Source organism: Gossypium arboreum, chromosome 5 (assembly GCF_025698485.1).
Source record: "Gossypium arboreum isolate Shixiya-1 chromosome 5, ASM2569848v2, whole genome shotgun sequence".
Taxonomy (NCBI): domain Eukaryota; kingdom Viridiplantae; phylum Streptophyta; class Magnoliopsida; order Malvales; family Malvaceae; genus Gossypium; species Gossypium arboreum.
The window spans coordinates 2,219,982-2,289,020 of record NC_069074.1 but is presented as its reverse complement, the minus strand read 5'-3'; the positions used below and the strand labels follow the sequence as shown (position 1 = coordinate 2,289,020).

Genomic DNA, 69,039 nt, shown 5'->3' with positions numbered 1-69,039 from the left:
GTGCCTTTTAAGTTTCTTTCAGAGTTAGTGGACAAAATCTTGAGAATAATATATGCATGTGTTGATCTTTTAGCATCATTCAAAGATAACAATACCTTTAATTTATCAATATGATATATCTAACAGGATCGAAAGCCAAGTATGTGTGCATGGCTAATGCTGATACGGATTTCCAGTTGTTCAGCAAGGCTACACGAAGAAAGTTATTACAAAAACTGAAGAAGCATAGACTTCAAGGACATGAAAATGAAGTATGTTATAATTTTTTTGTTCAATGTTTTTCCTTACTATTTTGCGTCTCTTTATTTATTTTTTCTGTCTATATAATAAGCTCTCACATGTTAGAATCTCACATTGAACTTAGTTTTGGAAAAAAAGTGAGTGATTATAAGCTTTGTTGCTTATGAAAATCATTTCTCTTAATTTTTTTTAACATAAACATCCTTCCTTATAAAAAGGTGGCCAATACTTGTAGTATATAGCTATTAAGTACATTGCCTGAAGGCGATCAAAAATGGGGACCAAAAGAACCCCAAACATAGAGCTCAAGATCACGTAAAACCCAACTCAGAACTCAAACCAAATCAACAACAAATGTTTGGAAACAAGACTTATAGACAGGTACATGCATAAAACTCGCGTGTGAGAGCGTTGAATCCGTGGATCAACTATATCCCTATTGTCGCAACGAAAGAGTCAAATTTAGTGACAAAATAAAACAGAAAAAAATAAAAAGAACAAAGACAAGAAATTACACCGAAAATAGAAAATAGGGAAAGGTTTAAGAAAATAGGATGAAAAAAAGTACAAAGAAAGGAGAGAAAAGAAAAAGAAAAAGAGAACATCGACCAAACTAATTAGTCATGTAGTTTCACAACAATCTCATCCTCCTCCATAAATAAATAAATAAATAAATAAAATCTCTATTGCAAAAGAGGAGAAAAGAGCTACTAACCATCAATGGATAGTAGCATCCCATCAATGGATCCATCCCTGAGGCCAGTAGATAACTGAACCACAGTTCAAGGCTTAACTTTTCATAAAGGATAGAAATAAAGGGACAAAGAAAAAGGAAAGGAAGAGAGGAAAGTGTAACGGCAAGCCACCTAGCAAACTAGATTTAGAGCTTGATTACTTTTAGAGACAAATCAGAGAGTTAGTTTTAGAAAAAGAAGAGAGATGATTGCGCATGCATTTTGTTGGGGTAGAAAAGAAGGCAAAGCCTTGTATTACATCAAACTAAAGACAACATTATCTCCCATATGTAATTTCCATACGACCAGCAAGTAATGTGTGTTTGACCCCTAGTGCATTGTTGGGCCAACTAGCCATGTAATCGGCCACTAAATCTGCCTCCCTGTAGACGTGTTTGATTTAACTCATGTATGCTTTCGGCCGAAGAAAAATTACTGGCGTCTTCCTTTGCTCCATTCAGCATATGAAGCATTAATTTATTATCAATCTCAAGTACGATTTTCCTGTAAACCTGGGCTAATAGTATCCCATCACCCTAAACTCACAATTTCGCTTGAGTGATGGTACAAATTTCTAAATTCATTCTTAATTCAACATTAATCCCATTATCATTTAAATTTCAAAGAAAATCCCTTGAAAATAAATTCAAATGTTTCTATCTACAAATGTTGAGCACAAAAATAAAAATACATTTTTCAAAAGAGTTATTTTCATTGTAGAGCAAATATAGAGCATATTTTAATTAAAACATTGTCATTAGATTAATATTAAGTTTTACGTGATGATATCCACCCAATTTACTTAAAACTCTTTCCCGACTTACTAAGATATGCTTCATCGAAATCAACCCACAATTTCATCAACACCATGATTAATGTCTTTGGAAAAAGAAATTATTTTCTTACTAATTTCCATAGCCGCCAACATACCATACCAAATTCTAGAGTTTCTCTTAATTGAATATTGGAGAGAAAGAAAAATGGTGATAGACATGGGCTTAGATATTCATTCATACATTTTGCATATTCTGGAATCATAACATAATCGAATACAGGAATTTGAGATTTCCTTAATTTATTAATAATCTTTAATGGGGTTTTATCTAGTTAAGGATGTACATGCCGGGAAATGAGGATCATCTTTTAACTTTATTTGAAAGAATTGAATGATTAAATGAATATGAATGGCATTTGGGATTTTGCCAAACCCACCAAAGATTTGGAAAATTCGACCATTTGACACGTTAAGTGTTTCATGGACCATCCATCCACCTGCAAAATTGTCTATCTTGTATTAATAGCTTTGGAAGCATGCACGCTGCCTGCAATCTTTTATTCTAGGTAAAAGACTCATTCAACAACTACTCACTGCCACTGCACCCTCATTTTTAATGTTACTAATCGAAACTTCATGCATACAAAAAGTCAAAAAGAGACACGCATGGTTGACTATGCATGCGCCTTTCAGATTTGCCCAATCTCGTTTTTACTGTTTACCTATTTTGGGTTTGATTTTCTGAACTGGTCCCAGAGAATCGAAGCAGTCGGTTAACGTTATGCTTTAAATCTTGGCCACCTTTTCTTATTTTCAAATTTTGGCAGAAACAAAAGTAGCAGTAAATGTTGAAAAATGGTGACCTTTGTGTACCCCACTTGAGCCCCTCTTCACTAAATCAAGTAACATTCATTCAGCAGCACACCAGTAATCAAGCAATTAAGTTCGCTATCTGTGTTCATTTTAGACTTCTTGAAATTCCAATTTACACTCTTCTTGTTTTTGAACTTAGCTTTATTTGGGTGATGAGTGTTTTAGTTTTAGTTTTACTTTTTTAGTCAAAACCCTGTAATGTAATATACATTACTAAACTTAATTTTTTTATTTAGTTAACAACATTAATGAATTAAGTATCAATTTAATTAAAAAATTATTTAAAAATTAATAAATATTATTATAGTAGTATTTTTGTCATGGTGTAGTTGTCATGTGTTGTGTATGGAAGCCCGCAACCATGACACACTTGTGCGATCTAGTATGCTTAAAGAGATCATTCGGCTTAACCGAACTCGTTCGTTGCTTATAGAGATTGAAGGCCCATCTACAAAGCATGACAAATATGGAACGTAATCTTCGAAGATATGCAATCGATTTGTAATCTTAGAATATATAATTCTATAATCTTCGATATTTAATTTTGTAGATAGCTTTTAATATTAGCCGTTGATATACTTCAATTTGTACCATTGATTTTGGATGCTCGACTATAACTTCCCCTAATTGTAAATCACTTCATTGAGTAATAGAATTCTTAAAAGCATTCATTCAAATTGCTTTTGCTTTGCATCAATGTTTTAGAGGAATTTTATTTGAATCCTCAATTGTTGGGAATTAGATTGACTTAAATGTTTTTGAGTAAAAAAATTGGCTAAGACCATACAGATTGTAAAACTAAAATTCTACACCCATGATATAATGCGATAGTTAGTTACCTCTATCTCTTAACCAATCCTCACTCATGGGGATTAATTACTACTGTTAATGATGAATACATTGATTTAAAAAAATAATATTTTTTATATTTATAAAATTATTTTAAAATCAAATTAAATTCACTAATTTTAACTTAAAACACCAAAATTGTTAAATAAATCAAAACCTCATTTAATTTTATTATAAATTTCGAAATACTGCATTTATGCATAGCCTAAAATAAATAAATAAATAGATTCTACTGAAGTTTAGACTTAGTTTTATCCTTGATTTCATCCAGGCAGGCGTAATGTTTTTACTTGTACCAAAAGAAATCAAGATTCTTCTGGAATGTTTGCACTTTTGCTCCTTTATATATAAGAGTAAAAATTCAATTAATAAAATTAAAATAATATGTCTCTCAAAACATATTTAAAAATTAAAACAAATAAAACATAATCATCATTTTAATATATATTTTTCAACATTATTTATCATTTTCTACACTAACAATGTATAAGTATTGACAAACTTGTTCCGAAAATTCATTCCAATATGAAATAAAATATTTATAATATGATTATAAATGTCAATTTCAATGTGAAAGTATCATCAAGCCAAGCCAAGCATATATTTTTTAATAATTAAGATGGATATCTATAATTGCCAATGCCATGACTCAAGCCACTGATTTGTGGGCCTAAAAATTTCACAACCATTTTCGTGCCTTTTCTTTTTTGTCCGTTACTAACCAGAGATATTAATTATTTTTATTTTATATATATTTTTTAAAAATTTTATCCAATTATACAAATAAAATGTGAGAGATATCCTATTGTCAAACAAGTTTTGAAATTTAAGAGAGCTGAAATTACCCAAAATAAAAAAGAAGAAAAGAAAATAGGAAAATCCACGTAATCTAATTGCAATCTAAGGCCACCGTCCCACACCTACCGCCTAGGCGCCTACCACCTCCATATCTAAACAGTTTAACTAAAAAAAGTAAAAGGCCTCGTTCACACTGGTCGCTATTTTTCTTTAAAAAATGTTTATTCCTATTTACAAATTGCAACCCTTTGTTGGCTGGCGCCTTCATCCAAAGTTGTAAGGTTTGACTTTCTGTTTATTTATTATGAAATTTATATAGTAAATTATTGGTGTTTATAACCATTAAATTTAATAATTTTAATGAAAAATGTCTTTTAGTTTTTTTAATTATTAATGCATTTAACATGATTGATGAAATATTTAGGTAACACAATTAATGCAATGTTATTTTAAGGAAGCATTTTACATTTAATTATTAATTATTCTTATAAGAAAAAATAGTGTATTGGTTATTTTATAAAGTGGGTTGTAATTGAATTTTGATGAAATTCGTAGACTGAACATGAAAACCGAATTAATTTATAATATTTTAAACCTTCGTTCATGCCTATAATTTAAATTTTTATTTGGAAGTAGTTAAAATTTAAAACTTTTCTCTTTTACCAGCTGAATTTATTTCTTATGATTAATTCTTTCCAATATTATTCTATTCTTTAAATACATGTATCGTATTTGAATTTGCTTTTTATATAAAATTGCCCACAAAAACACACAATTGAAATTGAATGATTGAATCTCTTTGCGTTCACACTTACTTCAATCTTTTCATACCTTTCTCCCCCACACTTTCCAAACCCCACAAGAAAAGAAAAACAAAATGATAAATTGCACAATTAAGTCACCCAATTTTTGTATATTTTCATTTCGAGCATTAAAAGAAAAGTTTGCAAAAAGGGTACTATTGTTAGCAAATATTTTATTTTGGTCACTGTCGATTTTTAAGGCTACGGAAATTTTACCTGGAATGCCAACTCATTTTTTATTTTATTTTCATGTGTACATAATTTCCACCTCATTATTTGTTTTAAACACAAAAAATATCTCATAATATAATCTTGGATATCTTATCATCCATTTTTTTTTTTGAAACCCTAAAGAACATTGTTGTGATGTCATGTCCGCTTCTTCTCTAGCGACCATCTCCAATTGTCAACATCACTAAAATGCTTTTCTCATCCTCCTATTTCACTTTATCGAAGCAAATCTCCTTGAAACACCTAAGTTGCACTCCTTTTATCCCTTATTGTTTTAGCAACACCATGAGAACCACCTTTCTTCAGCATCGAAACTTTGATCGGACAAAATTGTTTAATAGCCCAAAATCTCCTCTCTCTCTCTCTCTCTATATATATATATATATTTAAGATATATATTTGTTGTCTTTGTTCTTCAAAGAATGGCTTAAAACCTTCTAAGTTTACCCCTTAAGTCATAATTGAAAACAGTTTCAATCTACAAATCTTGTCGTCAATGGCATTGGTTTCTAACTATATTTATGTGGTGTAGGTGGGTGATGGTTGGTTTTGACGGTGGTAATTGAGGATGGTTGTGGATGATGGGATCAGTAGTTGAGATTTTGGGTTTCATGGAAGTTGGTTTGAGTTAGAGCAAAGTGGAGGAAATGCGTTAGAGGGTGAAGATTGAAAGAGACAGAGCCAGAATAATGAGGTGGAAATTATATACTTATGTGGACAATAAAAAGAATGATTTGATGTGCCAAATAGAATTTTCGTCAACCTCTATAACTGAGAGTGACCAAAATGAAAATATTTGTTAACGGCAATACCCTTTTAGCAAATGGTACACCAAATGAGAATCTATGAAAGTTGAGTGACCAATTATGTAGTTTACCAAAAGTAAAATTCATTTTTTAATTTATTTAAAATTTCGCCTGTTTTAATTAAATGTTTTCCCTTATTTTCATTTTCTTTTCATATATAAAACGCCCAGCTTTGCTATTCCCCAAAGAACGAATTTTTGTTTTTTCCTCACTCTTTCTTGCTTTGAAATGATTAACGGCGAGAATTACAAGCGACGACGGAAGGAAACATTTTCCGACGATGAAGACAGCTGTTCCACCGACAATGAACCCAAGAAGAAAGATTTGAACGGTATTATCACTTCGCTACTGTTGCTTGAAGAGCAAGAAAAGCGAGACCATGAAGAGCAAAACGAAGCATCCAATGAAGAGAAATCGATCTTGGAGTCCAATCACAAGAGAAAAACTCGAACTATGCTCGAATTTTACACTAATCTCCAAGACTACTACTCCGAAATCGACGAAACCGACCGTGTGAAGCGGAAGAAGTCCCGAACCATGGCGGCATCCGTCGCTGTCGCTGCCGTTAGCCAAACGGAAAACCAATCACCCAACCAACAGAACAAACAATCCGGGTCGGGTCAGCAAAGGCGATTATGGGTGAAAGACAGATCGAAGGCTTGGTGGGATGACTGCAACCGACCCGATTACCCCGAAGAAGAATTCAAGAAGGCTTTCAGGATGAGCAAGTCAACCTTCGAGCTCATCTGCGAAGAACTCAACTCCGTTATCGCCAAAGAAGACACGACGTTACGGAACGCGATCCCCGTTAAGCAAAGAGTGGCGGTTTGCATTTGGCGGCTAGCCACAGGCGAACCGTTACGGCTGGTTTCGAAACGGTTCGGTTTAGGCATCTCGACGTGTCATAAGCTGGTCCTCGAAGTCTGTTCGGCAATACGCAGCGTTTTGATGCCGAAATACTTACATTGGCCAGAAGAGGATTCCTTGCGGAAAATAAAAGAAGAGTTCGAGGGCATTTCGGGGATACCAAACGTCGTCGGATCAATGTACACAACGCACATCCCGATTATCGCACCGAAAATAAGCGTGGCGGCGTATTTCAACAAGAGACACACGGAGCGGAACCAGAAAACCTCGTACTCGATAACCGTACAAGGCGTGGTCGATCCTAGGGGAGTTTTTACAGATGTTTGTATAGGGTGGCCGGGTTCGATGACCGATGATCAAGTGCTTGAAAAATCAGCTTTGTATCAAAGGGCAAATGGGGGATTACTAAAAGGAGTTTGGATTGTTGGGAGTTCAGGGTATCCATTAATGGATTGGGTTTTGGTTCCTTACACACAACAGCATTTGACTTGGACACAACATGCTTTCAATGAAAAGATTGGGGAGCTTCAAAAGGTTGCTAAGGAAGCATTTGGGAGACTTAAAGGGAGGTGGTGTTGTTTGCAGAAAAGGACAGAGGTTAAGTTACAGGATTTGCCTGTTGTGCTGGGAGCTTGTTGTGTTTTACATAATATTTGTGAAATGATGGATGAAGGGATCGACCCAGACTTGAAATTTGAGCTTGCTGATGATGAAATGGTCCCTGAAGTTGCTTTGAAATCGGTAAGTTCGATGAAAGCTAGAGATGCTATTGCTCATAATCTTTTACATCATGGTCTTGCTGGCACTGCTTTTCTGTAATTTACAAAAATGGAATTTGGGGGGCAGAGAATATCCAATATTTGTTCTTTTGAAAGATTATAAATTCATTTTTTTTTTTGCAAGGTAGTATGAGATTATTGTAGGGATTAATTGTAAATTTGTTTGAAGGGATGTGTAAAATTCTATATTTGTTCCCTCCAACGAATGAAACATTTATTTAGTTTTGAGTTACAGTGTTAGCCTGTTAGGTTTTTACTGACATTAAAGATATGTGTATTCCTTGGTTCTATACTGCTTCAATTATGGAATAAAGAATATGAATGAAATCAAACATCAAAATTATTCTTTTAGATGTTCAATTTGAAACAAGGTTATATGAAAATTTTCTTTTTCTTCTTGAATTTTGTTGTGAACCGTGGCGGGTGATATTGGTGCCATTGTTATGTCAGTGTTGTTATGAGCGAACTTAGCCTGTTGAGTTAAATGAATGGAAGGGACCCTTTAGGCCCATTTTTGTTACCATTACTTTGGGAGTGCCCCTTTCAGATTTATCTTTGCATATCTCCCCTCAAGACCAGCTTAAAATCAAAATATGGTTCAAGCTTTAGCACTGTTTGTTTTTCTCATTTTTCTCATATGTTATTATATTAACAGTATGAGCTTATGCCCTTGGTTAGGTTGCCTGGTGATTTTATGGTTATTTTAATACTTAACATACAATCGCAACTAAGTATTAAATTTACAAGCTACACGACAAATCAAAATGATTCTAATAGGACAGGAGATGCAAGTTTATCACCTGATTTATTGGTTTATTTAACAAATAAATGAATAGCTGTCGTGGTGACTTCATCCCCAAGACTCAAAAAACATAGGAATGCTGAAGTCCTTGGCGAATTTCACGGCATAACATCTTTTATTAGTCAAACCTGTAATCTTTCTTGGATGACTTCAAACGCCCCTGTTTTATTGATTTGTCTTTGTCTGAACATTCTTCAACAAACTAAATATTCTTTTCACGTTAAATCTACCACTCTCGTGGTGTATGATGCCCAAAAAATATGAGATTTCAGTTTTAGCTGTCAACCCCACGTTTATAATGAAATTGTATTGAGTTATGCAAAATAGCTTGCCTTGAATTGCCTGATTCAGACAGGCATTGGGCTGCAATCTGCATGGGAACTAGGCAATTATAGCAACCATTACATGATTAAAACATGTCGATATCATGATATAGAAAGCTTTAAGCAGAAAAATGTATGGTAACTGGTTTGATACAAGTTAGGTGTTATTCTAACAAGAGGAAAGAGCTCCAGCGATAACAACGAGGAAGTCAAATAGAGAGAAAAGACCCATTAGTAAACCCATTAGTAAACTTACATGTCTTAGTTCCTTAAATATCCATGAAAGGTTTACGTTAATCAACTCCTACAAAGTCCAGTTTAAATGATATCATAATAATCACATCCACTACAACAGGAGACAAAAAAGAAGAAGAAGAAGCTAAATTCAAAATATCATATAGATTGAAAATTTGCAGACAATGATCCCGGAAGACAATCTTTATAATCAAACAAGCGAGATTCCAGTAATCAAAAGAAAGAAAACGTAAACATGTGGAAAAGACAAGCATGAGCACTTCTGTCAGCTGTAACAGCACGTTGCCTGTAATAAGGTACCCCCCCCCCCCCAATGTGTTTCTGCAACTTCCCCTTTCCCTTTCATATTGAAACCTCTTTGCTTATCAGCTATTACCATTGGCGATTTTGGTGATTGAGAGTAGGGGAGGACTACCTGGGCTCTGTTTTGTTCAGGCTTAAAATGTTCTAAACAGCCCAATGATGAAATTTTACCCTTTTGTTTTGATCGAATGGTCCAAAAGGTTATCTTTTTATTCGAAGAAAGTTTTGGTTTTGCTTTTAAGTCCTAATTGCTTCATCTATCGTGTTGAGTACAGTGATGATATATATTTTAATTTTCTATGAAAATAGTAAAGAAATAATTATGAATTTAAAAAGATATTTAGTCTTCATGGAATAATTTACTTTTTGTGGTTAAAAATTGGGATTTCAAGGGCGAATAAATATACTAAAGATCAATTTATATGACAAAAGCTTTATAACGAAAATTAACATTAATTTTCAAGACATTAAAAAGCTTCAAGGAGAGTTACAGTGTAGTCTAAGCAATTTTCACTACCTCGTATTTGAAACTAAAATTGCAGCTATTGTTCTTCTTACACTGCAAAAAGTATTAGATTGATTGCACAAAGGCAACCACAGACAGGGCTTTTTTTCTTCTGAAAACTTGCCCACTCCACCAAATGGAACAGCTGTCTTTTTGAGAGCTGCTGCTAAACTGCCAGTCCTAAATGCTGTCAAACATGAAAGGAAGATAAAACAATTTCATTTCCCCCCACTCTTTGTTTACAATTTTTGATCTCTCATGTCACCCACCTTTAGAAGATGTACAACTTCAATGATTTTCTCACCTGTAAACAAAAATACTGAAATACTACAAAAGTGCCCATTAATGTGGGATGTCATCACATGACCGAGAACTGTCATTGTCCAATAAAAAATGGACAAGTTGAGAGACCCAGGTGAACTGGGTTTTTTTTTGGAGTACTGAATCATTTGGTCTAATTATGGTACAACTCACCACACATGAGATATACATATCATATATGAGTTCTATGGCAGAGTGTTGCTGGTTTAACAGCTAGATTTCACCGTGAAAATTTATTATTTTTTAAGACAATATTGCCTGCATAGATACAGGTAATCTTTCCTACCCTCACATGTCCAAAAAGTACATCTCATTTAGAATCCTAGATTACCGATATTAGATTTTACCGGTTTCTGTGTTACTTAATTATTGTATCATATATGTTCTCTTTTAGTCAAGTCACCATAATTTTAACTCTAATTTATTGATTAATACAAAAATATATGTATTAAACATAACAACTTATTTTTCTTTTAATTAAATTAAAATATTAGGAGAGGAGTGTTTGACTGCAGCTTTAATTACTATGTTACCTTATTGTACTCAATGATTTAATACTTATATATTTATACCATAATTAGTTATTTTATTAGAGCTTTAAATATCTAGTTAACACAGTATTAACATTAATTAATAAAAAAGTAATTTTCGAAGCTCCCTTTTAACTATTGGATTTTAATTTTTTCAGTAAAAATTATTCACTATCAAAATATTTATTGCTTTTATTAACAAGTCCCTTAAGTTAAATAAAATTATAATATTCTACATAAATGAAAACACGAATTAATTATAAAATCCATTGAAATAAATAATTACACAAATCAATTAAATTAAACATGTCTAGAGTTGTAAGTTCTAAAGCATAGAAATCATCAAACTATTGTATTTGGTAAATATTCTTATAAATAATAATTTAATTGAAGAATCCATGATTTTTTACGACCTTTATAATCTTTAAAGGAAATAATAATATTGTTACTATATATATAAAAATATAAAAGACAGCAGCATGTTAAGGTTGTCGTAAGATTTCAGTATATGAATTTCTTTTGTTACAACTAAGATCAAAGGGAACAAACAATAATGCAAACAGTGAGTTTCTGTGTGAGCATTAATACAATAGATCAACCCGTTTTTTTAAGCAGCAAAATACAGCCAATCACTGACCAGATAATTAAAAAAAAAAGAAACAGACAAAAACCCACATTGTATTCGAGGCGAGTGAGCGGCACTGTCCAATCACAACCCAGAACCCAGTGGGCCCGATTGTAGCTTTCTTGTCCTAAAATGTGTTAAATAATCATTTATGACCGGAAAACTACACCTCTCTCCACCACATCTCGAAGGGAATTCACGCTTTCATTGCCGCGCGTGAGAGTTTCTTTCCCCCCATTCCTACGCTGACAACACTCGCTAAATTTATTGCTTAAAAATAAAATAAAAACATATCCTCCACTGCTCCCAGTCCCACCCTGAACCCGCTCCAAAACAAGAATCAACACACGGCCATGATGGTATTTATCCACGTGGATGATTTTTATTGAGTATAAACAGCAAAGGATGGTGAGAGTGGAAGTAGAAGATTCAGAGGAAAATCAGTGAAAGAGCTCTCTGTTTTCTCTTCCATCATCTCTCTTCGTTGGCTGTTGCAGTAAATCAAAAAGTTTTTATCTTTCTTTAAGTAAAGAGATATACAGAAAAAAGTTGAAAGCTTTTAGAAGAGGAAATATATAAATATATATACTGAGAGAGAGAGAGAGAGAGAGAGAGAGAGACGGAGAACGGGAGATTTTAGAGGGAGAGAGGGGAAATGGAGGGTATAGAGGAAGAAGAGAGTGGAGAAGAGGAGGTGTTAGGGTCAAGCTTGACGATGGAGAAAGTGGCTGCTGCTAAACAGTTTATCGAGAATCATTATAGAGCTCAGATGAAGAATATTCAAGAACGCAAAGAAAGGTATTGTTTTACTTAAACAAAAAAATTGCAGTTTCTTTCTCTTTTTTTTTTTTTTGCATTCTTTACGATCTTTGTTTTGTTGCTGTGAAATCAAAAAAGAGAAAGCTAGGAACTTGTGATGATAGATTAGAGCATTTTTGTTGGTGGAATCAATGAACTTTGTAGTCAGCTGAACCTAATTTCAATTGCTTCTTCTTTTTAATTCAATTTTCCGGTTTTGAGCTGATGAGTCTGGTGTTTGCTTTGCTTTACTATGTATGAGGCTTAGTTTTTTTTTTTCCCCTTTGTTAGTATTTGGGGAGTGGATTAATGTCAAACTAGGTTTCCATGATAGGAAATTGGGGCAGTTAATAGGAGCATTTAGCAGTTTCCCCAAATCAGGTAATTTTTCGAAAAATGGATTTCGAAGTATCAGGAAAAGAAAATTGTGTTATGTATTCTCCTTTGCTTTTCTCATCAATTAATGGTATGTGCTTATTAAAACTGATCTGGTGCATGGTTTAGTTATAATGCAAAGTTGCTCCAGTAAGAAGCTTCTATTTAATGTCTTTTACAGTTCTCTTTGAGTTGATAATTTTGATGATCCAAACTACTCCTTATACCATTGATATTTTGTAGTTGAAGCCCCAAACTAGCTCCCTTGGAACAAAAGAAACTACAATCACCTCAAAGGGAACTCCTGTTACTTGTGTCCTTAGGAGATAAAAAATGTTAAAAGCAAAGTTTTTATTTTGGAAAATATGGAAAATTTAGGGCTAATATAAATGACTTATCATGAGGTACAAATGCAGTGCTGTCCAACACATATTTGATTAAGACAATGAAGGAAAGCATGTTTTGCTTCATTGATCTACAGGGTATGCAGATGTTATTTGTAGAAAACTGATAGATTTGGATTGGTTCATACCAATTCACCACAACCATGACATCAGGTTATCTTTTTCTTTTTTCTTTTTTTTCTGTGTGTGTGCATGCACGTGCAGTGCGCAGATTAAAATATCTGATTTGCTAGTCAAATTATTACTTTTAGTTTTATCCTTAGAGAACTTACTAATTTCATGTGGTACATGATATTTTCAGCTTTATTTGATAAAGGAATTTTAAATCAATTCTATAATGACTTTTGGGTTATTATGTAAATGAGATCTATTGCAATGAAGTTTCTTGTTCCTTGTAAGTTGTAACACTGTTTTCCTCAACCTGATGTAGCCTTTTCCAAAATGTTCTCAGCATTTGTATGCTTGAAGTTGGTAATGCCAATTTCAGTTTAAACAACATGATTTAATTTCATTGCAGACGATGGGTCCTTGAGAGAAAGCTAGCTGCTTCAGATGTGCCCAAGGAGGAACAGATCAATCTGATAAAGGATTTAGAGAGGAAAGAGACAGAGTTTATGAGACTTAAAAGGCACAAGATTTGTGTTGATGATTTTGATCTTTTAACCATTATTGGCAGGGGAGCCTTTGGTGAGGTTAGAATGCTAATTCTTGTTATGTGCCAAACTATTTATTGCTTCTAACATAAGCTGCTTCATAGTCTTGCAACTACGTGCTGTTTTGGGCTTCTTATTTATATCACCATTTGCTGGCTGCCCGGAGTATTTTACTGCTCATACTTGTTCTGCAGGTTCGGTTGTGCCGGGAGAAGAAATCTGGAAATATTTTTGCAATGAAGAAGTTAAAGAAATCTGAAATGCTTATGAGGGGACAGGTAACATGCAATTAACATTCATTTAATTGTAAAGTCAGAGTTGAGGAGAGTGGAACTTTTGCCCACCATCTGCTTCTATATTACACCTCTTGGTTTTAAAACTTATACATACACTCTCTACATGTTAACTTCATTCTTTTGAATCCCTTGTCTATTCTCTGATGTTCAGCTGTTGTCTGCTCCTTGGTTGATACCTAACCTTCTTATAAATATCTCATGCTTCAAATTCTAATATTTTGTCATTTTCTATTAGTCTCCTCTCCATACTACTAATCTAAAATGTACTTTCACTCCTTAGGTAGAACATGTTAGAGCTGAGAGGAACTTGCTGGCAGAAGTTGCAAGCCACTGCATAGTAAAACTTTATTATTCATTTCAGGATGCCGAGTACTTGTATTTGATCATGGAATATCTTCCTGGTGGTGATATGATGACTCTGCTAATGAGGGAGGATACCTTAACTGAAAATGTAGCCAAGTTTTACATTGCGCAAAGTGTCTTGGCCATTGAGTCTATTCACAAGCATAATTACATTCACAGGTTAATATTTTAGCTTTCCCTAGTATGTTGTGTAATTAGTCCATTTTGAGCTAGGGTGATGTGGCAGTTTACGTTGATAATTGTTACAAGTATTTTTTTTCCTTATCTTATTTCTTTACATTCACTTTCCAGAGACATTAAACCCGACAACCTTCTTCTGGACAAAAATGGTCACATGAAGTTATCAGATTTTGGCCTTTGTAAGCCTATTGATTGTGCAAATTTACCAGCAATCTATGAGAATAAGCCCATGGATGATGAGAATATGACAGAACCTATGGATATTGATGGATGTATTACTGATAAGAGCAGTTTTAGAAGCCCTCGTGAGCAGCTTCAGCATTGGCAGATGAACAGAAGAAAGTTGGTATGTAAATATTTTTCTCCAGTCTTTATCTTTTAATGCATGTATTCTCAAAGTACATTCCAATTGAATCAGTAAAGCGCAATAAGGCAGCAGCAAATTTTTCCAGTTTCGATGCTTGATTGATGCTTGGACTAATGGCACTGTTTCCCTTTCTTTATCTGATCACTTCTTTCGAACCATGCCTAACTTCTCTTGTTGCTAAATGTGAACAATTCCATTATGTGCTGGACTTTCTAGATGGCAACTAATGGCAACCATCATTCCTTAAGCATTTAAAAGTTTCTTTTCCTTAAAAGGTATTTGCAATAGCAGCATTGTTAACTACTATGAATCTTAAAACTCAAAGAGTGACAAAAGATTTTGGTAACTCATTGAATATCTAAATAAGTAGTAATGCAATCAGATTATGCTATGAAAGCATACAGTTTGCGGAGCAGATTTGAAATATTATAATAAGAATTATTATTATTATTTTGAAGGCATTTTCAACTGTGGGAACGCCTGATTACATAGCTCCTGAAGTGTTACTGAAGAAAGGATACGGCATGGAATGTGACTGGTTAGTTATATTTCTTTTCTGTCTCTTTCAGTCATGCTTGTAACCAGTTTGAGGCATACCTGTTCTACTTTTCTTTTTCTATTTTTTGAAGGGATCTGTTCTACTTTTCTAACCGTGAATCATCAATCACCTTTTCCTGTTAACAAATTTGAATGTGGGAACTAACAATTGCCTAAAGTTTTGTTTTACTTTCTATTGTGTAGACACAGGTTCTTCTATGATGTTATCTTATTATAACTTAAGTAATGCTGACTGTTCTATTGGACTTCTTTTAGGTGGTCATTAGGAGCAATAATGTACGAAATGCTAATTGGATATCCACCATTTTATTCAGATGATCCAATTACCACATGCAGGAAGGTAAGACATATGTCTGGCTTTATTTTCTTAGTTCTAGTTTACCATAGATGTATTCTTATGATTATCTTCCTTGTGTGCTCTCCCCAAATTCCAGATATTCCACCATGCAACTTCTTTTCTCTAGTTTGGGCTAGTTTATTGTATAGAATCTTCTCTTTACATATGGAGACTGCTATTACTAAAGAATTCTAATGCAGGACAAATGCTTACTTGTATAGGGTAACTATGTTATTGGTGTCTTACCAGCACCATCGTTGATCTTGTGTTCTTCAAGCTTTTTGAAAAAGCTAGTTGTTGTGTTTTTCTCCTCAAAAGTGCATTATGTCTGTTGCCCCCTCCCGAGTTTTAGAAAGAACATTTTCATCATGTTACTCTTGATGGTGATATCATTCTTTCCCTAACATCTCGGTCATAAATCATTTTTAGATCGTGCACTGGAAAAGTCACCTAAGATTTCCTGAAGATTCAAGGATAAGTCATGAGGCAAAGGATCTCATATGTAGATTGCTGTGTGATGTTGACCACAGATTGGGTACTGGAGGGGCACATCAAATTAAAGTAAGATCATGATATATTGAGATATTATTCCTTTTCTACCAACTTTCTGTTCCTAATTAGGTTGTTGACATTTGATTTTATCAGGCTCATCCTTGGTTCAATGACGTTGTATGGGATAAACTCTATGAGATGGAGGCAGCATTTAAACCTGAAGTGAATGGGGAATTAGATACTCAAAATTTTATGAAGTTTGATGAAGTATAACTTGAATCCCTCCTTTTCTGATTCTTTTGTTTTTGCTTATTCCAAATACTAATCGCTTCACTATTTTTTTTATCCATCTTGGTGAAATTAAAAACATCTTTTTTTCTCATAAATTGACTACTTTTGGAATTCTGACCAGTTGGATGCTCCAGCACCAGCAAGAACTAGCTCGGGACCTTCACGGAAGGTTTGTAACATATAAAATTTCCAACTAGTGTATTTCTTTTTATTTACACTTTTTTCTTAGTATGTGGCTAGTTTTTGTCATGTAATATGATCTGATAAGGCTATGAATATGCAATTATTGAATTTCTATTCCTTTTGACAATATGTCAACTTACAAAACAATTGTTGGTCTCTCTTCTTAAAAAAAAAAAATCTCTATTAATAACTTGTGAGAACAACAATTGCATAGATGTGATGAGTATGCATTTTTGTCCACAAAAACCAACATGCTTGTTTCATGTTATATTTATATCTTGATATTATTTATACATAGTTGTGAGTATCGACTAACATGCAAAAACATGTTGGAGTTTATCTATCTTTTTACTTTCTTAATGCAGATGCTTTTAACACCCAAAGATCTAAATTTTGTTGGTTATACATACAAGAACTTTGATGCGGTCAAAGGGCTACGCCATACTTTTGGTAAGCTATTTCACTAAGTTGTCAAGATTTCAACCTTTTCCCCTATTTATGTTTTTTTTTTTTGGGGGGGGGGGGCGCGGGGTGGGTGGGGGGAATGCACTTGCATTTTGTGCAGAAACAAATTTGCCTGAAGGTGAGTAAAAGTTTGGGTTTAGGTCAGACAAGCTAAGGGTGTTGAATTCAATTAGCTAATTCTTATCAGTGTTGATTATAAGCTTGAAATTCTTATTCATCTCATATGGAAGCACTGTAGCAGCAGACAAATAGGATGGCATAATGAGCCTTGATTTCTTTGCAGCTTTAGCATTTTCCTGTGGGAGGATTGGTATGCTAATAATTTTAGGTAGTCAAGTGGCTATCCCACTTTGAATCTGTCTAAAGAAATTATAGTTTTAGAACAGACCCGTGGATGACAATGAGAATGGAGCTAGGATGCTGAACCAATCAGTGATAGTTGAAATTGTTGTCGTAACATGCAAACAAGGTGCTTGCACGAAAGATTATTACGAAGTGCTGAAGCCACTGCTCATATTAACTCTTGCTAGTTGATAAGCATTGATAAAATTCTCTTAAGAGAATATAGGCTTGATGCAGTATTTGACTGAGGCAAATACAGATTTGGATTGAAACTGTTTAGGTAGGGGCAATTAGGCAGGCATGCAAGATTAACTAGTCCAGCTAAAAACTTGAAAATGATTCTCCAATAGCAATAAAGTCACCTCAAAATACTGGAGTTTGTTCACAGCATTCTATTCCTGGAGCCTCTGAGAAAAAGAAAGTAACATTCTTGATATTTTGTGTAATATCGCTATGACCAAGAATATAAAGTGAACTGCAGTATGTACCAATGCTTTAGAAATATAATATTCAATTTTCTTATTATTCAGTGTCCAGTTTTTCTTTTAAATAACACCTACCTAAACTTATTTTACTTTTGCAGATTTCAAGAATCCATCAATGGAACAGCAATCCCATGGTTCTATATATGGTAATGAACCTTCTCTTTCTTCTTATTCTTTCTCCTCCTACCATTAGAGTAATAGATGTTATAATTTGCCTTTGTTCACTATTGAATGGATTAAGTTATTATCTGCAGGTGATTCAGGGGTAGGTTATTCTACTAAGCGATCCGCTGAGGAAACAGAGATGCAAATGCTTGCATCGGCAGGTGATCCCATGTTGCCATAAAGTAACTCAAGGGAAAACCTGTTACAGTGATATATGGATATTTCTGCTTGTTTTAAAGTAGGCAATCCTCCAAGATCTTCAGTTCTTGTGCAGTGGCTGCCATCTGATTTATGGAACCACTTTGTTAAGTGTACAGAAGTATTTAAAGAAAAATCTAAAAACCCAGTTCCTAGTTGACTGGTAGAACAAGCTGAGACCCTTTTTTTTCAGCCAAATAGGCTGTGTATTAGAAGTTAGATCAGGGTTCTGAAACTTGCTGATGCACTGGCACTGGCTGCCCAGGTTGGCTTTAGTAAATTTGCCTTCTCTAGTGGCAGTTTCTGGTCAAAATTTTTAAGTGATATCAAATTCCTGAGAAACTCTATTAAGCCATTTTGGGAACAGTGATTCCCCCCTATTGTTGTGTGTAAACTTATTAGCAAAAAACTAGAAATTAGCTGCAAGGAAATAACATTTTGCTGATAAAATTTCATCTCAGTAACTTGTCCATTGAAGTACTCCCCCAACTATTTTTATTGCATGACTGCCTTTTTTATTTTCAAGTTTGCCCACTATTGCAAATGTTATATCAGTGAACAGTTTTAAGCAATTCTTCCCTGTTTCTTTCTTTGGCCACTGATACAAACTATTAAGTGCTCCTCCATCATGGGAAACACCACCTGAATTTTGCTGAAGTGGGTTGACCTCATAATTGCCAATACTGCACAACTACAGAAAATAATTTTTAAAAATGACTATTTCATATTAGAATTATTAGCATGCTAATATTTATAAAATCTATATAATCTTAAACATGATTATAACATGTAAAAATACGATCAACCAACTTGAAGACTACAATCTGCTAGGTGTTTTTTTTTTTTTTTCCTTCAAATCATCTGACAGACATGTATTCATGGTGGCACTTTAGAATTCTAACATTCTTAGTTTTTCTGTTAGGTGACAGGGATTATCAACCTTTCCTTCAATCTAAAACAGTATTTCTTAGGTCTAAAACTAAGAATCTAGGATGGTCTGAATCGGGCCCTTTAGGATTGAATATTGTGGTTTGGTCCAAGGAAATGATGACCCAAAAGACTAACAGCAAATCGGCTTAAAAAATCTTAATCCTGAAACCATGGAAAAACCAAAGGTTTCGTGCCTTGAAGAAAAAGTCCATTGCCATTGACTTAGAAAGTAGTAGCAGTTGTCGTCCTAACAAGGAAACTAGAAAACGAAATTTGAAGGTTTGTTCTTTTTAGTGATAGCTAAGGTGAAAAAAAAAAAAAAAAGGAGTTCAAAGCTGGCCCTTACCTAAAATACAACCAAACCAAATAGGCTAATTAAAAGGTCAAGTTTGACCCAATGAATCAGCTATGATTAACATATAAATAAATTGATTAGGTGAGATAGATATGTTGTCATTCTTTGAGAGGTTGCCAAGGATTATACTTTTCACTTGAGGCAGGTAAATTTTGGTTGATTTTGACTTACTGTCATACTCATGCACCAAACCTAAATTTTAATATAATTAACAGATTAATTATAGGAAAAAGCTATCGGTTCAACTATTGGTAGAGTAAAATATTTGTATTCAATATTTTAGTTGATATCATTTTGATCTTCAATTTTTAGACCACGGCTACCATTAAAAAATTAATTTAAAAATCACCATTAAGATATTATATTTTAATAAATTTCATTTCAGAAATTCTATATCTATAGTAATTTATTAATCCATAAAAGTAGAATTAAAAAATAGGTGTAAAGACCAACATTTTCTTCACTAGGTGTCCACTGCTTTTGGATGATAAACTAATGAAGTAAAAAACAAAGATAAACCAGTAAAAGTCCTAGTAATTCTTAATTAAAAGAAACCTGTCATGCCAATAATTGAGGTTGATAAAATCAAACAAGTTCTCAAGAATACAATCAACACTGAAAAAAGATGGCCAAGAAAAACAATGAATAAAAGATGCCAGATGCTGATAAGCAGAAAGCCTAGCAAAAATCTAACAGTAGGACTATTTGTTTTCTTCGTATTTATTAAAAATTAATTAAGATAGAATTTAGAAAAAGAAACTTGTATGATTGGAGGATAAAAAATAAAATTAAAAAATTAAAATAAGAAGGACAAAAGAAAGAGAGCATGAGCCATGGGATGGGTGGAGATGCTTTAATATGCTTTTCAAGATTTGACATTTGTCATCTCTTTTTTCTTTTATTTTAATTTTCCTCTCTCTGTCTCTTTCATTTTACCAATGCAGTTTCTTCTATTAAATTTTTCACTTCTCCTTTTCTTCTTCAGTACCTTTTCTTTGGCTCCTTCAATTCTCTAAATACCCCAGAATATTGATATTGCAAGTATAAATAAAAGATAAAAGATAAAAGAATATAAAAGTTCTTTTCTTTTTTTCCCTTTTAGTGAAGTAAAAAAAGAAGTCTTTTTTGAATCCTTAATGACCACTTGAGCTGTCCACCATTTATTTCTTTTAATTTCTTTTAATGGTAAGCTAAGTCCATATCTTTTTTCTTTTGACAAATCCATATCTTTGATTTTCTTTCTCACTTGATTTTTTTCTCTTTTTCAATGTCTCATCTCCCAGATGTTAAATGGTCCTTGCTTGAAACAACTATAAAGAGAGGGAAATAGAAGACTTAACTACAGTTGACAAATTTAGGTAGTAGTCATTCTTTCTCTTTTGGTTAAAGTTTCTACATTTATTTTCATTTTTTATTATAATTGTACCAAATTATTTGACAGAGAGAGGGAGGAGGATGAGGGGGAGGGACTGAGCGGTAACTGGTGGGGAAACCAAAGGTCCAAAACTACATGAGGTTGAGAAGGTTGCCTCAGATCCAGGGAACTCTTTAATTGATATTTGAAAGAAAAAAGTACTATGTAGAGTTTTCCTGTGATTCTTTTGGGGGGGGGGGGGATATCACCTTTCTTTGAGTTCTTTCTCATGACCCTTTTTATTTTTTTTCCTCTCTCTCTCTCCTAGTCTTTCTTTTTGTGTTTGAGGATAAGGGTTTGGTTTTAATTTTGATGTATTTGTGGTTCTCTTAAAGTTTCTTTTATTTTTTTTTTTAAATTATTATAAATATATGGTTTATGTGGACTTTGGATATTAAGTTGTTTTTCTGGTTCTTTCTGTGTTTAGTTGATGAAGGGAGATAAAGATTAAAGAAAGCTCCAGAGAAGAAAAAGTTGGAAAAAAAGCATAATCAAAGTCTAAAGTTACTATTTTTGGGTAATAATTTCCACAAATGGAAGTTTGGATCCACTTGCAGTTGACCAGATCTGACTAACCCATATCCCTTTCATTACCGTTTTTGCTCGCCAACAAGTTGCAACACCTGAACTTGTATCCTTCTTTTTTGGACACCTTTTAGTTGATGAAGGCATGGGAAATGGCCTCTTAAAACCCACCATTCACATTCCGTTGTTGTTCTTTATTTCATCAGAAGGTCATAGTTTCGTTGAAAAATGACAGGTTGTGTGATGTTTGAAGGGTTGGAGGGTAACTTTTTGTACTGCCAATATAGGGATTTTGATGGAGGAGATGTCTTTGACGGTCGCAGTGCCATTTAGATTTGGTAACTCAGTGTGTGAAAACTCTACCTTTGCTACCCGTATGGACATTACAAGACTTAAGCTTACGGCAAGTCCTGCTCCTGTTTTAACTGATTCTGAAACCAAGGCTACTAACCATTTAGATACTGCTGGAGATGTGGATTGTAACTATGCTGGTATGGAGACTGAAGAAAGTAGTGTAGAGCTGCCACTGACAGGAGAAATCAAGGGAGAAAGAGCTACTGCCTCCATGGATATGATATCTGACAGTAAAGATGGTTGGATTTCTAGTAATGACGTTATGGACCGAGACAGCGGGGAGGAGGATTCTTTCTCACTGGAAGGTGATCGGGTTTTCGATCTTGATAGCTCTTGTTCATTATCGGTTGCCAGTGAAACTAGTAGCCTTTGCGGAGAGGATTTTTTGGGTTTTGATGCTACTTCTGAGGTAGGAACACCAAGTACCATGGACAATGAGAAAAGCATTTGCAGTGTTGATATTATTGCAAAAGCCACCAAGTTTGTGGAATCAAATGTTGAAACAGTATTTGCAAGTGATCCCCTTGCTGTGGCAGTAAATCTTGAGGAAGAGATTGGAGATGGGTCTGAACAGAAGCCATCTGCAGTGGTTCTTCAATTGGCTCTTGAAAAGGAACCGAATACAACAGCTCCGGTTGGACGCAGTGTGTTTGAGGTTGAATATGTGCCTCTTTGGGGAGTTACCTCTATATGCGGAAGGAGACCTGAGATGGAGGATGCCGTTGCTACTGTGCCTCGGTTTTTAAAGGTTCCAATTCAGTTCTTAATTGGTGATCGGGTAGTTGATGGCCTTAGCAAGGACTTTGTTCATCAGACCGCTCATTTCTTTGGTGTCTATGATGGTCATGGAGGTTCACAGGTTAGTTTGACTGTTTGATTTGTATTTTTCCATTAGATCATGCATGAGATGTCCTGGGAGTAATTTTGTTTCCTGGTCTTCGCCATTGTACAGGTTGCAAACTACTGTCGTGGGCGTATTCACTCTGCCTTGGCTGAGGAAATAGAGTCCATTAAGGAATGCCAGAGTAATGCAAACATGACAGATGGTTGCCAAGAGCTATGGAAAAAGGCATTCACAAATTGTTTTGTTAAAGTTGATGCTGAGATTGTGGGAAAAGCTGATCAGGAACCTGTTGCTCCTGAAACAGTTGGTTCCACTGCTGTTGTTGCCCTTATTTGTTCATCTCATATTGTTGTAGCAAACTGTGGAGACTCAAGAGCTGTTCTTTGTCGTGGGAAACAGCCCATGGCTTTGTCTGTGGACCATAAAGTAAGAGGCTGCAAATTGTGCCTTTATATCCTCTTGTATTTCTTACTGTTAGTAATTTATACCCATTTAACTTTTATTCTGTTTATATAGCCAAATCGAGAAGATGAATATGAAAGGATTGAAGCCGCTGGAGGCAAGGTTATCCAATGGAATGGTCATAGAGTTTTTGGTGTTCTTGCAATGTCAAGGTCCATTGGTATGTCTTTCAGTTATAATGATTTGAACTCTTTGCTTACCGTTTTATGTTTTTCATATGCTTTTATTTTTTCTTTTCAAACCATAATTTAGAATAAGAGAGAAGGGTGGAGGAACTTCAGAATTAGATGAATTTGTCTTAGTTTTGTGTAAACTAATCATTGCAGTGTCTTAATCGGGTGACAGAGTAGTAAATCGAAATCTATTGCTGTTTTTCTTGAAATTTTTACTCTTGCTTCCTCTGGCATATATGCATCTTAAGTCTTTTTTTTTGGTGCATAAACTGTTCAAAATGTACGAGGTATGGTTGTTTTATAATCAAATAAGTTATAAATATCCGTGCTTTTGTTTTTCTCTTGATTAAAGTTGGCAGGATGAAACAATGTGTCCTAACTGATTTAGAAGTTTCATTTTGAGTATTAAACCTTGGAAGTATGATATCTTTTAAATTATAATTTGGCATCAATCTTATATGATTTAACTTGAAATTAACTTCAAATTGCTATTAGTGTCATTTTTCTCAAGAAGTAAGCATCACTTGGCTATTTCTGAGGATAGTTTCTTAGGTGTTTCTTTTATAAAGTCCATGCAGGATAATATAATATAAGCTTCTATTAAGCTCCTCTTGTCAAATGACAAACTTATAACGCACCTGATTGCAGGTGTTTCCCATGTTGATATGGGCCTTTTCTTAAGTATACTGGATTGATGCATGTTACAATTAATTATAAATGATTTGACTGGACAGAATAATTAAAAAGAAGAAATGATGATGGTGATTCTTGTTGTTTCAGGTGATAGATATTTGAAGCCGTGGATCATTCCGGATCCAGAAGTAGTGTTTGTTCCTAGAGCGAAAGAAGATGAATGCCTCATTTTGGCCAGTGATGGTCTATGGGATGTAATGTCAAATGAAGAAGCATGTGACCTAGCTCGGAGACGAATACTTCAATGGCACAAAAAGAACGGTACTACACTGACTCCTGAAAGGGGCGAGACGATCGATCCAGCTTCTCAATCTGCAGCAGAATACCTTTCAAACCGAGCACTTCAAAAAGGAAGCAAGGACAACATCACAGTAATTGTGGTGGATCTCAAAGCTCAAAGGAAGTTCAAGAGTAAGACCTGATGATCTTTGAACCATCGTGTGGTCTTCAATCTTGTTATATGGCATATTCTTATATGCTTCGATATAGTTTTTCCCATTTGTTTCTCAAGGGAGAGGAGGCTTTTGTATTACAGTATCAGTCTCTTATGTAGTACAGAACATGCACCATTCTAGCACCTCTCCATTGTTTCAAGAGTCTTGATGCAAACCATGCGAGGTTCTGGCTATTGTATTGTAAATCTTAGCTGTGCCGTAGGAAAATAGGAGATTATGTCAATTCCATGCCTACTGACATTGTGGGAAATTTGTATTCATTGAGCCTCCGAGTTAAAAAGAAATCACTCAGAGAGGTATTTGTTTGTATTATTTCAACCTATGGTGCTTATAAAAAGTTTGTCAAATTTGGAAGATTCTAGAGTTTTTCTTTATCTTTTCATTGTATGAATGAGTTGATGATTGCTTTTGACGAGATGTTTCTAGTTTTTGTAGCACAATAAGCCGGCCAATGCATATGGTTTTGGAAGTGATCATTTTTAACCATGCAAGGTGCTTCTTTTCTCATAGTGCATGGTACATGTAGAAATATTGATGTTAATGTTTATCTACGTTGCCTTACTTTCATTCCATTATAATACAAATAAACACTGGTTTGAATGTTTTTCTTCTCATTTTTACTTGATTATTTGTTCCATTTCTTCCATTACTGATTGATGTGAGTCTAGTGGAGAAGGTAATGTGAGCTTCGTAATTCACTCCTGCTTTTACTTGGAGAAGGAAAGAAAGCAATGGAAAATAATAGTAATGACAAAGCATCAATTTTTAACAGTGAAGAAAAAGGCAAATCGCAGCTAAGAAAGAAGGACAAGATGCCAATGAACCTACAGAAAAACTAGTATATAGTTGTCAAAATATAAAGACATCAATAATCTGTTTCAGAGTAGAAATGGAAAAGAGTTCATCAGAGGAAAGCAGAAGGCTGGTTTTCAAGAATGATTTCTCGGCTCCATATCATCATAACGTTACAAGCAGTTTCTGTTAATCACTAGAATACCTAAGCTTTGCAACTAAAAATGTAATAGGAAGCCTATCAAGTATGACCCTCCAAGCCACATTAGAGTGCCTGAGATATGAGAAGGAAAACCAAACAAGTACTTACCATTGAGTTTTTAGCCTGTTAATCCCTGATAGCCTGCCTTCATTGCAACTTCTGTATGGAGTTCCTTGGGTCTATCGTGATTTATTTTCTACATTGATGGTTCTTGATGCAGTTGTTTGATTTCGTCCAAAATACAAAATGCATTCGTCTTTCCAATGGAGGAGGAGTTGCATAAAATATTCAACGATTCTACAGTTGCTCTTATTTTAGTTCCCTAATGCCCCAAGCTGATTATTGGTGGAAATGAGAATTGATGATGGCTTTTTTTCTTCTTGAATAGGAAAACTGCAACCATCCATTCTTCTCCATTATTGTATCCAAAGAGTTCCGCAACAGCAATAAAGAATGTTCTCCAATACACTGTCCATTTCACAGCCTGATCCTTGCCATAGGTGGACTCCATTATTGGCTTAATGGAAGCCAAGCTTCGGTCCATCCTCTTCAGCCACTCTTCACTGCAATATAAAAATGTACTCTCTGAACTTTCAAATTGCTAACAGGGAAACAAATACTATAGCTATTTCTCAGGGAAGAGTCAGGGTGGTTAAACAAGTTAGTATAGCTATTGACAGACTGTAATGGTCTTTAATATTGGTATTACAAAACAACTGCTCTCACCTAGTTTCTGCATAATGTTTCCCATTCATAAGCCAATGGTTTACAACAGAAACATCATCCTGCGTACAAAGGATGGACAACAAGGCATTAAAATCAGTTGGGTCATGCAGATCATAAATATGACATCAAAATCTACGGCTATTGAATTTCAATTTTCAGAATTCATAGCATATATGAGATGTAAAAAGGCTTTTTACCTGGAAATAGAGAAGCAGATTAGCTGAAGGCATTCTACCTCCTGTAAAGAAGTACCTGGTTATCCAGTCATCTTCATTTATGTCTTAGATTAAAAGAATTTGACAAGATATTGTCAGTTCAGCTAAGATCCCTTCGATTTAAAATAGATTCTTGAAAACGGGATGACGTCTAGTTATTGCATAAACCCATATTAGAAATAACAATTAGGGTTACTCAGCACAATCAGTTTATTTCGCAAGTCTCAAAAGTGGTAAGCAAATGCTTTATGACAGAAATGATGAACAAAAAGAAGACTATCCTGTTTCATCCACTTTGATATCTTCTTGAGAAGATCCTGATAGTTCTTCATATGCTGTAAAAAAGAAGAAAAATATTATAAAATTTCAAAGGCTTAAGGTGTAAAAATTTCTCAAATTTCTCAAAATTTCAAAGTCAACATGAACCTAACCGTAACATCATAAGGCACTTGCATCAGACCCTCCATTAGCAAACGCTTTACTTTGCTAGATTGATACTTCAACTTTCCGTTCCTTTCTGCCGAGACTATGAAGTGCTTGGATTTTCTGAGAGTAATGTTTGGCTGCTAGAACTGCCAACCTTAGTAGACTTGTCTATGCTTACTCTAGGTGATTGGCATGTGCATCATCAATGTTACGAGCTCTTTCGTTTGATTTTTGTGGTAACATAGGGGGTGCGTCAGGGCGGTTGCTCCCATTTTTATATTTTTGAATTTTATATATAAATTATTATATATTTTAGAGTTCCCATATAAATTTTAAAGTTAAATTATAGAATTAATTGATTTGACTCATATTCATACATATTAGTAAATTTTTATATTTTTATTTATATGTATTGTTAAGGAATTATCTTTCTCCGGTAAGATGTCAACACTGCCGAGAGAAAAAGAAAAGAATTTATGATAACTCTTCTCGTGTCTACTGTAACAACCGAATGAGCATTTTTAGACATAAAAATTGTGAAGGTAATGCTTCGCAAAAGAATGGATGATGATTTTCTTTTAACTTACTTGATAGCTCAAGAATTTTCAAAAGATTCTATCATTGATGAGTTCAATTTTAAGAAATAGGATTAATGTCAAGTTTTTTAATTTAATTTTGAAATTATAATGATATTTATGAAATTTTTAGCATAGTATTAGTTATTCTTTTTACATATTAAAAGAAATATTTAATTTTATATAGAATAATTTAAAAAAATTATAGTAAGATGATTTATACTTTCTAGAAAACATTAAACTTTGATAAGAAAAAAGAATATCCGAGAAAAATAGACACTTTCTTATCTTAAAAAAATCCATTCGAATTTAAAAATTCTATTCTATTGGCAATAAACACAAGGCCGATAACACTTCATCCCATCACGTAACTGTGGAGTCTAACGGTAGTTGTTAGGGTCTCCTCTTCAAAGGGTAGAGCTGGTTTGTAATCTGTGGACAGGAAGAAACCATTTATCAAACATTTATGGGGCTGCATTGTACAAGCTTGTAAAATGAATATGATGCATGATAACTGCAGGACATGGTAGCGGGAAAACCCTACACTCAACTCAACCATTATTAGAATATATTGGAATTAAATTAATGCATCCATCTACATGTTGTGGTCAGGTCTAATTTTGGGGATTGTCTCGAGATGTGACTATTCAAAGCCTAAAAATAAAAGGGGTTTAAATTATTATTTTTCAGTTTTCAAATGGCTTAAAAATATTTTTTTTTCTAAAAGTCAAAAAATAATTTTACTAAAATATTTTTCTCCAATTTTTAAGGGACTTAAAACATCTTTTTATTAGACTCAAAAATATCAAGAGTGGTTGTAGTAGAAAATTTTGGCAGCATATTTGTTTGTAATGTCTCTACTGAATTAGCTAGGGGTGGGGTTTAAGATAAAATTTTGTTTGTTAACGTAAAGTAACCCGTGAAGTTGTTGTTTTCAGCTAAACTTTGTTATTTTTTGGATGAATAAATTTTACTTTTCCAATAACGTTACATGTTTGGGTCCACATTGTGGAAACCCTCGCTTATTACAGATTTTATTTTGACTACTTACTAAAAGTATTTTGCAACAATATGAAGCTTTAACATAGCTCTTCTTCTTCTTTTTGGTTTACGTTTCACTTTGGGGTTTGATTTGTTTTCAAATCTTCCTATTATTAAGGATGTATAAGTGATAAACTTGGGTTTCTGTTTGATTTGCTGTACTGGTGGTAACTTGTTGTGGCATGATTTTGATCTAAGTGTGTTATTCTGTTACTAGTTAATTCTTTAATTACTCAATGTATTGCAGATGTTTTAAGATCCACTAATACTGAGTGGTACTTATTGCAGCATATGCTAAAGCTAAACCTTGGTGGAGAATCATGAATTATTTTGAACGTTTGATGTAATATAGAGTAACTTTGCTGAAGTAATTTTCTACAAGTATGGCCTCTAAATGATGTCACCTTAGCAGGTGTTTTTTAGGGGGGATTGGGGGACCGGGGAAGAATGAGAGAAACATGGTCTAATTAGATGTCGTTTGCTGTACTTTCTAACTTAATCCCTTTACTTAGTTTCTAATTTTAGGAATATAGTTACTGTTTTATTTTTTTTTAAAGGGAGTTAGTTACACCATATATTCCTAAACTATAACCTTCATTTTAAATGGGCCTCCAAATTTCAAAACATTCTAATTACATCCCCAAGTTAATAATGTTATATCAATCAAGTCCTTTAATTATTAAAACTATTAAATAACATGCTAAATCTTATATAACATAATTTAAAACGAAAATTTTAAAGAAAAGTGTTATCACGTAACTTTTAAAAGTTAAAAACTAAAAAAAAAAAGTGTGAGCTATAAGTATTTGTAAAAGCTTCGAAAAGCCCAAATTCAAGTTTTTTCCATTCCAATGATATTCATTTTTCATTTAACTTTTTCTATTTAAAACAATGTCACATAACATTTAACATCTAATTTGATGGTTAGAATATTGATTTTAGCAATGGAAGGACTTCATATGTAAAACTTTGATAGTTTAGGGATGTAATTAAAATGTTTTAAAGTTTGGCGACCAATTTAGAATGAAGGTTATATTTTAAAGGTGTATGATGCAATTAACTCTTAAAAGATAATGTTTAATTGACAACATTGTTATTTGACTTCTATTAACTTTGAATTTGTTTAATTTTAAATCAAGCCTTTGACTATTAAAATACCGCTTATTCAAAATCAATAGTAGTCTAATAAAATATTATTACTTAGATTTTAATTTTAAATTAATAGAGATTAATTTCTTAAAATTAAAGTAAAAAACCAAATTTCAAAAAAAACCAAATTTCAAAAGCTTGAAATAGTACAAAGACATGCAAATTAAACTGAAAAGAGAGAAACAAAAATAAAAGGAAGAGATAAAAAAATTGTACATGCATGTTCATATATATATATTTAAATATTGTATGTATTTCTTATAAGAATATAATAAAATGTATTTAAAATTATTAGTTCGAATATTGCCTCGAAAATTGATTTAATAATAGAATATAATAATTGTTTAAAGCAAAATATATTTAAATAATTGTTTTTATTTTTAGTTTGAATAAGTATAAAATAAATTTATTCGTGAATTTATTTTTAAACTAATTTAAATTTATATTTAATTTGTTTGCAATTATGCTATTTATATATTTTAAGGATTATTATCTTATCAAATGTAACGAAGGTAAATATGTTTATGCAATTAAGTCTTTAATAATTCATGAATAACTGACTAGTAAATAGGGGTGAATTTAAAAGGGCACGTAGAAGTTTTGGACTCTATAAAATAAAAATTATGTAATTTAATATTTTTATTAATAATAAAATTTTAAGTTAATATATGCTAATATTACACTTTGGCTCTCTTAAAGTGAAAAAAATTATGTTTAATCTCTACAAAAATAATGAAATTATAAATTAATAAATAATAAAATTATATTTTGACATTTTAAAATTTTATAATTCAATTTCGGTGCACTAAATTGATTTTTGGATTAGTCGCTACGAATATAGTTGTCTACGGTTGGAATATTGTGACCATGCACTAATAGCAATTTCTCAATTTCTTTTAGTTTTTTTGTTTGACTCAAATTTGCAATCATACAGGGGAAAGCGAGTTCTATGGTGGCAGTGGCTCTTAATCTTGAATTAGGATGGGAGGTGAGTTAATGATCATCACACATTGCTTGTTTACCAAGTGTTCTTGCTAGAAAAACTTGTCAATTTATTAATTTATTATTTTTATGTTGTTACTTGTATATTGAGTCATTTTATATTTATAATTTTTTAAATATTTTATACACATGCACAATTGCGAATCTAAAGGGGCTGGCATAGGCCCCAACCTCTCTAAAATATAAAATTGTTATTTAAGTTCTTAAAATTTTTAAAAAAATTTAAATTTGTAAAACTAAAATTATATTTTGCCCCCCTAAAATTATAAAAATTTAATTTAATCCTTTAAAATTATAAAATATAAACTATAAAAATTTAAAATTTCATTCAGCCCCTTAAAAGATTGTTCTGGCTTTGCCCCTGCCCATGCAGATTCATTTTGGTTATATAATGAATATTGATGGGTGCTGGCCGAATCCCAAAAATAAAATCTTATGCATAGGTTTTCATTTCAGTCATCTCCTCGCATATGTTGTTGTCATTATCCTCACTTGTATGAGAATTTTTGTTGTGGTATGTTACTCTTAATTGGTTGTATATATTGAAGTTTTTCATGGCGATTTTCTAAACTTAGACCCAAAGGATCCTCTGTACTCAAAGGTAAGCATGCGCTGGTTTTCGTCTTGAGTTAAAATAGGTCAAACATGCCTTTGTCAAAAGGCAGATGTTTGTACATTTCTTTAGATAGATTGGTTTGAGTCTCAGAAGTAGAAGACGAATAAGCTTTTAGTTGTATGGTTCTTTTGTTAGCCAGTTGTGTTTTCAATTAAAGCCTAACAAACATAAGTGGCTAATTGATGATAAAGCTTATTTCAATTGAAAACACCACAACACACCTCATGATTAAGCATTACTTATAATGTAATACCAAGTTAGTTTCCTATTCAAGTATTTATTATCATGTGAATTTTGCAGGGCCTTTAGAAATTTTTAAAATTTTAATTTAGTAAAAGTAAAATTACACTTTAACCCTACTAAAATTATAAAAACTTAATTTAATCTTAAAAATTATAAAGATTTAAACTATTAAAATTAAAATTTCATTTCTACCCCTACAAAAAATTTCCGAATAGATTTTAGCTGCCCTCCTTTCAGAAAAGAAAAAGAAAAAGTTATAGGAATCAATAATCTGTTTCAGAGTAGAAAAGAAAAGGAGGTCATTAGAGAAGGAAGCCTATTAAGTATGGCCATCCAAGCTACATTAGAGTAGCTGAGATATGAGAAGGGAACCAGACAAGTTATTGCTGATGAACTTGAGCCTGTTAATCCCTGATAGCCTTCCTTGCAACTTCTGTATGAATTTCCCTGGGTCTATGATGGAGAACAGTCATAGCCAGTCTCCTTGGAAGCTGATGACGTTGTTGGTTCCATTTTCAAGATAATAGTGGAAACCCAGTTGAGAATGTTGCTAAATAGTGTAAAACAAAACAGGTGAAGTAGCTAACTGAAGTTATACTTTCATCAATTATTTAAATTTTTTGCTATGATTTATTCTCTGCATTGACGCTTCTTGATGCAGTTGTTTGGTTTCGTCCAAAGTACAAAATGCATTCGTCTTTCCAATGGAACAAGTAGCTAGACGTGTGTGACCAGTACGAGTTGCAAAATTTTCAGCGATTCTACAGTTGCTCTTATTTTAGTCCCCTAATGCCCAAAGCTGATTCTTGGTGGAAATGAGCATTGACTACGAGCATTGACGACGGCTTTATTTCTTCTTGAATAGGAAAACTGCAACCATCCATTCTTCTCCATTATTGTATCCAAAGAGTTCCGCAACAGCAATAAAGAATGTTCTCCAATACACTGTCCATTTCACAGCCTGATCCTTGCCATAGGTGGACTCCATTATTGGCTTAATGGAAGCCAAGCTTCGGTCCATCCTCTTCAGCCACTCTTCACTGCAATATAAAAATGTTCTCCGAGAACTTTCAAATTGCTAACAGGGAAACAAATACTATAGCTATTTCTCAAGGAAGAATCAGGGTGGTTAAACAAGTTAGTATAGCTATTGAAAGATTGTAATGATTTTTTATATTGGTATTACAAAACAACTGCTCTCACCTAGTTTTTGCATAATGTTTCCCATTCACAAGCCAATGGTTGACAACAGAAACATCATCCTGCGTACAAAGGATGGACAACAAGGCATTAAAATCAGTTGGGTCATGCAGATCATAAATATGACTTCAAAATCTACGGCTATTGGATTTCAATTTTCAGAATTCATAGCATATATGAGATGTAAAAAGGTAAAAGGCCTTTTACCTGGAAATATAGAAGCAGATTAGCTGAAGGCATTGTACCTCCTGTAAAGAAGTACCTGGTTATCCAGTCATCTTCATTTATGTCCTAGATTAAAATAAATTGACAAGATATTGTCAGTTCAGCTAAAATCCCTTGGATTTAAAAATAGACTCTCGAAAACGGGATGACGTCTAGCTATTGCATAAACCCATTTAGCAATAACAATTAGGATTACTCGGCACAATCAGATTATTTTGCACACCTCAAAGTGGTAAGCAAATGCTTTATGGCAGAAATAATGAACAAAAAGAAGACTATCCTCTTTCATCCACTTTGATATCTTCTTGAGAAGATCGTGATAGTTCTTCATATGCTGTTAAAAAGCAGAAATTATAAGATTTCAAATCACCAACATTAAAACTGTGTAGTAGCACAGACTGTACGAAAAGTCGAAAACAATGAACCTCAAACATTTCAATCGAATATATCCTGTCGTATGATGCCTCCATTTCAAATGCGCTTATGTCCGCAACAATGATCTCCACATTTTGCAATTGCCGATCCCTATGAAGGGTAACCATAAATTTGTTTTCAAGAGTCAAAAAGTAATAAACATGAAGTAATAATACTTTTCATTTAGCAAGTGGAGCATTTACTGGTATTGCTCCTCTATAAAAGCTTTCTGAGTGGTGGAATTGCAAATCCCTGTAACCCTGCAATTGGGGTATTTACGGGCAATGTATAGAGAAAGTGAACCCCATCCACACCCCACATCAAGAACCGTTTGGCCATCTTTTAATTGCGATCTCTCACAGTACAGTTCCAACATTGCTTCCTCAGCATCCTCCAAAGTTTTCGACTCATCAGAAAAGTAACAGCAACTGCATCATCCCATTAAAAAAAATTTCACCCAACAACAATAAAAGCAGTACACAAGATCAAACAAAAAGAGAGGGAAAAAAGGAAGGAAAAGAACCTGTATTTGAAGTTCTTCCCAAGAACCAACTTGAAGAAAGAGGTTGGCAGTTCGTAATGTTGAGTTTTAGGCTTGTCTGTCTTGATAGCTATAGGCATCTCCTTTAGGGCTACAAAGTAAACAAACAAGTCAGTTTGGAGACAGTCAAATCAAATCAAATCCAAGAAAAAAAAAGGTTTAATCTAAGAAATGTTACATACAATGAGCAAACTGAATGAGATCAGAGAGTTGGAGTTCAGTGGAGGGTTTATAACCAGAACGAAGACGACTAGCCAGGAGAAGCCGAGTCAACCTCCGTATAATAGCATCAGGCAACAAATTGCGCTCCAAGAAGGTCAACATGAACCTAACCGTAACATCATAAGGCACCTGCATCAGACCCTCCATTAGCAAACGCTTTGCTTTGCAAGATTGATGCTTGGATTTTCTGGCAGTAGCTAATGGTTGGTTGCTAGAACTGGATGCAAGGATAACAAGTTAACAGCCTAAGTGGCATGCTTCATACAAATTGTAGGTGACTTTGATGTCGTTATCATTGTGGATGGGCTTTTTGGTATGACCTTTATAACAGTTAATGGGCCTGGGAAAGTGGGTGTCATATTACCATCCTTTAAAAGAAATTAAAGTTGTGCCCACCGGGCTATGAGGCATCATAAAAGAATTATTATCTTTTCTTCTTTTGTTTTTAATTTATTTTATTTGACAGAAACTTTTTTTTTTTTAATTTACTGTTGTAATCAACAGAGCACCATTAAGAATATAGTTTTTCTTTTTTTACTTTGTTTTAAAAAATACATACATATACCGCAACCGCTTAATACAGTGATAACATTAAAATTATCTTTTTAAAAAATTTGATGATTTGAGTAATGATTAAGGAAAAAAAGGGTGGTACCGCCGGTTAGTTAGGTAATATCAACTTCCACTATAACAAAAGAATTATTTTCATATATAATTTTTCTTTTGAATTATTATCATAATTAATTAATATTTTATAATTATTTATATATAAAAACTATATCACCTAATCTAAATTCACAATGATTGATCGTGGTTTTGTTTTAAAAAATTAAATTAATCTTACGGCAGATAGAAGTCCATTCTATGGGTAATAAACATGAGACCGGTAACACTTTATCCGATGTTTTTAGTGAAGGTAAAATATTTTACAAATGTACTTAAAATTCGCGTGTTTTCTAGTAAAATGTTCTTTACACAAAGAAAAAACATATATAATGGACTTGTGGTTTTGCATCTCCATTCTTTCTTCTCTCAGATGCCTTTCTCTGCTTCATTCTCTCAGCCAAACGCCTCTCCTTGCATCTCCAATCAGGTGAGTTCTTTATTTATTTTTCATTTATTCCATTCCATTCCATTCTTTCTCTCATTCAATCGTACAAGCTTCTGGGAAATTTTCAACATCCCTTCGTATTTGCATTATTTATGTGTTTTTTTTTTTTTTTAGCTAGTTCACACAGCCTTGTATTATTTTAGCTCACTTACAAATGAAAATTTGATGATTTTGAAAGCATTGTTGTGTCCGAGTGACATCTTATGCATTTTCTAACGAAGGAACTTTTATCAGAATGTATGGTATTGGAGTAGTGATGGTGAGATATGGAGACTTTCTGAAAGAGATGATTTGTTGATATTTTTAAAGGTGTTCAAAGTGGGCATGTAGATGTGTTAAAGCGGTTCATGAGGTGGAAGGTTTATAGACATTGTTGCTCCATTGTTATTTTCATTAACATCAGATTATGTAGTTGTTTTATGGTAGAGTTGGTGTTGATGATTGGACTGATGTTTTGCTTGGAAGTTCAAATCTTAACCATTTACAGGGGTGGCAAGGGCCCAACCCCTATAATTGGAAAACTTTTAAAATTTCAATCACCTAAAAACTGCCTAATTTGGCCTGACCATTGAATAAATTTGTTTCTTGGTTGACTATAGCTTGGTGTGTCAATAGTCAATAGCGAAATGAATGCTTTTAGATTAGGAGGGATTGATTGTACTAATTTATTCTGTCTTTTTATTCCATTTGTTTGAGTTCTCTATATATTCTGTCTTTTTACTTATTAATAAAATTTATGATTATGATGGTTCATTTTGGCCAAAAAATTTATGATATTGTTTAGTAATGGCTCAAATTGATAATTTGAAGTAGATGTTTAAATCAAAATATATGAATATGTTAGTGAATGTAAGTAATTTGCATTAGACCATTAATAATTATTATTTAATTTAAATAAAAAATAATAATATTAAAAATGAATTTTTTTTATTTTATTCAGAATTATTCATGTAACGTCCCCTAACCCTAACCCTATACCGTCACCGGAACAGGGTTACGAGACATTACCAGTCAGTACAGTCCAATTCCGGTCATTAATTAAAATAAATATTCACACACATCCTAGTTTTAAGATGTTGTCCCTTTAATGGGCCCTTGCGGTCCAATATGAACAGTAAATTCAATTCGGGACTAATTTAGAATCACTATAATTTTTTTGTAAATTTCAAAATTCATACTACATACTGTTGCCAACCATAATTTACTCATTTCATCAATACTTCTACAACCTAAATGACTCTCGTTAAACATCCTGGGTACATGCCACTATCAATACTCAACATACTTTACCTTAATGAATTCGGGATCATCTTGAGATGCTGATTCAATGTACTATCTTTACTTAACTGCAAGACGAAACAAACCGCATAATCGAGTATGGTATACTCAGTGGTATTTCTATAATCCGAACAATTAATAATATAACAAATACTTAAGATCATAATAACAATTACAATTATTCAATTATTTATTTATAGATAAATTTCAACTATTTACCATATAAATTTTATACAAATCATATAATAAACACAACAACATAATTGTTCAATTCTTAACTAAATCCATTATTATTTACTCCATTCTTTCACTTACTACTCGGTATAGCTTTCCTTAATTTACTCACAATTCAATATCATTAAACTATATTCAACTATACACTTATCAATCATATTCCATTTTAATTCATTTCAATAATATCAATTTCATTTATATCATATCAACTTACTATCCTCGATAGCTTTCAAGATATACATACGATTCATATATCTCAAATCACATTTCAATTCATCAAGTGGCATCAAATATCATCAATTCGAACTCCAATCATTTCATGAACCTTTGGTTCATATTTTCAATTTCATATCTAAATTTTCAATTCTCAATTCAATTTCTTGTTTCATTTCAATAGCTTGATCAATCAAATTTATTCGATTTATCTTTCACTTATTTACCCCTATTAACAAACCCGGACTTTGACGGATACACGGATTCCAACCCAAACACACCAGTACGGCAAATTGTGCCTAAAACGGTACATAGTACCTGATCAGAGTACGACACATAAAGTGCCTAAAACGACACACGAGGTGCCTGATACAACACACGAGGTGCCTAAAATACGACACATAAAGTGCCTGATCGATAAAGCCGGCAAATCCCGTACACTTCCAGATCCTATGGCATGCCAAATATATCCGACTCAGCCCGAGTAGTTAATAGGGTATTTCATTCACTTTCTCAATTTAATAATTCTTTCAATTTAGTCCTTAAAGCATAAAACTTATGAACCACTTTACAATTCAATCCTTGTATCATTTTTAACTTGGATTTCTATCAATTTAGCCCTTAATTCATCATTTTATTTAACATGGACAATATCTAGAAATCTAATAACTATCAAAATATCAACTTAATTTCATCAAAACTTTGTTCTAAAACTTCTAAAACATCAAAATTAAGTAAAAAGGGATTGATTGACTTACCTATTAAAGCTTAAAGCTTCAAACCTTAATTTTCCCTTTTCTCCCCTTCTTTCTTTCTTTTTCTCCCCTGCTCTCTGTTTCGTTTCATTCTGTTTCTATTTCCTTTCATTTGCTTCTTTAGTTTATATATATAATATAATATAATATAATATAATATAATATAATATATATATATAATAAAGTATCTTTATTATATAATAATATAATAATATACTAAACATAAAAAAAATCTTAGATTTTCTTCACGATAACCGCCTCAATTTATACTTTTTATATAATTTCCTTTTAGTCCTTTTTATTTTCTTTTAATTTATAATTTAACTTTCACACTTTATTCAATTTCGTCCTTTTACTTAATTACTCTTAATTAAATTAAATTCACTTAATTAAACTCTAATTAACCACTCATTTTACTTCGTAAATATTTTAATAAATATTTACTGAATCTATTTTTCAGAAACGGAGACCCGAAAATACACATTTTTGGTAATGGTAAAATTCGGGTCATTACAATTCAAACCCCCAAAAATTATAAGATTTTCCAAAAAATAAGTCCAGTTTCCAGAAATTATTTTTCGTATAATATTTGACACGAAACAAACGTACCATTAGTCTTTAATATTTATATATTTTATCAACTTTGTTCTAATTTTTTAAAGCTAAATTTGTTATTAATATTTTAAATAGAGTCAAATAATATTTTTTAATAAAATATTAGTTAAAAATTAAATTTTTAATGACGTTGGTGTGTCAACTTACATGGCAATCCATGTGTACATACTTGATATGATATTATTTATCTTAAATGTCAAATTAGCAAAAAAATTTGAATTTTATAAAATAAAATATTAAGTTTGTAAAAAATATAAAGTACACATAGATTGTCATGGGGGCTTTCATGTTTAAAATTTTAGCATTTTAGTTAATATTTTCATTAAAAATAATTCCATTCTTTTGAAAAGTTGACGGTTAAATCAGAGCGAAATCGAGGTAAGGCAGGGGCCTCGGCTCCCTAAAATGGAAAAATTTTCATTTAAGCCCTTTAAAATTTTTAAAATTTTAAATTAGCAAAGATAAAATTGCATTTTAGCATCCTAAAATGATAAAAATTGATTAATCCTTTAAAAATATAAAGAAAGAGACTATTAAAATGGTAAAATTTTAATTTTACTATCGTAAAAATTACAATTTAATTTCGACCCAAAAAAATTCCTAACTTCGCCCTGAGTTTAAATTTTAACCAACTTTAATTTAATTTATAGATATATAAAATTTTGAAAAGCTTACAATAAAACATTCCATGCTAATACTCATTTTATATTAATTATCTAACTAATACATACTTTTATAATGGAAAAGGAAATGGGCTTTCTAAAATCAATTTTCACACTTTTCTTTCCCCAACCATCAATCATTTGTCATTCAATCAGTACATGTTATTTTTAGTATTAATCAAAACATGTAAAATTAGCTTAAAATTCAAAGGTAAAAGTAATTAATATTTTCAACTTCAACTAATTTTAAAACTTGCTAGTCCTTAACACAAAATGTGCTTTTAAATGCTTTTTGGAAAAGAGCTTTTGTAAATTGTAATGTTATTTTTTAATAATATTTAAATAAATGTTATTGTTTTAAAATTTAATTTTAATTATTATTTTAAAGTAATCTTAAAAAATATTAAACTTACGAAGTTGTCCACAAAATGCAGTTGGACTTACAAATATGTGACTTCAGGCCTCATAGGTGGTTCCGGTTCTGTATGTCAGCAATGACTAGAATTCAATGTGGTCCACTATCCACATCCCATTTAGTACAGGAAAAGATTCTCTCAGTTTGGAGGCAGGTTTACGAGCTATGGATTATGTAAATAGATTAATGGGCCTTTCTATGGTTGGTTACGGCTGGAATTGTTGGTGATGGAGACCATATCAGTGACCACAACATCCAGATCCTTGAGGCTCATCAAGCCCACTGCATTGATTGTTGGGTCGAACTTGGGCTTAAAACTTATTTCCAGCCCGGTGTGGAGAGCCCAAGCTCCACAAAGAGGAAACGGTGCGTTTTGGATCGAGTTGAATCCGATCGTGGGATTTCAGAGGTTTCTTTCTTTGCTTGCTCCCTCCAAGGCTCTCCCCACTCTCTTGCAAACAATGGCCCGTTTCAAGGCGAAGCAACCATCATCGGGAGCCGCCGAGAAGAAGAAGCCTCGAATGAGTAACGCCGAGAGGTCTGCTTACTTCTCGAGGAGGGAGGCGGCCAAGGTACTGCGATCAGTTCTTCAAGGAGACGCTCATCGACGAGCGGTAGCCACCATAAAGTCCCTTGTTTATAGCCCGTCTATTAAGAACAAGAAGGCTACTTTCGCTCTCGTTTGTCAAACCCTCAAACGTAACTTAACTTTATTCTTCTCTTTATTTCTATCAGTGTTTCTGTTTGATAATAATAGCAGAACCATTCGAAGCTTTATTTAACATAGCTCTTCTTCTTTTTCTTTTTTGGTTTACGTTTCACATTTGGGTTGACTTGTTTTCAGATCTTCCTATCATTAAGGATGTGCTGGAGGGTGCTAACATATTGAATAGTAGATGGAAGGTAAAAATTTATGAGTTTTAGTGATTTTTGTTTTTCCTGAATTTGCCTTGTAAAGTGTTTGATAATTCTGATTATTATCTTGATGCTGCAGAGGCAAGTGGAATTGGTTTATATAATCACTTATGATATTCTTTTTGGTCAGGTATTTTTATTTTTTATTTTTTTGTATCTTCATTAACTTCACATTTCCATTTTTTACATTTTCTTTTCACTTTCTGCATTTCTCGAGACAATATGTGAACTTTCTATGCAATTAACGATAAGCCGTTTTATGTCTAGTGTCTCAAAGAATCTTATGCTTTCTAAGAAGGAACTTTTATTTCAAATGTGAAAAAAGTGAATATGATATTGTTTACCTTTCTTTCCTCAGAATTCCTGAATTTCTAAGATTGTCTCACTGAGTTCATGTGGGAGTGAGCTATGCTGAGGAGTTGTAGTGACTTTTTTAATAGAATGGTTTTGAAGTTATTTGCTAAAGGTTTCATCTTCTAGATGCTATTTTTGCCAATGTTGTGTGTCCTTTTTGTTGTACTTGTGGTAATCTCGTCTCATGATTCTGATCTCTAGGAAATTTCATTTGTTGGCGATGCGGAGAAATTTTTGCTACAGAGAAAAGTTTCTCTTCAGTCTGCTTTAGCTCGGCTTTTGGTGAGGAAAAAGATGAAGTGCATTGAAGATTTGTTAGACCGTTACCAAACTCCTGGTATGTGTTAAGTAAGATGTTTTCTTACATCCAAGTGTGTCATTCTTTCGTTACTTGATGTGTAGCGTAAATGTGTTGCAGATGTTTCAAAACCACGATATGTTCGTGTCAACACACTTAAACTGGATGTTGATTCCGCCTTAATTGACTTGAGGAAACAATACATGGTACTTTTGCAACCTACGCTAAAGCTAAACCTTAGTGGGGTGTCATGCATTATTTTGAATGTTTTATGGAATATAGAGTAATCTCTAAAGCAACCGTTCTTGCCTTTCTTTTTGCTGCTTATTCTTATCATATATTTAATAAAAAGTCCATGGTTGCAGGTTTGGTAGCCTCTTCTTTTTCTTTCTTATGTTTTTACTTTGCTGATATCTCTAATCTGTATCTACTTTTTGAAGTCGGTTTTTTTGTGTTATTTTGTTAAAATTTTCATTTTCTTAATAGGTGGAGAAAGATGACCTGGTCCCTGACTTGTTAAAGCTCCCACCAAAATGTGATCTTCATGATCACCCTTTGGTCATGAATGGAAGTGTGTTTATGCAAGTAAGTCATTAATAAGTTCATAAATGAGTGACTAATATAGTTGTCTACTGTTGGAATATTGTTACTATGCACTAATAGCAGTTTCTCAATTTCTTTTAGTTTTTCTTGTTTGATTCAAATTTGCAATCTTACAGGGGAAAGCAAGTTCTATGGTGGCAGCAGCTCTTGATCCTGATCCAGGATGGGAGGTTAGTTAATGGTCATCAGACATTGATTGTTTACCAAGTCTTCTCGCTAGAGAAATTGTTTTTTTATCATTTTTATGTTGTACATGGTATATCAAGTCATCCTTACTTTTGTGAGTATATAAATATTCTGTACCCATGCAGATTCGTTTTGGTTGTGTGGTAGATATTCATAAGTTTTCTGCTTGAGTTTGATGTTGGCAGCTATTTATAGCTTGCTTACTTCCATGTTTCTGTGAAGGTTCTTGATGCATGTGCAGCTCCAGGGAATAAAACTGTCCATCTCGCTGCTCTTATGAGAGGGAAAGGAAAGGTCATAGCCTGTGAACTGAACAAGGAAAGGATAAAACGTTTAGCAGACACTGTCAGACTATCTGGCGCATGTAGTATCCTTGCAAATATCTTTTGATTGTTTAGATTTGTCTATTTAAGTACTACTGTTATATATTGTTTAGATTTGTCTATTTAAGTACTACTCTTATTCTATATAACACTGGTTTTCATCATGGAATAGCCTGCTATATACAACTTAAAATCTGTTCTCATTGTAAAGCATTCTTTTCCTGTTATCCTTGTTTTATGATTCTTTGTTTTCATTTCAGTCAACTCCTCGCATATGTTGTTAATCATCATCCTCGCTTCTGAATGAAAATTTTTGCTGTGGTATGTTATTCTTAATTGGTTGTAGATATTGAAGTTTTTCATGGCGATTTTTTAAGTTTAGACCCAAAAGATCCCCCATACTCCAAGGTAAGCATGCACTCATTTGTGTCCTGAGTTAAAATAGGTTAGACATGCCTTTTTTGAAAGGCAGATGTTTGTGCAATACTTACTTGTTTGAGTCTCAGAAGTAGAAACTAAATGAGTTTTAGTTGCATGGCTCTTTTGTTAGCCTGTTGTGCTTTCAGTTGAAGCGTAAGCAGCTCACCTCAGCAATGTGTCAAGTTCCATTCACTAGTTTTAAACATCAAATGTCTTTCTCCTCTAGCCTCTTTTAATGCTACAGTCTTACTTATTCTTCGAGTTCTCAAGCAAATTGACGTTGCAGGTCCGTGCCATTCTTTTAGATCCTTCCTGCTCTGGATCTGGTACAGTTGCTGAGAGATTGGACCATCTGCTTCCATCTCATGCTGCAGGTAATTATGTGCATCCTTGTAGTGTGGTAATAGCTTCCTTTCTTAGTTTTTTTTAGTGATTAAAGTAATTGTCTCTTCATTTTAGTTTTCAATTTGTTAAACATAGTGAGCTTTGGGGCTATCCCCTCACTATCTTTCCAATCATAAAAATTTCTAGAAGCAAGTGTTACTGATGCGAACTTATTTGGTATTACTTATATTGTCATACCAAGCTAATTTTCCTATTTAAGTATTTATTATCAAATGAGTTTTGCAGTTACTATTATTTCATTACAATGTGAACATTATGCTGCTCATAGATTTTAACTCTATCCAAATTGCTCCTTGTTTTCTCTCTTATTTTCATATTAAATTTTTCAGGTCAATCAGCAAATGTTGATGAAACAGAGAGACTTACCAAGCTGGCCTCCTTTCAAAAGAAAGTGCTAACACATGCACTGTGCTGTTAAGTATATATATGTTTCATGCTTTTAATTATGTGGCATTTAAATTGCGGGCTGATTATATGTTTCACATTCTCAACTACAGTTCCACAAGTTGAGAGAATAGTCTACAGCACTTGTTCCATCCACCAAATTGAAAATGAAGATGTTGTCAAGTCTATTTTACCCCTTGCTGCATCTCATGGTTTTCGACTAGGAACACCTTTTCCCCAGTGGCACCGTCGTGGTCTTCCGGTTCTAGAAGGCTGTAAGTTGATGATTTATCCCCACAATATCCATGTCTGTGATTAGCAGCTTTTTGGATATTGGTATCTGGTGTGTATTAATTAGTTAAAATCCATGCTGCGTTATTGCTTTGTAGTTGAACATTTGGTCCGGACTGACCCTGTTGAGGACAAAGAAGGCTTTTTCATTGCTCTGTTTGTCAGGGAAGAAGGGTCCGTAATCCACCCATCGCTGAGCCCTGATTCATCTCATCTGTCTCTTGTAAAGCGTACTAAAAGGAAAAATCTTAGCAAGAAAGAGGCGAGAATTAGAATGCCAACCCTGTATGGCGGAATGTTTAAAATGTTTTTATATTCTAAACCTAGTTTTAGGGTTAACCTGAAATAACAACATGCTATTTGATTTAAATTTTTTTAATCAACCCTGTTTTGTCATGTTACCTCCCAAGTTTTAATACAATTTGCTGCGAGTCTTTCCCTTTCTTTTTTAGCCATAAATTTCTGCTTGGCATGAGGATTTCCATTGACCATTGTTAGCAAAAAACATATGTGATTAAAACCAGAGATGGAAAATACAAGAAAATACTAACAGTAAAATCTGCATTTCATGATTTCAACACAACACGACATAGAACTCTGATATCAAACGTTTAACACACTCAGAAACCACCACGGCAAACGCTAGAAACTACTTACAGGGCTAACCCCCAACTTATTTAAAGCCCCCATTGACAATTAACCGTAAATCTAAAGCTGCTTCAAGCTATTTTAACCTCGATGGTCTTGGGTTTCTTAGGCTCAGGGGGTGGCAGTTTCTCCACAGTAACAGTTAAAACCCCGTCTTGACAGATTGCAGAGATGGCATCAGTGTTAGCATTCTCAGGCAACGCAAATTTCCTCATAAGCTTGCCGACCCGCCTCTCCATTCTTACGTACTTGGCTCCTTCTTTCTCTTCCTCTCGCTTCCTTTCTCCGCTGATCAAGAGCATATTGTCGTCCTCCACTTGGACCTTGATGTCCCCTGATTTCAGCCCCGGCATGTCGACGATGAACACATAAGACTTGGGGTACTCCTTAATGTCCGCTGGTGTTGCAGCCATGGCCTTGGCATCCCGCATGTAAACCTTTGATGGTGCGTTCGGGATCTTCTCCGTATCGTCAGAAAGATCCATCATATGTTGGAGAGTATTCAAGAGCGGAGAATCGAAACCCATGATTCTGAGATCCATTTTTCTTTTTTGTAGCTGGATGAGATTGCGAAGATTTTGATTTGGTTTTCGGTTGCAAATTCACTACGTTTCTCGGCTTGGATGGAGAATCATGAATGGTATTAGCTCATTTATAAGGTTGGGTAGGAAGTTTCTGGAAGAAGACGTCGAGAGTTTTCGAGAAGGCTGTGTTATAATGTCACATATCCTTCAAGGATTTCCACTTTTCCAGAATGTTTTGGGAAGGTCTAGAATTTCTTACACACTACAGGAAAGAGCGAGTCATTGATTGACACTACATACGGTGCGGTGGGCCGGATTTTGTTTTGTTTTTCTTGGAATGGTTCTTTTTAATCATTGGTTAGAATTAAACAGTAGGGCAAACCGTTTAACAACACAACTAAAAAGAACAGCAGATAATAACTTCCAAAAAGAAGAAAATTAGAGAAAAATCGAAAATCAAAATCCAAAAATTCCTATAAAACCGAACATTTTAGGGTTCATATGCTCTTTTTCCTGAGGAAACTCATAACCTAATGCAAAAAGATCTTTAATAAGAGTTTGATCGCATCAAATAATAGTATTATTATACAATAGTTCAAAGCTTTGAGACAGCCTACCGGTTCTAAGGCCTAGACATCCAAGCAGTGTTTCTTGAATCAAATGATACACCCAGCTCTCTCATTTTCTGATTTCAAACCAGTTCTCGAGTTATTATCTATTGAAACGTAAGCTTAGTGATCAAATGAAGGAAGAAAAGAGTCGTCTTAAAAAACAAAAAATGAAAGCAAAGGTCGAAGATCCTAACGAGAGGAAGAATGCTTTATTTTTACTTTCTTTTTTTAAAGTTGTAATGGATTCAGTTCCCATTTTTCAAGAAGTATACTATTAATAACTTTCATAGCATACAAATGCTTACACTAATTCTTAAAATGAGACAGAAATTATTACAATAAGTTATCTTAAGAAGCCAAGACTGAAAAAAAAAAAAAAAAAGGTGATAGATGGATGGAATCCCATGACTCTCAACTCCATCTATAATATGCATGACGAAGCTAGGTTGAAGAATAGCATAGCTGAAAATTAAGCTGTTGATTTAGGATGCAATAAATTAAGGGTTTGTTCAATGGGATGTTGTCTTTTGGTAAAACAAATTTTATTTTGTGCTGTAAAGAAATGCAGCAACTAGTAACCAAAATCCAGTTTTATTGTTATACTGCATTAATTCGCAACTTTCGATCTTCTTCAACATGAAATAAAGAAACCTTAACTTTATTATTCTGTGCTGATAAACTTCAAAACTCACACAACCAGAATGAGACACTGACGTTTCTTTGATTTTTTTTCCTCAAATCGAACAGCATTCAATCAACAACCATAATTCTCTTATGCAACTTTAACTTCAATGGTCTTAGGCTTCTTAGGTTCAGGTGGAGGTAATTTCTCCACCGTCACTCTCAACACCCCATCTTGACAAACTGCAGATATCTTATCCATATTCGCATTCTCAGGCAATGCGAACTTCCTCATAAACTTGCCCACTCTCCTTTCCATCCTCACATACTTCACTCCTTTCTCATCTTTCTCTTTCTCACGCTTTCGCTCTCCGATCACCACAAGCACATTCTCGTTTTCAACCTGCACCTTGATCTCGCCGTGATTTATGCCGGGCATGTCCACGATGAAGACGTAAGATGTTGGGTACTCTATTACGTCAGCTGGAGTGGCAGCCATGGCCTTTGCATCTCGAACATAGGCTCGAGATGGGTTGTTTCGGGACTTCTCTTGTTCCTCCGGGATGTCCAGCATGTCTTCCAGGATTGTAAAGAGTGGAGAATCGAAGCCAAAGTTCCTCAAAGCCATAATTCAAGCTCTAAAATATAAACAGACAAGGCATATAGAATGAAAGACGCTTTTTGATATGTTATGTAATGAGTTTTAAGCTGATTTTCAGAGTGATTTGGAAAGCGAAGAGCTGATTCATATTTATAGGAGGTAATCAAGAGAGACGAGAGTTCTAGAGATTAATCGGTGCAGATGGAAAAGTTTGGTAATGGGGCTCTGTAACATTCTGTCTAGAATATTGAAGAAGACGAGCAATTGTTCTGTAATTTTCTATTTCTTTAATATTTTGGGTCTAAACTGTACTTAACAATTCCAGGGCCCGTGTTGCCATGCAAGATAGGTTGGATCAAATCTGCAATGAATAATTTCATGTGTAACAAGGCTAAAAAAACCCAAATTTGCTCTTGGGCCAAGCTTGACCAGCATAAAAGGTTCATCTCATCATGTCATGTCCTGATCAAAATTCCTTATCAGAATCTTATCCAATTTCATTTTTACTTTAATACCTAATGTGTCAAAGGTTAATTTTTTAGTTCCCTGGCTCAAAGTCAAGACTGAAACACAGAGTTTTATGGGCCAAAACAATGAGTAAAAGGTGATGTCTTTTGATAGATAGATAAATAGATAGAATGGCCTGCTCTGCTGTATTTTAACTTACCTCAAAGAGAAAAGGAAAAAGCAGACTCAAATCAGAGGGTTCCTTGTTGCCATAAATGGTGAGATACTGGTTACCGACATCCTGTATATGAAATTTGAGGCATCCATTTATAAAACACAAACATATTACTGGGACTGACTCACCCACAGTTTAGTTGGAAATCAGAGGGTAGCAAGCAAGCTAATCCCTGCCAACAATCAAGCTGCTTAAAACAAGTGAACCTTAAAATCAGCCTATAAAACTAATACCTATAGAAGCAATTACTGGACACGTGTCTGTTTTCCTCGATACGCTAACACTTTGCGACAATCCCATTCCTCTCTGGTCTCTACCGTTAAAGCGCTCTACTTTTTTCTCATTCTCTCCCACTCCTTCACTTACCATTTCCTTCTTATTGACATTATCCTCTTCAGAATTTCATTTTCCGTGAACCCGCCACCCCCATAACCCACTTTTTGCCCCACTTCATTTATATTCTTTGCGCTTTTGAGATCTGTGCTTCTCTCTCTTTATGATTTCCCAGTTGCCTATTTGACAAATAAAGATGAAGCCTTGATTGAAGATGTTGCAAAGGTTTGGACTTTTTCTGGTAAGACTCAAAAATAAAATCTGGGGTTCTTGTATGGTGAGTGAATGTTCGACTTATTTCTGCTGATCCACGTTCGCTCTCAAATTTGGCTTCGCAAAAGGAAGAAAAGAAAACCAACAAAACCCCATTCTTTTTTTTATTTTTATACCTAATCATACTAACGAAAGAAATCTTTTTTTTTTTTTTCCTTTTTCTTTCCGCTTAGATTTCCTAACTTTTGTACAGTCCAAATACTGGAAGAATAAATACCCCTCATAAATTTTCCTTCTTTTTGCCTTTTGATCTTTTCATCGCTCTCGTATTAATTTGTAGCTGTAATTTTATAGAAAACCCAAGTAATTGGAGTTATATTTTAATAGAGCTGGGTTGTTTTACATTTGAGTTTTGAATAGGATTTTGAGGTGGTTTCTGATTAATTTTGGTGAAAGGATAACAAAAAGAGAGGGCAGAATTTAGTTATTTGCACTAAACAGTTTACAAAGTGGCGAAAATGAGTTTAAGTGCAGCTGAGGATGATTCAAGGTCAGAGATTCATATACCGGCAGATATAGATTGGCACATGCTTGATAAATCCAAGTTCTTTTTCCTTGGTGCGGCTTTATTTTCAGGTGTATCTGCTGCTCTTTACCCTATAGTAGTCTTGAAAACTAGGCAACAGGTGTCATCCGCTCAAATTTCTTGCTCTAATATGTCTCTCTCTATTATGAGATATGAAGGGTTGAGAGGATTCTATAGGGGTTTTGGTACCTCCTTGATGGGGACAATCCCAGCTCGAGCACTTTACATGGGAGCCCTTGAGGTTACCAAGAGCAGTGTTGGCACTGCAACTGTTCGTTTAGGGTTTTCAGACACTACAGCAACGGCTATAGCTAGTGCTGCTGCTGGGTTAAATTCAGCTATGGCTGCACAACTCGTTTGGACCCCAATCGATGTTGTGAGCCAAAGACTTATGGTTCAAGGTTACAACAATTGTAACAGTTGCAAGAATGCAATTTCAAACGTGCATTCTTGTCGATATAAGAATGGTCTTGATGCGTTTAGGAAGATTCTGTATGCAGATGGTCCTAAAGGGTTGTATAGGGGATTTGGGATCTCAATATTGACATATGCACCATCTAATGCTGTTTGGTGGACATCTTACTCTCTTGCTCACAAGCTCATTTGGGGTGGTATTGGTTGCTCCATGGGTAAAAAAGATGAAACTGGTGTGATTGAAGGATCTGGTTTCAAGCCTGATTCAAGGGCCGTGGTGGCAGTCCAAGGTTTAAGTGCAGCCATGGCTAGTGGTGTTTCAGCTTTAATCACTATGCCACTTGACACCATCAAGACCAGGTTACAGGTCCTGGATGGAGAAGAGAATGGGGTAAGAAGACCTATGACGGTTTTGCAGACAATAAGGAATTTGGTTAAAGAAGGCGGATTGTCTGCTTGTTACAGGGGACTGGGACCAAGGTGGGCATCAATGTCTATGTCTGCAACAACCATGATCACTACCTATGAGTTCTTAAAGCGGTTATCGGCTAAGAGTCAAGACAGCTTATCGTCATGAATGAAAAACATACAGATTTCTCACACTTGAGAAGTTTGTGACCCTATTCCTTAGTTAAGTGTACATTTTTATCTTCTTACTTTGGCTCTGTAATGCTGAGTATCACTATCGATGTAAAACTTATATCTATGTATAAGATTTTTTTTCTTTTTCATTTGGCTTACTCTTTAATAAATTCATGTTCTCAGTCTATTATTATAACTACATCCTTTTCTCATTCTAATTATGATTGAAAAAGAATAACCCACTCTGTAATAAGTAAATTTTGTTTATTTATTGCTCAAGTCATTTCAGTTTAATGACATGAAGAAGTTGCTTTTACTTTAAAAACCAAATACCAATATGATATGATCTGTGGCTGTGCCCCTCTAAAACTTGGAAAGACAGAAAATTTTTGGATACAAAAGGGTTAATACCTAAAGCTTCTCACTATGGGTCATATAACGCATCCCAACTTCTCAAATCTCAAGCCTCGGCCCCAACATTACCCAAAAGAAATCGTACTGTTAGACTTGGACAAAAAGAAAGGACAAAAGTAAATCATCCAAAGATTGAGCAGTCAACCAGCTTTTGAATATAAAATAATAAACCGTGTCTCTTTCGTTTTAAATTTTGGTCACCTGAACGGTGCACTAGAGATTAACAGTCATATGTATAGGGAATTACTCCCAGGGTATTCTTAAACAAGACCTGAGCTGCACGGCATCTTGAAATGCAACAGAGACATCACGTGCCCTCTTACTGCAGAACACTGTACATATTTGAATAATTTTTCTAGCCTAAGTTTCACTGTATCTCCTTTATGCGAACCCATGGCCAGTTAGTTTAGCCTTATAGTATGGGGTAGCAATCCTGTTATACGAATTAATAGGGAAAAAAAGTTTTATCTCTTTCACTTATCCAAAAATGCATTAGTCTAAATGGTAATGAAATTGTGTTAAAGGCTTCAAATTCAGTGCGCTGAAATTTTCACTTTTTAACTACAGTAATGTGATATAGATACTGGTGCTGGTGATGGGTTCCGTTCTTTGAATGTATACTGGATTTAAAACAGGATAAAAAATATATATTAATGAAATCTAGACTATCTAGTACATTACCGTTCACTTTCAGCTTTAATACTGCCGAAAGCAAATCTACAACATATGAGTTTAAACCCAATAACTTGCATTTGTATCGGTAAATGCAAAGAAGTAAAGAAGCAGTGATTGGGGTGGCGCGCAAGGGAACAGAGAGAAATGATAGGGATAAGGAGTCAGAGTGACACAATCAAAGCAAAGCAGACAGGGATCGAAAAACCAGGGGCTGATAACATAACCCATTTGCCCTTTTTATTTACTATGGACCACCCAATACGAAGCACACTAGCAGAAACTACAGGCAGACCTTCCCACCATTCTCTGTGTCCTGTTCGATTTTTAACCTCAACAGTATGCATACGGCATACTTGTCCGTCTCAGAGACCAAACGAAACAACTGAGATTGAAGCCAATTTGAGGACGACTTCTCTTTTGTTTTTTCTCTTCTTTTAAAACAAAGGTGAGAGATCTCGAACAAAATGCAGCAGGATTCATTTTTGGTTACATGTTTCAGAAAACTGGATGCAGACATTCAAACGAAACCAAGTTAGAACCGTCAAAGTATCCTTAAAAAAAGAAAAGAAAAGCCCACCGTTGGATTCATTTTTCATGTTTATTTTACTTAGCAGTTACAGTTTATAATGGAGTAGAACCATTTTCATATTTTTCTTTTTAAATTTCAGTGGAGTTACAATACCCAAACTGATGTTATAAACAAAGGTTCACACATGACATGATGCAACTCATTTGCCTCCCATGGTTGACAAGGCGCTTCAATCGAGAACACACACATAAATAAAACAATATGCTAAGTACTATTTTAATACGATTAGCATCGCCTCTAATCTAATCCTTGTCGTTAGGGACAGTTTGGATCAAAGAACATGTAAGTATAACTATTTAGGTTATTCAGAAACCTTTTCTTACTAGGGTTTGGTATAATGGGTTGGAATGTAAAATTCATTAATTTGACTGAGGCAATATGAAATAACCTAATAGAATTTTTATTTAATTATACTTAATCATAAATAAAATGAAACCAACTTTAAATTGTAGTAAGAGTGAAGTTAATTATGAAAATTTAAAAAAATGTACAAGACTAATGATAACAATATACAAAATGTCAACTTCTTTTAAATAAATAAATAAATAAGAAAAGTTACTTATAATAATATTAATTATAACACCCTTAACATGTATTCATCACCGGAACAGGGTTACGGAGCATTTTCAGAGTTTACAGATCATATAACAGACATTTCATATCATTTAGCAATCATATCAGAAACCAATCAAAAGCAATCATATTGTCCCTTATGTGAGCCTTCGCGGCCCAAAATACACATTAGAAACAAGTCGGGAGTAAACCAGGTACTCAGAAAATTTTTCGAAAAATATTAAAATTTTTCAAAGGTGCAGAGGACACACGCCCGTGTCTCAGGCCGTGTGTAACACCCCTAACCTATATTCTTTGTCGGAACAGGGTGATGGAGCATCACCGAAATTTACAGATCAAATACAGACATTTAATATCATTTAACATTTATATCAAAAACTAATCATAATTAATCATATTGTCCCTTATATGAGCCCTCGAGGCCCAAAATACACATTAGAAACAAGTCGCGACTAAACCGAGTACTCAACAAATTTTTCAGAAAATATTAAAATTTTTCAAAGGAGCAGGTGACACACGTCTGTGTAGCCAAGCTGTATAAATATGACATGCTTAAAGCTTGATTTGAGTGTATTGAAGGTCTTGTTATGGCCTATAAGTATGAAATTTGAAGTGTTTAGGTTGAAATCAAATATGGGTGAGATATGTGGCCTTAAAATGGCTTATTTTCATCCACACGAGTAGAGACACGGGCGTGTGTCTCAACCATGTGTGACACACGGCCTAGCATATAAGCATGTGGTATGGCCGTGTGTCCCCTGCATCTTTAAAATTGAGAAACAGAATGCTCAGGTATTTTCACACGGCCTAGCATACAGATGTGTAGCTTGGCCGTGTGACCCCTATACCTTTATATTACAAGTCAGTATGCTCACACAGCCTAGCACACGGGCATGTGGCTTGGCCATGTGATCCAAGTCTAAATTGGACATAGCCTGGGACACAGCCATGTGTCCCACTTCGAATTCCCACACGGCCTAAGACACAAGCGTGTCTATTGACCGTGTGAGCCACATGGCTTGGCCACATGGGCGTGTGTCCCCTGCACTTAGGAAAATTTTTAATATTTTCGAAAAAAAATTCGAGTTTCCGGTATAGTCCCGATTTGTATCTAATGTGTATTTTGGGCCTCGATGGCTCATACAATGGACAATATGAGTGATTTATGATTAGTTTCTAATATGTATGTTAAATGATATGAAATGTTCGTATTTGATTTGAAAAGTCCAGTAATACTCCATAACTCTGTTTCGGCGAAGGATAAGGGTTAGGGGTGTTACAGTGTAAGCATTCAAAATAGGGACACACGGTCGTGTCCAGCCTGTGTCCAAACTTGAGAGCTCTATGACTTGGGCCACACAGCCAAGCCACACGCCCATATGCTAGGCCGTGTGAGCATTCTGTCTTGCAAATTAAAATATGCAGGGGGACGCACGGCCATGTCACTTAACCGTGTATCACACACGGTTGAGACACACACCCGTGTCTCCACCCGTGTGGACAAAAATATGTCATTTTCAAGCCACATTTCTCACCCAACTTGTCATCAACCTATTTCAACATTTTTAGACATCAAGAAACTATATCAAGGAATTCAAACCAAGCCATAATCAAGTTTTATACATGACATAACACCACATATATCCAAGAATCCATACTTACCAATTTGACCAAATACATATATATTATCTCAAACTAATCAACAATATGCCTATATGATTTCCATCATTCAACCATTTCAATCATACATCAAATGTTATAAGACTATATATATATATATATATATATATATATATATATATATATATATATATATATCGAAATGTATCAAACACAAGTCATTCAAATGGCTAATCACAACAAAACATTTACATGCCAACATTTGGCCAAATTGACCTATACATGCCATTATAACCAAAATTGATTTACTATATAAACCAAAATGGGCCGATGGATAGTGTGAAGTAACTCCAACCAGCTTCCAACCAAATCGAGCTTTAGAATTACTATAAAACAGGAAAAATAAAACAGAGTAAGCACTTAAGCTTAGTAAATTCGTATAACATGAAATTTAACTTACTATTATTTCACATATAAGGTAAGTATACAAGAATTATCCAAACCAACTTGGCCAAAAGCCTAAACACATATCCTTATCATGTTAGCCAAGTAATCACATACAATAGCCCTTAATCATGGATGAACAAAGTCATCAAGCAAGTTTCACATTCAATAGCAACCAATTCATGCATCAATATATCAGGTAATATAATTTCCATGCACTTCATGTATAGACGAGTAATAGTTCGTTTTGAACTCATATTATCTTATATCAAAACTTTTCCCGTTGAACCATTTAAAATATCGTTAGATATATAGGTAGTACACACGAGGTGTACTAATCTGTAATCCGTCAATTCATATGCAAGTATGCCCATGCGAGCATGTAAACAGGAAGCTCTTTCGAGTTGTATAACGGGAAGCTCAATCGAGCTGTATATCGGCAAGCTCATAAGAGCCATAAATCAGAAAGCTCATGGGAGAGCAATTATCGAGAAGCTCGTAAAAGTCATAGTGTGTCTGCAACACATGCAGGACCACAACCAGTCGGGAACCTTTAATGACATGTCATTCGTATCCATCGATTTTCTAAGGTTCAAACGGGACTTGCTACTTGTCGGATATGTGATTAATAATATTCATGGCAATCATACAAATCACACACAATAATGTTCAATTTAAAACATATAAATTTACAATTTAGTTACACGAACTTACCTTGATAAGTATATGTAGATACAAAGGTTACTAATATGATACTTTCTCTTTTCCTCGATCTAACTCCTTGTTAAGTCTATCCGGATCTAATTAAGTAAAATACGTTTGCTTGAGCTAAACTCTCATGGTTAGGGTTTCCATGTTTTATTTTAGAAAAGATAATGAAAATGATAATAATTTAATTATTTAATTCATTTATCATCATTTTATCATTTACTTTCCAAAATTATCCTTAATATTTCTTCAATTTCCAATGATGAATAATCATCATTATCTACTAACTCCCTTAAATGGCATATTTGTCATATAAGGATCTCAAATTTTAAATTTCATAGCTATTTGATCCCTTTAACTACTAGAATTCAACTTTTGCACTTTATGCAATTTAGTTCTCTTTATCAAATTAGACATGTAATCAATAAAATTTCTGAACAAAATTTTCATACGATATTTCTATCATACTGTAGACTATAAAATAATATTAAAATAAATTTTCTTCTAACTTCGGATTTGTAATCTTGAAACCACTGTTCCGATTTCACTGAAAAGCGAAATGTTACATTAATCAATTAACAATTAAAAATGTAATAAAGTTAAAGTTTATCAACTTATTATTATCTAAAATTATAAATGAACTTTAGTCTAAAATGTAATTTTATTCATGAGCTTTGATTTTGTGTAATTTTATACATGGAATTTTGATTCGATCCAATTATCACAAATTATTAACACAATTATTGATATATAATCATTTTATCTTTGCATATTACATATACATAATTATATTCATCTAATATAAAAATAAATTTATATATTTATTTCTTTAAATGTATATAATCGGATCAAAACGAAAATTTTATGTATATATTTGAACCATAATCAAAGTTTCATATATCAAATTAAATATTAAATCAATGTTTAAATATAATTTTGATATTTATTCCTAATAATAATAATAAATGACAAAACTTTTGCTGAAATTTTTTTTTAAACTTCTTGTCAAGTGAGATCAACAAGAGAAAGTAGTAGATAGTGATGATTATGACAATTCACACTAGTTTGGGGGCAGAGAACCCTTGTATATTGTGATGGTGAAGGAAATCTAGAGAGAAGGTTGTTTTATGAGAGTCTATATGATTAGAAAGGAAGGTTTCTAAATGTTTAGACGTGTCCAGTTTATATATGAGAGACAATGGATGCTATGCGTCTTGAATTTGTTAGTAGCAAAGTCATATCTTGTTTCCTTTACAGTGACAATGATGTGAGAATCCTTAAGAGGTTGTGTAACAAAACTGGTAAGAAAATCAAAGATCTGGAGAGTTTGTTATTTTACTAAAGAAATGTAACATTTTTCAAAAAAACAAAAAACTGATTATCTTAAACGAAATCATTGAACCAAATATAATAATCTGATTAAGATTAAAGAATTCTCGACAGCAATAAAACGTAACTCGATACTAACGCCTTAAACAATATTTGGTTGAACAGTTAAAAAATGGCGGAAAAGGACAAGATTTTCATTTCCCCATCTATACCATCTTTATTTTATAATATTATTTGATTAGCATTCAAATGAATTCGTAACGTATGATAGAAACACCACTTGGACCAAGAGCCGTCCCTTAACAGGCCGTTGTGGTGGGCTGAAAGGTGTCTCATCCATTATTTCATTCATCCTTTTTCCTTTCAAAGGATGCCAAAGCATTACACTTTACAAGCTCACAGAATACCAAAAGAAAACGAAATTGCACGCATATAAACACAATAAGATCAAACTTAAACAAAAGTCAAGTCTCCCTTCCTATGGCAGGAAGAACAATGATTTTCAGAGAACAACTTAAACGGCTTTGCGACCTACAAATAAAAAGCTGAGAAAGATTTGCTAAGATTAAAGAACATAATCTACTACCAACATACTTGAGTTGAGTACATGAGCTTTGAGACAATTAGCAAATTCCAAGATGACAGAATTCAATGCAAGGGCCGCCGACCTGTCATCATCAAGGCCGTGCTCTCTTGTTGCTGCAAGATGGGCATTTGTACTGCTTAATATGCTCTGCCCTTGCTGGTGTAATCTTGACACACTTTCCATGGAACCATTTCTCACATATATCACAGCAAATCCAGAATTCATCAGCTCCATCACTCTCTCCACAAGCCCCACATAGTGTCTCTCCATGCTCCTCCTCTTCCTCCTCTAGTCCATCATCATCCTCGTCCTTAGATGGCACTGCCTTTGAATATTTGGGCAGAGGTTCAGAACCTCGCTGCATTTTTTCCAAACACAAAGGAAAAGAAAGAAGCTAATTTGTAAAGGTTACATTGAAAATTTCAAGTTATTTCCCTCTTTCAGTCAGCTATCGGCACAAGAAGAATGGACTTCGCAGAAATATTTGATAAAACAAGCCAAAATGCCAACAATACTTCCAGGACCATAGTTTTTACCATGTCAGAAACTGCTGTCAAATAGTGAGAAACAATCAACAATGTAATATTATGTTTTAGCACTATCACCAACCTACCTTTATTCTAGAACTAGCACCACTTAAACATATAAAGAAACAGTAGTAAGGAAAAAGCTTGCCACCTTAGAGTTTGATTTAGATTTATTTCCGCTGTGATTTGAAACCAAAGATTTCTCCTTTGTCTGTTTCTTAGCTGCTCCTGTTACTACTTCGAATATTGTTGGAAGATCATTTATCATATTGAAAAGCCGTTTCCTGCATCATTTCAACCAACATGGTATGATTGAGGATAAATTGTAGCTCAAAATAAATACGGCACACTTGTTGTACACACAAGCAAATCCAGGGCAAAGCATCCCATTTTAATCAAGCTCACTCATGCTATGCCTTGTATATAATATTTGCGCATTATCTGTAAGTGGTTCATATTGAAGCCTAAGTCTGAGGATCCATTTACAGAAAGGGTTTGCCAAATTAGGGGAAAGGACAACATGTAATAATTTTCATAATGGACATATAAAATTACCTTGGTATATAACAGAAAACCAAAACTACAAGAGACTCATATCAATTATTTGGCTAAACTGAGGCTGGGAGGGTATGCATGCTAACCAAGTAAATTAGCTTATTTACACTTAGAATGTGTATGTAAAGCCAAATCAGGACTGTGCTCAGGCAAGGTAAAAAGTACCTATCAGCTTTATCAAATCCAAACCTAGCACCAAAATAGAAAGCCACAGAGAGTAACCACGAGTCACTGTGTACAGCAACCAAAGACAACCAATCCTTTTCTTGCATTCCATCTCTGGCAAAGTTAATACCCAATGCAGGCTCTGGAAGCTCCGGAGGTACCTCTTCGGCAGGTAAATTCACCTCCCACTGCTCATTAGGGAATCCATAAAGGCAAAGATTCTCCTTTTCTGTAATCACAATGTTAACATTTTAATTAACCCATTCCGTTCTGTGCATTTAGAACCTAATCAGGGAGAATTAGTGAAAGCATGGGGAAACCACATTGAATTTAGCACATTCTCGTTCATCAATTTGCCTTTCAACTTCAAATGAACATGCTCTTTATCGAAATTAAAGTCATCTAAAAAACCCAATAAGAATCAAATAATGACAACAATCCTAAAAACCTTTAAAAATGTAAAGCTATTTAAAGAAAGAAAAAGAATATACGTATCTAAAAGAGCAAGTAAGGAATAACAGCAATATTGTCTAAATTGTTAAATCCTAAACATACATATATCATACTTAGCTCAAACTATTCTTTTCAATTTTCAAAGGGAAAAGTACAATTTAAGCAGAAATGGTAACCCCATAATTAAAAATGTTTCTTCATGCCATAGATTTAAACAGCAATAAAGCTACAATCTCAAATGTCACGGGATGCACTAATAACTTCATTTATACTGAACTTTAAACAACTTCAGTCACCGGGCCTGAATACTCTGTTTCATTTATATATACAAAGACCTTGAAAACAAAAATTGTAACTTCAATTTCCAGATAAATCATGTCATCAACCAAACAAAACAAATCTGGGTATTAAAATATAGAAATTAATTGTCCATAAACAAAAACCCAGTACCTGGATCACACTGCTGGTAAAACTCCTCCACATCTGCAACCACAACCACTCCCGAATAGTAATTAAATAAAAATAAACTTCAAAAGCATAGGCGAAAACAAATATGGTTGAGAAGATAGCAGTCAAGTAAGAGCAAAAAAAAAAAAATAGTAGTATTACCGGTAGTAAGGGCTTTAATCATGCCAGCTCGACGACCCTTGAAATCTCGAAAGATTTCTTCGACTGTACGTGGGTTGTACGGAACACCGCCGTCCATAATCCGGACTGATACTTTTCTTCCTTTCTTTGTCTTCTCTTTGAAAGAGAAATTGTGTTGCAGTGTGGAGATCGAGTAGCAGAGAGGAAGGGAAAAGGCAAGGAGACGGTCTGAGAGAGAGGAAAAGGAGGGAAATGAAAGATTTGCAAAGGGGAATTTTCGTTTGTAGTTTTTAAGAGTAAAATTAACTGACCCTTTCTCTCTGTTTCTCTCTATGGAGGGAGAAAGAAGGAAAAGGCAGAAATATGTGAACCAATCCGGGAAAAAAATGGGACCGGCCCATATATGAATAAATTATTTATAGAAAAAAAAAAACCTAACTATAAAAGCCCGTTTTGACGAAATTAAACTCGAATCTATAATAATATATCATTATATATTAAATCCAAATTTAAATTTTAGAGATAAATAAATAATATAATTAAGAAGAACAATTCTAAAATAATTACTCCTCACCAAAATTTATTAAACTCTTAAATTAATTTTTATAATTATTAATGTCTATCCAATAGTAATGGCTGCTAAGCTTTATAAATTTTATCATATAAAGACAAAATACATATGGAGTGAGAAGATAATATTTGGATTCATATTAAATTTTTAGATTATTTTATTTTTATTCTTATTATTTATTAAAATCTAGTTTTTATTTTTTCTTTGTTCAATATGATACTAATATTTTGTAGAAATTATACAAATAGTTAATTTTAAAGTTTCTACTATTATTTGGTTTAAATTTTCATAATCTTACTAATCAATTAAATTTAGTGTTAAATGTGAATTTTTAAATTTGTGTTTGATTATTAAAAATTATAGGTGTGATTTTTCTCAAGTTTTAGGGTTGAATTGATGAAAATTAATTGACAATATCATTCTATTTTATGAATTTTTAACAAATAAATCTCAAAATTCAAAGTTAAACACTAAAAAGTTAACATCGTTATTTTCAAATAAGATATGCAAAAATTAATTAATCGATTAAATTGAACCAAATTAATAGAATTAATTTGACTTAATAAGTTTTTTAATTTATTAAATTAAGAGATTTAGCTTAATTAATCTATTTTAATAATCCCACACAAGGATGAAGTTAGGAAAAACATTTAGGGGCCAAAATTAAATTTTCTATATATTTATAATTTTTAAATGATTAAATAAGATTTTTATCATTTTTAGGGGGTAAAATGTAATTTTATCTTTACTAATTTAAATTTTTTAAAATTTAAAGGGTCAAAATAAAAATGTTTTTATTTTAAAGGGGCCGGGGCCCCTGCCAAACCCCCTAAATCCACTGTATGTTTATTTAATCTATACTTATTGTTTAAGCCTGCCGTCAACTTAGTTAGGAAATTATGAGAATACTTATGCATATGGTGGGATTTGAACCCACACCAATCACATTAATAATACATTTAATTTACCACCCAACTAAAATTTTATTTTGATATTTTTATACATTTTAATTGTATTATACGCACTTTATTATCTTCACTGGCTGTGTATATATTAATAAATTATTTAATCAAGTTGGTGTCACAAGTTAACTCAACACCGATTCAAGATTAATGACAACATCTGTAACACCTCTAACCCGTATCCATCGTCGGAGTAGGGTTACAGAGCATTACCGAAGTTTACAAATCAAATAGACAAAAAATGCAAATATTTCATATTATATAGAATTCATGTTAAAAACCAATCAAAAGCATACATATTGTCCCTTATACGAGCCCTCGAGGCTCCAAATTACGCATTAGAAACAAATCGGGACTCAATCGGAAACTCAAAAAAGTTTTTAGAAACATTTAAAAAAATTTAATACTGCAGGGTCACACGGCCAAGAGACATGTCCATATCTCAGGCCATATGAACATTCGAATTAGGGACACATAGTCATGCCCGTGCCCATGTAACTCACTGACTTGTGCCACACGGCCAAGCCACACGCCCATGTACCAGGGCGTGTGAATATACTGACTTGCACTCTTTAAAAGATACAGGAGACACACGATCGTGTCACTTGGCCGTATGTCAAACACGGCTGAGACACATGCCTGTGTCTCTGCTTGTGTGGACGAAAATAGGTCATTTTTAAAGACATATTTCTCACCCAATTTGGTGTCAACCTGCAATCAACATTATGCATATCAACAAACCATAATTAGGCATCCAAAACAAGCCAAAATCAAGCTTTAGATCTTCATATACAACCAATATGCCTTTAGGCATCTCAAATGATAGCTTATAACATGTGTATTCAATATATTCATATGTATAACGAACTTGCTAATTTGCATTATTTCGAACCAAGTCACTTACCTACCAAAACATACCATTTGGTGCCAAAATGTATTTCAAATACTAACATATTTAGATATATATACTTTACATATCAAGGTACTGATTCATGATTAATTCATCACATCCCATGTAACAGCCAAATTTTTCAGTGGTGTCGGAAACAGTGATTCGAGATCACTAAATCCGACGAGTAAGTTTAGAAATTTTAACAAATAATAATTATAGGCCAAACACGAACTTAAAAGAATTATTTTTAATTAGTGAATTCTGCTATTTTAAAAGAATTAATCAGGTAAATTGAGTTGAAAACGAGGTATCGAGACCTTATATTCATAAACCGAGCCATAAATATTTTTATAAATATTTATGGAGTGTTATTAAGTTAGTATTAAAGTTTCGTTAGAAAATTTTAACGTTTGGTGAGTCAATTAATTAAAAAGGACTAAACTGAAAATAGTGCAAAATTTATTAAATTGTGATTAAATAGTTTAAGTGATTAAAAATGAGGGATTTAAAAGGCAATTGGACCCAAATTGTATGGGCTGGACGGTTGGGCAAGAAAATCAGCAAAAAAAGACAAGGAGAAATAAGGGCAAAATGGGAAATTTTACAAATTAAACATATAAAACAAGACAAAATTGAAAAATCTAGAGATATCATCATATTTCTTCAGCAAAAACGCCATGGGAGGTCTGAAAGCTGCTGGTTTTTCATACTTTGACATATGTGAGTTCAATTCTTTCCCTTTTCTTTGAGATTTTTATGTTTTGTGGCTTTTACAATTAGGTCCAAGTGTTTAATTCATTAGTTTTTGATTTTATGGACAAAATTAAAAGCTATCATTGATAAGTGTTGGCTGTTTATGATGAAATAAAATGAATTTTAAGCTTTGATTTTGTTGTTTGATAATTTTATCAAGTAAATTCAATCGAAATTGATTTTAAGACCTAATTGTGAAAAAGTTGTGAATTAAGGTTTAGTGTTAAAATTCTGATTTTCGAAGGTTGTGTAATAGTTTATAATGATGGAATAAAATGTTAATTAAGAAAAATTAGCTTAATAGATGGGCTAATTGAGCAAGGACTGAATTGTATGACCTGTGAAATTTAGAGGAAAAATGTTAATAAACATCTTGAACTAAAACAGCTTTGGACAGCAGCAGTAGGTTAACTTTGAAAAATCACCATAAATTTTAAAAATCGAATTAGAGGATGATATGAATTTAAAGCTTATTGAGTCTAGTTTCTCATAGAAGAAATGTGTAAGCAATTGAATTGTAAATTATGAGATATAATGAATTTTGTGAGACAAGGTCAGAATGAATTCGGGTTCCCCTGTTTTGACTTTGGAAAATCGTCAAAAATTGGAGAAAATTAATTATAGGCTCAAATTTATATGCTTAGAATTCTTAACGAGTCTATTTTCAATAGAAATCAATGAGAACATTATCCGAGTTCTGTACTGTGATATAATTAATTTTTAGTGAAGAGCGGTCAGAACTGTCAGATAGTGAAATAAGGGAAACTTAAATGAATAAACTGTACTAATTGGCTAAACGAAAAATTTTGAAAATTTTATGATGGAATGATATGTGAGTCTAGTTTCAGAGAAAATTTATGGATCTTAATTTGGAGCTCTGTAGCTCGAATTATAAATAATTGAGTGACTATGACTCGTGTGAACAGCTTGATGTGAGCATTAATAAGTAAATTGTGAAATCGTACTTACAAGAATGTTATATACATTAAGGATGTGGAATGGAGAGGAGGAGGAGGAAAATAAATGATATATGTTTATAAGAAAACAGTATGAGAATGATACATATCATGACATGTATATATATGACTAGTTTCAATATGATGCTTGTTGGGTATGAAGTTGGATTGAAATGTCTAAGGCATGTATTTTATTCTGCGCATCTGAAATGTGGTATTTTATAAAGATATGATCTAGTTTTAAATATGAATCTTGATGATTAAGTTGAAAATATTTGGTAAGATGATAATCATGGTATAAAATATAAGTGGTACCACAATAGACAAGGTAAGATGAGTATGAGAGACACATGTATGATGACATACAAATGCTATGTTTGTAGTTTAATTGAGAATGTTTAATCATTAAATGAATACTATGTTATATGCTTTTGATTTTGTATAAGTGTGTAAGAGATTAAGGTTGACCAAGGCTTGGAAAATAGCTTAGATATTGACCACACATGTAATGACCTGAAATTCACGGGCACCGGAAAAGTGAGTTATAGGGCCTCCGTCTTAGTGAAATAAGTTCGAAAATAATTATTAAAAATATTTATGAGCCTAGTGGTGTGTCTAATTAGGATCTAATTAAGTGAATTTAGCTTAATTTAGAGTAAGTAATAAAAAAGGATTAAATTGAATAAAGGGTAAAAGTTTAATTATAAAGCAATCGAAAATAAAAAGGATTAGAATGGAAATTAAGCCATTGACTACAAATGAGGTGGCATATTGGTGAAATAAAATCAAAGATTTTTTTAGGTTTTATATATTATAATGATTATTATTATGTTTTTATATTAAATTGTTATGATTACTTAATTGATAATATATTATAAATAAATTAAATAGAAGACAATTGTATGGTAATAAAATATACATATGTAAGAATTGTATGGGTACATTTGTAATTTAAATATTTAATTACTTATAATTTAAGTATAAAGATATTTGTTAATTAAATAATTAAATTATAAGATTTTTGGTATGAAAACAAATTAAATAATGACATTTGTAATAATATGAATATATACATTTGTATTATAATTATGTATTTACTTAAATTTTAAGTTAAAGATATTTATTAATTAAATATTAATATTATAAGATTTTTATTTGTTAAATAAATAAAAGAAAGACAAATGGATGGTAATAATAGTGTACAAATGTACAAAGATACATGTATACAAATGTGTTAATTATATTGTTATTAAATTAATAATAATATATATTAGTTAAATGATAAAATAAATAAGTAAAATAAATGAAATAATAAAAGAATAAAAAGAAAGACAAAAGAAACAAAGAAGAAACAGAACAGAAACATTTCGAAACAAGGAAAGAAAAAGAAAGAAAGAAAAGGGAAAGGAAAAACTAGGGTTTTAAGGTTTGAAGCTTTAAAAGGTAAGTCAATTAAGTCCTTTTCCCTTAATTTTGATGTTTTAGGAGCTTTGAAACAAGATTTTGATGAAATTAAGTTGATATTTCAAGAGTTCATATGTTTCCAAGTAGGGTTCATGTTGGAAAAATTATGGAATTAGGGATTTAATTGAATGAATTCTAAGTTAGAATTGATTAAGGGATTAAATTGTAAACTAGGCTATAAGTTTTATGTTGTAGGGACTAAATTGAAGAAATTTCGAAATTAGGGAAATATGCTGGAAATTTTATAGTTAAATATAAGTTTAGAGAAAATTTGAATAGAAAAGAGAGTGAATTGGATTAAGAAAATAATTAAGTTTAGTTAGGATTAAATTGGGAATAAGGTAGGAGTTGTTTAGAAATTTAATTATTTATTATAATTAGTGCTGTAAATAATAATGTAAATTACTATTATTTTCAGTAGCCAACAAAGAACCGGAAGCATCAAGCATCGAAAGGAAAGGAGAAAGTCATCGAGGACTAAAACGGAGAATTACGGTGTGTATTACTATAATTCAAATTTTAATTATTATTGATTGCTGAAATTTTAATTGTTATGTATGGTAAGTAAGGCTTGAGGTAAGTATGTGATTATTTGAAAAGTGTATTGATTGAAAAAAAATAAATGGTGACAATTATATGGTGTTGATGGTATACACTTGTGTGAAAATTAATTTGTATATGAATTAAGATAATAGATATTTGAATTGAATGAGTATTGAAAATTTTGTGTAAATTAAATTGAAATTAGAAAAAGTAAAATAATACCCTATTAACTTGTCGGACTAGATTCGATACAAATGGCATGCCATTGGATTTGTGATGTGATGAAGAGATTGTAGTTCGCCGAGAAGATGTTTCGTTATTATATACTTGGTTTATCCGAATAGGCATTTAATGCCTTATTGGTGTATTTGGGAGGATATATTATACCGGTGTGTTATGGAGGATTTACAATATTCGGGTGTGTTTGGGTTGGATATTCGGTGTGTTTGGGTGGAAATCCAGATATCCGTCATAGTCCGAGCTTTGTTAATAAGGTAAATAATTGAAATGAAATTTTGAAAATGAGATTATTTGTTTTAGTACTATTGAAAAGTACGAGAAAGAATGTATGAATTGAGTTAGTATGAGAAAAATGAATTATGAATTTAAGATTTATGAAGTAAAATAATTATATATAAAAGTAGTTTAAATAATTATAGAATTTATGGTTGATGTTTGTAATTTATTAATGTTAAATAGTCTTGAGTTATAGTAATACCATTGAGTATATCCATACTCAATGCACGATTGTTTCCGTGCATGAGTTAGTAGAAGTCAAGTATCCCTCAACATCCGAACAATCCCGACTCAACACAAACTTGGTGATATATATTTTCTTTTGGGTAAAGGTGGCATGTACATAGGTGTTATTTAGTCACTTGAATATGTATATTACTTTGGGTAGTGAAGGATGAATTATAAAATTTAGATGGTTAAATGAAATGGTAAGGAAAGTACATGATATTTTGATACATGAACATTAAGTTGTTAAATGAATGAAATTTTAATCAATTTTGAATGATGCTATGATAGTTATTAAATTAAAATTTTGTTAATAATATAAATATTAGTATATGAATGTGAAATATTGGTGTTGGTTGTTTTGGTTTGAATTTGCAGGAGGTTTAGGTAAAAATAAGCGAAATCTGCGAAATTTTTATAAAAATAAAAATAAAAATAAAAATAAAAATAAAAAAATTGGAATACTCGAACAAGTCCCGTTCTACTTTTAATACGTGTTTGAACTTCGAGAGTTCAAGATAGGGACTTAATTATTATATTATACTATGAAAGTTATATTAATTGTAAATTATTCGTAAGTTGTCTGATATGTCCGGTAATGCCTCATAACCTCGTTCTGGCGACGGTTTGGGGTTAGGGGGTGTTACAACACAGGCAGAGACGGCTGTGTGTCTCAGCCATATATGGAACACGACTTTAGGACACGGGCGTGCGATGTGGTCGTGTGCCCCTAAATTGATGATGATGTCATAAACAGAAAGCTCCACGGACAAGGGACATGGGCGTGTCCCAAGCCACACGGGCGTATGGGTACTGTTCACAAGTAAATTTAAAAAAAAAAAATTAAGTGAAAATTTTTATGAGAAATCAGTTGAGCTCCGACTTGATTTTAATGTTCATGTTGGGCTTCGAGGGCCCAAATAAAGGTTGTTATATATATATATGATCTCAGAAAGTGAATAGTAATGTTTTGATTAATCTGTAAATATTCTGTATGTACTGGTAACTTGTAACACTCTGTAACCCTATTTCGACGACGGATACGGGTTAGGGGTGTTACATCCCAAAACACATGTATAAAATGCATTTAGCTAACATTTTACTTTTCACTATACAACCATAAACCAAACCACACATCAACCATATAAGGTAAATATGCACAAACCAAAATGTGCCAAAACACAAGCCAAATAAGTGGCTAATCTCAACAAAATACTAATAGCCAACATTAACCAGAATAACTATACATGCATTATAACCAAAACCTAAACATCCGAAAGTACCAATAGAACCGATGGATAGTGTGATAGATCTTCGATAAGCTTCCAACCCGATCGAACTTCCGATAATCTGTAAAGTAAAGGGTAAACAACTATGTAAGCAATAAATGCTTAGTAAGCTCGAGCAAACTTTAAATATAATATTCCAATTCAATAATAAACTTTATATGATAAATATAAAGCTATACCAATGCCTCAAGATTTATCAACTACATAACCACCAACTTATAAATGAGTAAGTTTATCAACATCATATATATAATCATTCCTAACGTAATAAGATTTTATAAATCATTTTACACAATCATTAACCTTTTCATAAAACTATGAATAATTTCTTTTACTTACTTTCCTTCCCATTTACCTAACATAAACTTAAATAATAACATCAATTAATTTATTAATATATTTATTCATAACATAGGTAAATTCAACCATAACATATGTAATTTCTCATATATAAGTACATTATTCAACTCATCAATCCATTTTCATCATATCACATTTCAATTATGAAATTATGGTTTCATTTGTATAATACTAGACATAAGCATATATATCAATCATAATCTCAAGCTTGACATAAGCTTAATCACCATCATCAATATACAAGTTAGTGCATTTATGTATATAACTCATTTGGGGTCAATCACATGACAAACCATTTTATAAGAAATTACACATTTTGAATCTTACCACCCTTTTATGAACATAAGCTTATTTCCATTTAACCAATTACCATGTCAATGTATATCACTAATATTCAACATGATATAATGCAACCAAAAGCTTAGCACAAACCTAAGCATTATGCACCATCTCAACTGATGAATTCATTTATGTTCAGGTAATATTCAATAAAAAACAAATTATCTTACAGAGATTTTCCATACGAAGAACGACTTACAGGTAAGAGTACATCGTCAACAGAAGCTCATAAGAGATGGTCCTCCCAAACATGCCAACAGAAGCTCAAAAGAGCTGAACAAAAGCTTGTAAGAGCTGATCCACCCGAATCACGCCAAACAGAAAGTAAAATGCGAGAGTTCGCAACAAATTCTGAACTCCGATTTACTCGGGTAAAATACCGATATCTCCCTCTAGTACCATCTCCACTCCAAACCCCCGTCATACACCAAATCATGAATGTACTCAAATCTCGCGTTCAATCCAAACTGAGTATTAAATTCGATAATATATTTCCAACAATAATTCAGTTCTAACAATAGAACATATATATAATACCAATCATCAATTTATAAAAATGTTAAATTTTAACCGTACGAACTTACCAGGCTAAATTACAGAAATACCAATATTAAAAGACATTTTGGTAATTTTCTATTTTTCTCGATTTTCCACTCGATTTTGATTTAAATTAATAATTTCATTCAATTTATTAATTTATAAAATAAAAAATTCATTTCATGTAATTTGGTTATTTTGAAATTTTTACAAAATTACCCTAAACATTTACTTTTATTCAATTTAGTCCACGAGCCCAAAACATACAAATTAACCATTTTTAATGCAAACCCATGCTAGCAAAATAATCATGGCATTCAATACAATTCATTTTTACAATAATTTCATAAAAAATCCTTGTATTTTTACTATTTCAATAATTTAGTCCCTAATCAAAAATTCATTAAAAATCACTTAAAAAATACTTTTAAATAACAATTAATATCTCAGATTCATCATTTAACATAAAAAATCACACAAGATTCATTAATGGCAACATTCAAAATCTTTAACAGTTTCAAAATCGAAAGTTCGAGTTAGCTAGACCTAATTACAACGATTTCAAAAACAAAAAAATTAAAAGAATCGGATAAAAGATGGCTTACCATCCATGAATTGAAGCAAGGCCGAAGCTTGGTTCTTCTTGCCATGGTGTTCCGGTGGTTCGGAGAAGATGATAAGTATAAAATGTTTTTATTACTTTTTGTTTTACTTATTTTAATGTTTTTAATACATTATTATTATTTTAATTAATAAAAATAACACATACTTATCCTAAAAACAAGCATTGACCGACTATAATAATTTATCATGGTATAATTGTCATATAAGTCCACCTACTTCCACTAAGTAATCTATTAAATCATTAAAATTCAATAGCAACTAGGTTTTGCAACTTTTATAAAATAGTCCTTTTAATTAATTAATTATTGAAACGTTAAAATTTTTCAACAAAATTTAATAC

The 69,039-nt window shown here is 33.1% G+C and overlaps 10 protein-coding genes and 2 long non-coding RNA genes across 18 annotated transcripts; 6 read left to right on the top strand and 6 right to left on the bottom strand.

The window, feature by feature from the left end:
• The first annotated feature begins 6,240 nt into the window (after positions 1 to 6,240).
• Positions 6,241 to 8,095, top strand: LOC108480428 (protein ALP1-like). Its single transcript, XM_017783431.2, has one exon. The coding sequence runs from the start codon at positions 6,338 to 6,340 to the stop codon at positions 7,793 to 7,795; it is 1,458 nt and encodes a 485-aa protein (XP_017638920.1). The 5' UTR covers positions 6,241 to 6,337; the 3' UTR covers positions 7,796 to 8,095.
• Positions 8,096 to 11,700: 3,605 nt separating this feature from the next.
• LOC108480405 (uncharacterized) lies at positions 11,701 to 18,821 on the top strand. 2 transcript variants are annotated; one of them, XM_017783399.2, is made up of 13 exons: positions 11,701 to 12,217; positions 13,514 to 13,688; positions 13,844 to 13,927; positions 14,226 to 14,467; positions 14,600 to 14,834; positions 15,314 to 15,393; positions 15,669 to 15,753; positions 16,180 to 16,311; positions 16,396 to 16,509; positions 16,655 to 16,702; positions 17,082 to 17,166; positions 18,107 to 18,154; positions 18,263 to 18,821. In XM_017783399.2, exons 1-13 carry the CDS (start codon positions 12,075 to 12,077, stop codon positions 18,352 to 18,354), a joined length of 1,563 nt encoding a protein of 520 aa, XP_017638888.1. In that variant the 5' UTR covers positions 11,701 to 12,074; the 3' UTR covers positions 18,355 to 18,821. The 2 variants fall into 2 exon arrangements, with proteins under 2 accessions (XP_017638888.1, XP_017638895.1); XM_017783406.2 differs by having other exon boundaries at positions 11,702 to 12,217; positions 14,307 to 14,467.
• A 1,653-nt stretch (positions 18,822 to 20,474) lies between these two features.
• LOC108480380 (protein phosphatase 2C 53-like) lies at positions 20,475 to 24,932 on the top strand. Of its 5 annotated transcripts, XM_017783364.2 has the most exons (7): positions 20,475 to 20,841; positions 20,940 to 21,014; positions 21,098 to 21,180; positions 21,498 to 22,808; positions 22,902 to 23,219; positions 23,310 to 23,415; positions 24,209 to 24,932. In XM_017783364.2, exons 4-7 carry the CDS (start codon positions 21,891 to 21,893, stop codon positions 24,541 to 24,543), a joined length of 1,677 nt encoding a protein of 558 aa, XP_017638853.1. In that variant the 5' UTR covers positions 20,475 to 20,841; positions 20,940 to 21,014; positions 21,098 to 21,180; positions 21,498 to 21,890; the 3' UTR covers positions 24,544 to 24,932. The 5 variants fall into 5 exon arrangements, with proteins under 5 accessions (XP_017638853.1, XP_017638861.1, XP_052885031.1 ...); XM_017783372.2 differs by lacking the exon at positions 21,098 to 21,180; XM_053029071.1 differs by having other exon boundaries at positions 21,098 to 22,808.
• A 570-nt stretch (positions 24,933 to 25,502) lies between these two features.
• On the bottom strand, positions 25,503 to 27,201 carry LOC108480506 ((S)-coclaurine N-methyltransferase-like). Its single transcript, XM_017783532.2, has 4 exons — positions 26,943 to 27,201; positions 26,494 to 26,846; positions 26,297 to 26,355; positions 25,503 to 26,133 (listed from the first exon to the last, which is right to left on the bottom strand). Exons 2-4 carry the CDS (start codon positions 26,524 to 26,526, stop codon positions 25,893 to 25,895), a joined length of 333 nt encoding a protein of 110 aa, XP_017639021.1. The 5' UTR covers positions 26,527 to 26,846; positions 26,943 to 27,201; the 3' UTR covers positions 25,503 to 25,892.
• Positions 27,202 to 32,170: 4,969 nt separating this feature from the next.
• Positions 32,171 to 34,449, bottom strand: LOC108480461 ((S)-coclaurine N-methyltransferase-like). Its single transcript, XM_017783478.2, has 8 exons — positions 34,126 to 34,449; positions 33,926 to 34,034; positions 33,606 to 33,830; positions 33,414 to 33,513; positions 33,212 to 33,322; positions 32,971 to 33,054; positions 32,767 to 32,825; positions 32,171 to 32,603 (listed from the first exon to the last, which is right to left on the bottom strand). The coding sequence occupies exons 1-8, from the start codon at positions 34,310 to 34,312 to the stop codon at positions 32,411 to 32,413; spliced, it is 1,068 nt and encodes a 355-aa protein (XP_017638967.1). The 5' UTR covers positions 34,313 to 34,449; the 3' UTR covers positions 32,171 to 32,410.
• A 669-nt stretch (positions 34,450 to 35,118) lies between these two features.
• On the top strand, positions 35,119 to 35,979 carry LOC128292924 (uncharacterized). Its single transcript, XR_008282913.1, has 2 exons — positions 35,119 to 35,258; positions 35,511 to 35,979. It is a non-coding gene; the product is annotated as an uncharacterized LOC128292924 (long non-coding RNA).
• Positions 35,980 to 39,829: 3,850 nt separating this feature from the next.
• On the top strand, positions 39,830 to 44,528 carry LOC108480420 (25S rRNA (cytosine-C(5))-methyltransferase NSUN5). 2 transcript variants are annotated; one of them, XM_017783417.2, is made up of 13 exons: positions 39,830 to 40,147; positions 40,293 to 40,351; positions 40,443 to 40,493; positions 40,919 to 41,054; positions 41,136 to 41,221; positions 41,502 to 41,600; positions 41,735 to 41,788; positions 42,027 to 42,171; positions 42,474 to 42,535; positions 42,834 to 42,921; positions 43,282 to 43,365; positions 43,450 to 43,611; positions 43,726 to 44,528. In XM_017783417.2, exons 1-13 carry the CDS (start codon positions 39,910 to 39,912, stop codon positions 43,974 to 43,976), a joined length of 1,515 nt encoding a protein of 504 aa, XP_017638906.1. In that variant the 5' UTR covers positions 39,830 to 39,909; the 3' UTR covers positions 43,977 to 44,528. The 2 variants fall into 2 exon arrangements, with proteins under 2 accessions (XP_017638906.1, XP_052883851.1); XM_053027891.1 differs by lacking the exon at positions 40,443 to 40,493.
• Positions 44,119 to 44,817, bottom strand: LOC108480498 (17.3 kDa class II heat shock protein-like). The gene has a single exon (XM_017783520.2). The coding sequence runs from the start codon at positions 44,815 to 44,817 to the stop codon at positions 44,347 to 44,349; it is 471 nt and encodes a 156-aa protein (XP_017639009.1). The 3' UTR covers positions 44,119 to 44,346.
• A 1,113-nt stretch (positions 44,818 to 45,930) lies between these two features.
• Positions 45,931 to 46,887, bottom strand: LOC108480488 (17.6 kDa class II heat shock protein-like). The gene has a single exon (XM_017783509.2). The coding sequence runs from the start codon at positions 46,657 to 46,659 to the stop codon at positions 46,183 to 46,185; it is 477 nt and encodes a 158-aa protein (XP_017638998.1). The 5' UTR covers positions 46,660 to 46,887; the 3' UTR covers positions 45,931 to 46,182.
• Positions 46,888 to 47,303: 416 nt separating this feature from the next.
• Positions 47,304 to 49,591, top strand: LOC108480470 (uncharacterized). The gene has a single exon (XM_017783488.2). The coding sequence runs from the start codon at positions 48,379 to 48,381 to the stop codon at positions 49,435 to 49,437; it is 1,059 nt and encodes a 352-aa protein (XP_017638977.1). The 5' UTR covers positions 47,304 to 48,378; the 3' UTR covers positions 49,438 to 49,591.
• A 6,636-nt stretch (positions 49,592 to 56,227) lies between these two features.
• Positions 56,228 to 59,062, bottom strand: LOC108480479 (PHD finger protein ALFIN-LIKE 4). The gene is made up of 5 exons (XM_017783500.2): positions 58,690 to 59,062; positions 58,531 to 58,563; positions 57,628 to 57,856; positions 57,059 to 57,191; positions 56,228 to 56,738 (listed from the first exon to the last, which is right to left on the bottom strand). The coding sequence occupies exons 1-5, from the start codon at positions 58,784 to 58,786 to the stop codon at positions 56,472 to 56,474; spliced, it is 759 nt and encodes a 252-aa protein (XP_017638989.1). The 5' UTR covers positions 58,787 to 59,062; the 3' UTR covers positions 56,228 to 56,471.
• A 7,574-nt stretch (positions 59,063 to 66,636) lies between these two features.
• Positions 66,637 to 68,811, bottom strand: LOC108480521 (uncharacterized). Its single transcript, XR_001870641.2, has 3 exons — positions 68,681 to 68,811; positions 67,738 to 68,005; positions 66,637 to 66,900 (listed from the first exon to the last, which is right to left on the bottom strand). It is a non-coding gene; the product is annotated as an uncharacterized LOC108480521 (long non-coding RNA).
• Between the last annotated feature and the right edge of the window lie 228 nt (positions 68,812 to 69,039).

Coding starts and splice junctions, on each gene's coding strand:
- LOC108480470 (XM_017783488.2), top strand. CDS start 48,379: ATGAGTTTAAGTGCAGCTGAGGATGATTCAAGGTCAGAGATTCATATA.
- LOC108480405 (XM_017783399.2), top strand. CDS start 12,075: ATGGAGGGTATAGAGGAAGAAGAGAGTGGAGAAGAGGAGGTGTTAGGG. Junction 13,928..14,225: donor AAATGCTTATGAGGGGACAG/GTAACATGCAAT, acceptor TTCACTCCTTAG/GTAGAACATGTTAGAGCTGA. Junction 16,510..16,654: donor ATTTTATGAAGTTTGATGAA/GTATAACTTGAA, acceptor AATTCTGACCAG/TTGGATGCTCCAGCACCAGC.
- LOC108480420 (XM_017783417.2), top strand. CDS start 39,910: ATGGCCCGTTTCAAGGCGAAGCAACCATCATCGGGAGCCGCCGAGAAG. Junction 40,494..40,918: donor ATGATATTCTTTTTGGTCAG/GTATTTTTATTT, acceptor TCTGATCTCTAG/GAAATTTCATTTGTTGGCGA. Junction 41,055..41,135: donor AGACCGTTACCAAACTCCTG/GTATGTGTTAAG, acceptor AATGTGTTGCAG/ATGTTTCAAAACCACGATAT.
- LOC108480488 (XM_017783509.2), bottom strand. CDS start 46,659: ATGGCTTTGAGGAACTTTGGCTTCGATTCTCCACTCTTTACAATCCTG.
- LOC108480498 (XM_017783520.2), bottom strand. CDS start 44,817: ATGGATCTCAGAATCATGGGTTTCGATTCTCCGCTCTTGAATACTCTC.
- LOC108480380 (XM_017783372.2), top strand. CDS start 21,891: ATGGAGGAGATGTCTTTGACGGTCGCAGTGCCATTTAGATTTGGTAAC. Junction 22,809..22,901: donor ATGGTCATGGAGGTTCACAG/GTTAGTTTGACT, acceptor GCCATTGTACAG/GTTGCAAACTACTGTCGTGG. Junction 23,416..24,208: donor TGCAATGTCAAGGTCCATTG/GTATGTCTTTCA, acceptor TTGTTGTTTCAG/GTGATAGATATTTGAAGCCG.
- LOC108480461 (XM_017783478.2), bottom strand. CDS start 34,312: ATGGAGGGTCTGATGCAGGTGCCTTATGATGTTACGGTTAGGTTCATG. Junction 33,323..33,413: donor ATTCGATTGAAATGTTTGAG/GTTCATTGTTTT, acceptor GCTTTTTAACAG/CATATGAAGAACTATCACGA. Junction 33,055..33,211: donor CATTTGCTTACCACTTTGAG/GTGTGCAAAATA, acceptor ATTTTAATCTAG/GACATAAATGAAGATGACTG.
- LOC108480506 (XM_017783532.2), bottom strand. CDS start 26,526: ATGCCTTCAGCTAATCTGCTTCTCTATTTCCAG. Junction 26,356..26,493: donor ATCTGCTTCTCTATTTCCAG/GTAAAAAGCCTT, acceptor CTTTGTACGCAG/GATGATGTTTCTGTTGTAAA. Junction 26,134..26,296: donor AAACATTATGCAGAAACTAG/GTGAGAGCAGTT, acceptor TTTATATTGCAG/TGAAGAGTGGCTGAAGAGGA.
- LOC108480479 (XM_017783500.2), bottom strand. CDS start 58,786: ATGGACGGCGGTGTTCCGTACAACCCACGTACAGTCGAAGAAATCTTT. Junction 57,857..58,530: donor TTACCAGCAGTGTGATCCAG/GTACTGGGTTTT, acceptor TTGTGATTACAG/AAAAGGAGAATCTTTGCCTT. Junction 56,739..57,058: donor AATCTAAATCAAACTCTAAG/GTGGCAAGCTTT, acceptor GAAAAAATGCAG/CGAGGTTCTGAACCTCTGCC.
- LOC108480428 (XM_017783431.2), top strand. CDS start 6,338: ATGATTAACGGCGAGAATTACAAGCGACGACGGAAGGAAACATTTTCC.